Source organism: Spinacia oleracea, chromosome 4, assembly GCF_020520425.1.
Source record: "Spinacia oleracea cultivar Varoflay chromosome 4, BTI_SOV_V1, whole genome shotgun sequence".
NCBI classification, from domain to species: domain Eukaryota; kingdom Viridiplantae; phylum Streptophyta; class Magnoliopsida; order Caryophyllales; family Amaranthaceae; genus Spinacia; species Spinacia oleracea.
In genome coordinates, this window is record NC_079490.1 from 125,750,147 (window position 1) to 125,822,235 (window position 72,089).

A 72,089-nucleotide genomic window follows, 5' to 3' on the forward strand; every position below is an offset into this window, starting at 1 on the left:
AGTATGGGTTTGAGGTGAATAAAAGTCAAGGTTTCACTCAGAAACCTGATTTTCGTTTTTCTGGGAAAGGAAATACGAAACAGGGGAGGGGTGTAAAACAGGGTAGGCACGAAGGGAGGAGAGAGGAAGGAAGAAGGTGGTGGTTGGGCTGGGTTGCGCCGACAAGTGCGACGGTGGTGGTGGTGGTTGTTCGCGATGATGGAATAGTGAGTGAGAGAGTGGTGAGTTGCGCGAAGAAGAGGAGAAGCATGGGATATTTGTGAGGGTGTTCGGGACGGTTTTGGGTGGAGACAGGGGCAGCTTTCCAAGGGTTTTCGGGCGGTGTTGGTTGGCGAGGTGATGAGGGTGGCTGGAGGTGGTGGTGTGTGGCGTGGGTAGTGCAGCGAGGCAGAGAAGGTGGAGGAAACAGGGGAGGGGCATAGGATCGTGAGGAGGAGAAGGGGGAGAAAGGGGGGTTTACGGTGGGTGTGCGGTGGTGGTTGCGGCAGTCGAGTGGTTCTGGGTGGTTGGTGGTAGTCAACAGTGGTGATTATGGTGGTGGAAGCTGGTGGTTTCCACGGTGGTGGTAAGGTGGTTAGTGGTCCGAATCAAAGAGAACAAGGGAAGTGAGTTTGAGATTGAAATTGAATTTGGATGTGTTGAAATTCCATCTAAAGTTTCTGAATTTTGTAAGTAGGTGGAGTAAAGAACAAGGATATATACTTGGGGTCCAAGGATTGAATTTGGACTGAATTGAGGGAAGGGGAGTGAACATACGTGGAGAGCAAGGGAAGAGGGAAAAGGGAAGTCAAAAAGTGGGATTGTCTGGCAAGCTCCATGCTTGTCAGGTATGCTGGTTCACACGCCAAAGAGGAAGAAGAGAAATTGGGTTTTGGTTTCTTATTTGTGGTGTTAGGCTATTTTTTTGTAGTTTAGAAATGTTGATAAGTTTTCAGAAATTCTATTGCTATTTTTTGAAAATAATGAAAATTATAAATGTTTAAATAAAATAATTCTTTATAAAATATCGTTAACGAAAAATAAATAAATTCCCGTTTATAAATTTATCGTTTAAAATAAATCGTAAAAACGTTTAAAATAATGAAATTTGATTATTCGTAATTTATTTAAAACGAAATCAAGCTAATAAATAATTTTTAATTTTAATAAATCAAGTTTAAAAATTTCGGGGTATTACATTATGCCTACAAAGATCTGGAGTCATGCGACTATGCTCTTGAGTCTTGGCACCTTGAGTACTATCCCCTGGCTCTCCCCGCAATCATTCATCAATCTTCCCCTTGCCCAAGCGGCGGGAGAAGGAACTTGCTAGTCTTCCAAGACGGGAGGATGACGAACCTCCCTTGGACCCAGAACGGTCAAGCACCGGACGGGCCACACTCCCGTCACCTTCTTCTTAATCAATTGATGCAGGGTGTCTAGCCCTAGAACCTCGGACTCTTGCTGGTCCGGAGAGAGAAATGTCCTTTGGCTTGGGCCTTTCATCCATACAATATACCTTGCATATAGAGTAACAGGCTCAGGTGGAAATTGAATATTCAAGAATGGTTTGGAAACCCAATACCGCCTCCAAATTTCTAGTCGATTGGCATTCAGTGCAACAGGTTTCGGATTCTCCTCAGCACAATCCGGGATTTCTTGCTTCAAGCCATATTGTCTCATCACTCGAGCAGGAGAGTAGAAGACTAACATAGTGAGGCTAGGCACCCTCAAAGCAGTAGAGCTAGGTGCATGTCTCATAGCAGCAATTCCCCACCAAGGGATTACCCACCTGATACAAGATTCAACCCCCGAGATTGGGCAGCGCCACTCATCCAATGAAAGTCGACCATACATCATGGGCCGCACAGTGAATCCTTTCATATTATAGCTTTCCATGTTCTCTGGTGGTGCCACCAACATGAGTCTCTCAATAAGCCAGACCTTGGAGAAAATACAAGAAGAGCAATTCAAAATTCAACATTCAAAATACAAGTACAATTTCAATATACAAGAAAGCTCCAGATCCTTACTTGGAGTAATATCGGACTTCCCGACGGCAAGGAAGAGGGGTCCGACTTCAGCAAATCAAGGCCCATCAATGTCTCGCTAATCACGAGCGGCATTGGGTCCCTGCCACTAGCAAACTGCTCCACAATCTCTATTAGGGAGGCATCACCATTGCCAAACCCCTGCTTCGAAAAGAGGAAGCGAGCAAAGATACAAAAACTCAAGGCCCTCAAGCGGAAAACCTTGGGGACATCAAGCCTAGTAAAGTAAGTGACAAAGAGAATGATCTAGGTAAAAACTAGGTCGTTACTAGTCTCTCCTAATCAAACAAATTACCTAAACTAACCACTAGATACAAGTAAAGCGGTAAGCAAGGGTCGGAATCCACAAGGACTAAGGTGCGCTAATTTATTCTAATCGAACAACAAGCTAGGTCGCAACGGGATTTTGGAAAATCCTAATAGACTAAAACTAATTAAACTAAACTAAGAAACCAAAAGTAAACGAGATTAGGGAATGGGTCAAACAACAACAAATCATGGAATGGACATAAAAGAGCTAAAAACGGGGAAGATTCACAAGCACTACATGAATAGGCGTTGAATTCACAAATAGCTCCAACTATCTCCCGACGTGCGAGCAATTTCCCTAAGAATCAAACATGAACTCCCGTTCTACACTATCATCCCGGGGTAAGTTAAAGTCCAGTTCAACCAAATAGTCAAGTTTAGGTCTTTAATCCCTTTCCAACCCAACTAGACTACTTCAATCAATCATGGAACACTTAATTGATCAAGTTAAATGCAACATGTATCGGAAATGCTTAAACATGTAATAATTTAATCATGAAAATCCCTAATTTCTAATCGCAAACACCCAAACCAATCAATGTTGAGTTTTCACCAAACCCTAATCAATAAACTACTCCATAATCCTAAAAATATGAAATTTAACGAAATTAACAACTAAAAATATGATTCTAAACATTAATAACAACTAATCCAAACATGAATCATTAAGCTAAACCAAAACAATTAAACTAATTAAAACAATAAATAAATAAATAAAGCAATAAATGGAGAAATAAATAAAGAGAGAGATAGAAGTGCTCATTAATTGATTGTTGGTTGCTCAATATAAATTGTCACACTTGAAATTGAAAAGCCCCAATTTTCCATTGATTTTCCTCACTTTATCTCTCTAAAAAAAACTAAGCATAAACCCTAAAAAATGAGAGAAAGGTCTAATTATGTACATGGTCCTCCTTTTCTTCCCCCAAAATGAGTATTTATACCCCCTTAAAATAGAAAAAGATAAAGAAATTTAAAAGTAAAAGGAAAAGAAAATGTAAAACTAAGTAAAAGAAAAGAAAAAGAAAAAGAAAAAGAAAAAAAAAGAAAAAAAAAAGCAAAAAGGAAAAGTTAAAAGAAATAAAACCCCCAAATTCATTCAAAACCATCAGACCCCTTCTCAAAAATAAACAAAGTCCCGTGCTTCTTCGTTTTTCCTCCTTCTCGCTGTCGTCTCATCATCATCAATCATCGTCAATCATCCATCATCCTCATCAGCAACGATCATCATCATCAACCATCTTCGCATCATCTTCGACCTTCAATCACACGGCCATTAAATATCAACCGGTCTAGATTCGCTGCTCCTCACAATCCAATCGTGGCCGTTAAATTTAATTAATCCCGTACAAAAAATCCGCGTTCAATTGTTCGGTCGAACTTGAAAAAGGTCCGGGCGAAATTAATTGTGGTTTGGGCGACTTCATTCCGGTTCGACCGAACCTCATACAATCAGGAACTCTAAATTTTCAGTTCGGTCGAACTCAAATGCTCTGTTTTTTGCCTCTGTTTCTGGGATTTTATTGTTGTTGCTTTGTATTCCATTGACGAGGGGGATGAGGTAGGAGATGCAGCATTGGTTGGTGTTCCGTTGCGTGAAGGTGGTGCTTGAGATGTTGGAGGTGGATGATATTGTTGGTGTTGTTGTTGTTGTTGTTGTTGTTGTTACTGTGATCCTGGGCGAGAGAAGAGGAGGGAAATGAGGTGGTGAAGGTTAAGGTAGTGGTGTAGTGTAGGCTAAGAGGAGGTGATGTGGAGGTGTTGGGCTTTAAGTTTGGGCCTTTGACTACACATAGTTCACAAATTCATGTTATGCTTCAAACTTCGGGAACGTTGACACCTACACACATAACCAAAACACGAGGGGAGAATAACATAATAATAAAAAATAAAAGTAAATAAATAAATAAACCAATAATAATAATAATAATAATAGAGAATAATAGGAAATAGAAACAACTAAATAGAAATTAATAGAAATAAAATAGAAAATTAATAACGAAAACTAATATAATTAAACTATAAATTTATAAAACAAATAAAATAAATAAACTACGAAACTAAGACCTAAAAACTAACGAAAATAGCTAAAAACGCTAAACTAAGCTATAATTAATTAAAATGAGAAATCGAGTAAAATAAAGACTAAAAATGCTAAAAATAGAATAAAACCGACTCAAATGATGCTTAAATCACTACCCTGTGAGTGACATTTATCAGAGGGACAAATCCACCCCTCGGCCATATACAACAGTACTCAAAAGTGGGGGCTTCAAGCCCAAATACCTCTCAAAATCCAAGAAAAAGTGTTCTTCAACACTAGGCATGCAAGGCTCCATCATAAGGGGCCACCCCAATATAGCACTGAACTCTTCAGGGAGGGGACATACCTCGTTGTTTCCAAAGCGGAAAACATGGTGAATCGGATCCCAAGCCTCCAAAGCAGCAATAATGAAATGCATGTCAAATTTCACAAACCGGAAAGAGGCGAGCACCCCAAGATGCATGCCATCAAGCTCCCTTTTCTCCATTTTGCCTAACGAACCAAGCCAAGAGTTCAAGGCGTTTACAAAAGATATAGCCATTTTCTTTCTTTTTCGTGAAGAAGCAATATGCAAAGTAGAGCAGGGAAGGATTGGTGCAAAAATGTGATCCGAAAAAAGCTCCTTATTTATACAAAAACCGGCATTTGTGGTGGTAGACCGGCGCCGTGCGCCACGGCCTGCGCCAGGCGCAGGGCCTGCAGCAAGGACGAGCCCAACGTCCCCTTTATGATCTCGAGTACGCACTATTTATAGCTTTGGACAGCTAGTGTAGCCCCAATAATTCATGCTGAAGATTCCAAAAGCCGCAAGTCACGCAAATTCAAGCAGTCCGAATCAGCACTTCGGGTCGATTTCGGGTCAATCTATTCAAAATTCAAACATTCTAGTTCTAGTTCGGCGTCCTAAGTCGAGTCTTCATATGCATAATCAAGAGTTGAATATACTTTGACTTGCGCTTTTTCTAACCAAAAAACCTCAGTCAAAGTGGGGGCTTATAGTGGGTATGTACACCCGAAAAAATAGGCAAATTTTTTTCTAGAGTCTGCATGTGCATGAGCAATACTTTGACTTGTGCTTTTTCTAATCAGAAAACCTCAGTCAAAGTGGGGGCTTATAGTGGGTATGTACACCCGAAAAAATGGGCAAATTTTTTCAATTTTTCATGCATACATATAGCTACAAATTTCAAAAGCACACGCAACGCGTACGTAATTCAAACCCTGCAAAGACGCATACAAAATTCAAACCATACAAAATCCAAGTTTCCGACCATACAAAATACAAAAATTCCAAACATTACAAAAACCAAGTACAAACCATACAAATACATATCCATATACAAGCTACAAAAATCCATACAAAAATCCTCATACAAAAGTCGAATCGAGGCAAGCTGGAACTCGCTACCATGCATGATCAATCAGAATCATCGTCAGTCGCAATGTCAATCACATGCTCCTTGTTCCTGTTTCGGCTCATGTAGCGCTCCCGATCCCGGTCTAGCTCCATTCCAGGGGTAACAGGCTCCTGCTCCGAAATACGAAGGGTACCGGGAGGCCGATGAGTTCCCTGCTGATAGGAAGGGTACTGATAAGGCTGCGGAATCGCCATGAACTGGCAACTGCATTTCAAAATCATGGACCTGACGCATCCGGTCCCCCTCATACCAGTAAGCCCAAGATCCTGCACTCCAAGGCTGGGAGCTACTCGCTCCGAAATAAGTATCAGGGGGTGGCGTAAAAGGCATCTGGCTGCCCATACCTCCAACAGAATGCCTGGTAGGCTCAGCATATGTAAAGGGAACAACTCCCCTGTCAACATCATAATGCCTCTGACGGGTACTAGTACTAAGACCCGGGCCCTGACCTAAGCTCTGCCCGACCTTCTCTCTCGAAGTATCCATCGGGGACCCCCTGTCCACAAAATCTCTGCGACCCCGACGGCGCTCCTATACAAAATTCAAAGTTCAAAAATCAGACATTCATGTACAAGTTTCAAGAATACAAAATCTCACAGTCACATAATGCACCTCTCTATCCCAGCCAGTAAGCTTCTTGGTCAGATTGGCGCAATGCCTTTTCAGGGAATCAATCACAAGCATCCAGCGGCGCACTCTCACCCGAGGCGTCTACATACAAGATTCAAATTCAATTTCCAGATACAAGATTACAATCAATTGCAAGAAAATACAATGGTACTTACAGCTGCATAATGCTCTGGTACAGCATCGTACGCCCTCCGATGTGGAGGGGAAGCCACCGGAACGGTAACCTCCACTTGTTCCCCGTCCGAGTCAACATAGCGGATAACCCTGTCAGCATACGGAACGTCCTCTGGGTTGAACTCCTCCTCCTCCTATAAGTACTCATACATTGATCCGATTATACAAGAATTAATACAAGAATACAAGATTCAAATCCAAAAGCTCACCGGCAGCACGAAGCGTATAGGTGGAGCGAGCCTCGCCATGAGGTCATCATGACTGCCTCTCCTATCTACAAAATTCTCCCAAGGGAGACAAATGGACTCGTTCCCAGCCTCCGTGGCATCTGAATAGAGCTAGGCAACATCTTCAATCTTCGCCAACATGGTCTCCGGAGGGTCCTTAGGGACGAGCCTGCCTCTCGTACTATGTTGAAGAGACACTCGCTCCCCCAAATACCACATATGACGATACACCCCCGGGAGCAAGACCCCCCGCCCAGACAAGAAGTAGGCCCGCATGGCCGAACCAGGTGCAGGCGCACCAGCAAAAGGACGGCAAACCACCTACAAAACAGACAGCTCAGACAAGTATACAAGTGCAACAAAAACTAAGGCCCAGAACAGTACAAAGGCATACCTGTCCAACAGGAAAAACCCGCAAAGCTCTACGGAAGGTCGCCAAAGACACATCACTTCGCACCGCTCCTACCCAAGAGGCAGCATACGGATAAGCCGCAACCCTAGGGCGAGCTGCTCGTACGCCCAGATTTTAAAAAAACATGCAAAAGCATCAGTCAAATCCTATGTGTACAAAATTCAAGATACAAACATGCAAGTACAAAATACAAATTACAAGGAGTCCCAAATACCTCCAGCACGCTCCACAAAGCAGCAACACTCGCCTTGCTCTCCGGTGCAGTCCGGGAGGCGTTCTTCATTTCATACAAAAGGTGGTTGTATGCCAGACCACCCCAGTTGAGGTCTGAAACAACCCTCAAGTCACTCAAAGACCCCAAGAAGCAAACCAACACCTGGCTACTCCTGCCCGGGGCCATCACTCTACTCACGACGGCCAGGAGGAAGAGTCGAACCCTCTGCTCCGTAGATATGTCCGTGCTGTGGATCACAACCATAATCACCGTCACAGGAGCATGGGTGTCATCCGTAGTCAAATCAACAATAGGGCCAATCAATTCCCTGACACCATCTGAATGCCATGTCAATTTGGGGTCGAAAGTCACCTTTCTCTCAGAAAAGGGGAGGCTTGTGATCATGGCAAACTCGAAAGGGGTAATGGTGATCTCCCCCCAGACCATATGAAAAGTGTTGGTGGTATCCGACCACCGCTCCATCAGGGCCTGTTGTCGGGCTTTGACGCCCATCCTCCTTTGGGCGCCCCCCAAAGCATTCCAGAAATCAACCAGACCCGTCTGTGTCCAGATCGCTCGAGCCTCCTCGTCGTCATAGACAGTCGGGAAAACAGTACAAAGATCCCTCAAAGACCAAAATGTGCGCATCGGCTAACCGTCAGCCTACAAATGGGTGGATCAATTCAAGATCTATACAAGTTCAAGAGACAAATTCAAAACACAGTACACGACTCACCAAGCCAGCGCGTGGCCGCTAGGACAGATGAAACTCTGGTCGAAATGCAAGATCCGAAGACCGCCAGCCAGTGCCCTCGAAGGTAGGTACTGTCCGTGGTACCATGCCCGGCCCCGGCACGTCCGTTGCCGCCGCTTCTTTATCCGAAGCGTCCTCCATAGCTACTCGAACTGTCGAACGTTCGGCGAGCTTCCTCCGGGTATGACGAGGCATGCTAAATCATTCGAAATACAAAAAAATCAACATTCAAGCCTGGGGGCTATCTTATACTAGCCCATACAAAGATCAAAGTCCAAAAAATTCCCAATGGCCATACAAGTTTAGCCAGGTACCTCTACTTCAAAAGAGAATTCTACCCCCAACTCCTAGGCTATCCATGCCGAAGCAGGTATACAAGTTCTACACCAACGCCTAGGCTATCCATGCCGAAGCCAATATTCAAAAATTCTACAAGTTCCAACAGTTCGAAATTCTACAAGGTCCAACAGTTCAAGTTCAAGTGGCTACCAAATAATTTTCTCCTACAAGATTCAAGAAGCCTACTATTATACAAGCATCATATCAACAAGCATTTCAAAGTACAAAAATCAAAACTACATGCAATCCTAGAGGTTATTTCGTAAACAAAACATGAAATACTTACATGGACAAGGCAAGAACAACAAGATCAAGGGGAGAGTAGTCGACCTTTGAGAGAGAAAAGCAAGAAAAATGAGTGTAGTTGCTCTTCTAAAGGCACGGCAAGGGGGGCATTTATAGCCCAGCCCCGCGCCGAACGCTGAACCCTGCGCCGGGCGCCGCGCTTCTGCATGCGCGGAATCTTCTCCGCGCGGTACTCCGTGCTGATTGCACGTTCTTTGCTGCTACGGTTTTCTGCACCAGGCATCAAACATCAAATCATACTACCTTCCGAAATTACTGGCATATATCTGTTTCTCCAAACATCAACAGATAAATATTTCAAGAATGCAAAGTCCGAAAAATACAAGAATTCAGGCGTTCGACTCCAAGCGGACCCAAGCTCCAGGAAAGTAAGCCGAAATTTCAAGATTTTAAGAGTCAATAAAAAGCTCTTCTCCCAAGTGAGCATATCCCCAGCGGATCAACTCCGGGTATTCAAAATTCAAAATTCAAAAATTCAAGATCCAAAATTTTCGATGCCAAGCTCCGTCCTAAACCAAAGGCGGAAAAGCAGTACAAGTACAAATCGCACGAAGGTAGACTCTATCCTTTTTCCTAACGCTTGTCTTGTGAAGGTACCGACGTACAAAGAATGGTCTTGATTGCAGAACATCTTGACCGTTCTCCGTCCCTAGTCGAAAACTTTGACTTGCGCTTTCGTAACCGGGCGCTCAATCAAAGTGGGGGCTTCTGTAGACACATAAATCGTGTCTCCCCTATGGGATGATGACGACACTATTATCCTTGCTAGGTGGTTGGTGCAACTCCGTGCGGAAGTCCCAATTGCTAAAACATATTTCAAAGTCCAAGATCAAAAGTCCAATTCCCGAGACCGTTCCCATTAGGGAACTCGGTACAAAATTCAATTTCTAAAAATCAATTTCAAAATACAAACACAATCTCACCCAATGGACCTCTCCATTGGCTTTACAAGGCCTTTTCCAGTCAAAATGACACTAAGCAATCCAAATTCGGGCGCCGACCCACAAAACCGAGCAAGCCGGGCCTCGTCCCATAAAACCGAATTCAAAAACCCGAAAACGGCTAGTTTTTAGTCGCAAAATCAAAGCCTTACCCATTAAGAAAATTCTACGTGCCAAAGTTCGTACATTTTGTATAATGGTACATCCACAAAAGACAAATGCAAGGACGGTGTCATCGTCCTTGCCTTGGCGTTTCCTGTGCCACGTCAGCGGCGCCAGTCGCCAGACCCTGCGCTGGGCGCAGCTGGCATTTGGCGTCTAGTCATCTAATTTTCTATTTAAACCCTGATTTCCAAGCATTTTGGGGCACCAAATTACAATCAGAACGTCGTAATTCTGAAATTCCCTCTCAAAAATCAAATACAAAAACTTCAAATTCTCATACAAATCTCAAGTGTTCAAGCAATTGGGAGCTCCAAGAGGAATTCTAACCTAAACCTAACTAGGTAATTCCGAATCCCAATCCTAATCTACTATGTTTTCTACAATTTTTCTTTTAAAATGATTAGTAAAGTTGACACTTTTGCTCTCAAAAGTGTCACTTACAACAATCACACATTTTTAAAAAATCAACACTTTCTATGATTCAAATACAAAGTTATGGATTCCATGATGTTTAAGGTTGTTTGTAATCACTTCCTTAAACTAGAATCATTTTCAAGATATGGAGCAAATCAAAGGTGAGGCCTTTTTAACATTTAAAGATTTAATCTTTGAGATTCAAGACTCCTCTTTTCAATATTCAAGTACAAATTTCATTTTCAAGATTCCAGGATGTTTAAGGTTGTTTGTAATCACTTCCTTAAACTAGAATCATTTCAAGTTATGGAGCACATCAAAGGTGAAACCTTTTTAACATTAAAAGGTCTTCTTTGAGATTCAAGACTCCTCATTTCAATATTCAAGTGCAACATTTTTCAAGATACTATGATGTTTAAGGTTGTTTGTATGTAATCACTTCCTTAAACTAGAATCATTTCAAGTCATGGAGAACATCAAAGATGAAACCTTTTTAACATTAAAAGGTCTAATTTTTGAGATTCAAGACTCCTAAGTTCAATATTCAAGTTCAATATTCAAGATTCAATATTTCAAGTTCAATTTCTATGCCCAAAATCTAAGACACTATTGGATGAGCAACTTGTCCTAAAGTTGAGATTTTTAGACTTGAATCCGTGTCGGACGCACTTATTATTAAGTAGTCGTTTGGCGTTCGGATCTCAAATACAATAGTTCAATTTCAATATCGCATCTTTTCAATTATGCACTTCAATACCGCAATTTCAATAATGCCTTTCAATATCGCACTTCAATTCCGCATCCTTTACTCATCTCACTTTGAGATGATGTGGTTTTGTACGCACTTTCAATAATTCCTTTATTTATTGTGATGTTGCTTTACTTGTTTATTTCTTTCATCACCTCACATGCTAAATACAACAAAATGCAAAGTTACACCACGCTTAACAAAGATAATTTCTTGGACAAACCGGCCTTAGGTTCCCTTAAATTAACTTTAAAGCGAAGTGGTCACAATACAAGTAGAAATTCTATGTGCTAAAATTCCAAGTTCAAACCCACATAGTGTCATGACTAGGTTTATTCGAAAATGCTATTTGCCATGCACTCGAGTACAATTTTTAAGGCTCGCGGAATAAGCATTTCGTTCCCTTGCACGGATCTCACTCATCCGTTTCTAAGATTCAATGCCTTATCCACTAAAGAGTCAACTTTGGTCTTTCCAAACGGAACCCTTAATTTTTTTTAGTGGCGACTCCTTCGAAATCCAAAAACATACAAAGCCCATTCCTCGTAGGGGAAAAAAGTACGAAAAAAACCCCCTACAGCTGCTGCTGCCTCCTTTCTCTTTATATCCGCTTCCAGTTTTTCAGCTTTCTTCCTCTCAGCTTCCTCTTTTTTCTTCTTCTCGGCCTCTTTTCCCTTCCTCTCAGCTTCCTCTTTTCTCTTCCTCTCATCTTCCTCTTTTGTCTTCCTCTCAGCTTCCTGTTTTCTTCTTCTTCTTCTTCTTCTTCTTCTTCTTCTTCTTCTTCTTCTTCTTCTTCTTCTTCTTCTTCTTCTTCATCTCTAGCAGATTCTCTCAATACTAATTCTTCCATTTCTAAATCGGCTTTTTTCTGTAGTTGCCGCTTTCTTATTATCTATGCTATTTTTGATGGAATGACCATTTCCTTCCTACAGCACACATGTTGAATATGACTCTTAAAACTAAACAGAATAATATTGGTTTATAAGTAGAACATGCAACTTGATAAATTGAATATGGATTTTTATAAGTTGAACATGAAGGTTTAGAAATTAAACAACACACAGAAGTGGAATAACACACAAGTGAACACGATTCTTAATATGTTGAACAAGATACTTAGGAAGATGAATATGACACTAAATACCATGTGTTTATAAGTTAAAATTGATCATGAGATTTTAAAATATGAACATGAGATTTTAATAAGTTGAACACGATCCTTAAGAAACTGAACATAGAATATAACATGATCAAATTATTGAAGGAAATAATACCCTTGGTCCAAGTATGCATTCAATGCTAAGTCTAATAAATGCGGTTCATTATTAATTAATTATACAAGTTAATAATTCAGTGAGGTCAAGTGAACTGTATGCCTAGCTAGAGGCCGCTTCAGTTCAAGTGGAATTAATAATATTAATCCACAGCTTACTCTTGATTGAACTCGTAGGGTCACACAAATAGTACGTGAACGGATCAAGTATTTAAGTGAATTAAATACTCCATTTATGGATATTCGGAATGGACGGATCTCGGTTCCAGTGGGAGCTGAAATCGTCAAAAGGCAAATTATGAATACTCCGGAAACGATGATATTGCCGGAAACGGAAATATGGATCGTATCGAAAATATAAATATTATCCAAGTCGTAGATGTTGCCGGAAACGGAAACATGGTACGTATCGGAAATGGGAATATTGCCGGAATCGGAAAAATTACCGGAAAAGGAAATATTGCCGGAATCGGAAATATTATCGGAAGTAAATTTCGGAATCGGAAATAAATTTCGGAATCGGAAATATTAAATATTTGTTCGAAACGGAAATTAATTCCGGAATCGGAAATATTAAATATTGTTCGAATCGGAAATGAATTCCGGAATCGGAAAATAAATCGGAATCGCGACGTACGAAATAAACATCGGACGAGCCTCCTAGACGCAAGGCCCAACACGAAGCTAGCCCGCGCCTAGCGAAGCCCGTGCAAGGCAAGCAAGCACAGCAACAGCCCGCCCCAACAAGGCAAGGCCCAGCCGAGCACAAGGTAAGGCCAGGCCCAGCCAAGGCGAGGCAGCAGGCTGGCGCGCCCTTCGTGGGCCGCGTACCAGCGCTGCTGGGCCGAGCCAACCCACGCGCGCGAACAACGCCCCTTGTGGGCTGTTCGTGCGTGTCGTTGTGTTCGTGCATGCTTCGAGTCCTTAGGCGTTTAAGATTTGTCCGATTAGATTATTTTCCTAAAACTACTAGAGTTAGTTGTTTAACTAAACACTAAAAACAAAGGTTTAATTTAAGTCTAATTCTAATTGATTTAGATAAATTGAATCCTATTAGGTTTCTAGTTCCGATAATCCCACCCTATAAATAGGTGATGAATAATCACAATTTATACATCATATTCTCAAGTATTCATATAGTTTTAAGATTAAACTAAGATTAATAATTTGCCAAATAATTAAGTACGAATAACATAAAACCTTAGGCTAAATTCTAGTTAATTGAATCTAAGGCGGATCCGAACTTGCTGTGGACTATCTACGGAGGGACGACACTTGGAGTCCTAAACTTGTTCTTGTTCGGTTCGGGAGCAGCTAGGGAAGGCACGCGTCACATGTATGTATCCTAGATTATGCTAATTGACTATGTGGCAATTAATTTGGATTCCTGGCTTTATGGTTTTTCCTCATGAAATATATGTTTTATATTTGTCATAACTAGGGGTGCTTATGAGGTCAGCGAACTCGCGAGCTACTCGAACCCGACTCGGTCAAAGCTCGGTCAAAACTCGACTCGAATCAGCTCGACTCGAGCTCAGATCGACTAGAAAATTTAACGAGTCGAGTCGAGCAACTTGATACTCGACTCGAAAAGCTCGAGAAGCTCGAATTATATATATATAATATAATATTTTATTAAAATAGAAATTTTTTATTTTATTATTTTTATTCATCATTTTAAGTTTTTTTGTTCCTTAAAAAATATACTTGTTTTTTTTTCTTCCTAAAATGGGTGACTAAATTATTAAGGACAAAAAAAAATCGAAATCGTCCATCTAAATTACACTATTTGGCAGCCAAATTTTTTTTTATAGTTACTCCAACATTGGTATATAGATGAGGGAGGAAAGAAGGAAATAATTATATTCATTTTGTCCCACATAGGTAAATAAGTGAGGGAGGAAAGAAAGAAAGGTTATATTATCTTTGTCCCACATTGATAAATAAGTGAGGGAGGAAAGAAGGAAAGGGTTATAAGTATTACTCTTTGAGTGTGAAAGTGTACAAATCACTTCCATTGGGCTTTCATTTGGGCTAATGGATATAATAATTTGGGGTATAAACTTATTTTTTATAAGATTTGAACGTGATTCAAGTCAAGTTTGAGTTCAATTTTGGATTTTTCGAATCGGGTTTTGAGCTCGAGCTTGAGTTTTCGAGCTGATTTCGAGCTTGAGTTTAGTTTTTGAGCTCGAGTTTGAGTTTTCGAGCTGATTTCGAGCCGATTTCGAGTCGAGTTCGAGCTTGGGTTTAGTTTTCGAGTTCGAGTCGAGTTTGAAAATTTTAAGCTCGCGAGTTTTCGAGTCGAGCTTGACTATAAGTTTTCGAGTTCGAGTCGAGCTTAGCTAAACTCGAGCTCGACTCGGCTCATTAGCATCCCTAGTCATAACCTAACAATTATTACCTTCCAGGTGACAAAATTATCCTATGATGGTTACGATGTAAATGCTTTTTGTTTTTAGAATTCTTTATTACATTTTGCGGAATTGATGTCCTAGTAGCATGCATACCATCATCATTGTCTCGCCTGCCAAAATTATATGATATTATTAACATGATTCTTTGGTTTTGAACTATCAGTATTAGTGCAACATATAAATTTGGATACCTTTCATGTGTAACATCTTCCCGAGTTATAGCCGTTTGAGCTGGAGCAATAACTTTTTCAGCCGGAGCTTTAACATTTCTAGCCTCTTTATTAGTTTTACTGCCACATCTGAATGTGATGTTCAACCTTTTCTGCTTCTTTGGTTCAAGGTGCCTAGGTTTTGAGTAGAAATTAGTACACACTGAACGTTTTATATAAATAAAATAATAATCCATATAGCAACAACATTTTAAAATAATTATAGAAGTGAACATAAACAGTTACATACTCATCATTCACAGTTTCCTCAACATATCATGCATTTATGCTTTTTAGAAGGTTTGGATCTACCACATTTGAAGTTGTTGTAGTTTCTCGTTCCTTTCTTTTCTTTAGTATGACTGCTAATGAGTATTTTCTTCTTCTTCGATCCTGAGGAGTCTGCAAAATAACTATTAGCCTTATAATGATCAACTACCATATAGATTTGAACATAAAAATGCACTCATGTTTTAGAATCTGATTCATCTGCTGTCACTGGTTTCACAGAATTCAACGGTTTCGGATTTCTACAAAGAGAAATTAAATAAAAAATTATTATATCAAATTTGAACATGTGGTTTCACATTTTGAACATGATCAATTATGTACATATCGACTATATCATTTAAATTTGTTGTACACGTTTAAAATACTTTTGAACATGATTAATTTGCAACTAACGCAGCGCATTTATGTACATCTGGTTAACAAATATGAACATGTTTCCACACGCCATTGAAACATGAAAATATTTAGACAGCGACACTTCATATCTTATAGTAACGGATAATGACCATCTTGTTATAAAATATGAACATGTTCACTCGAATAATAGAAACATGACAATATTAGACAACGACATTTCAGATCTCAAAGTAACGTTAATGAACATCTGGTTATAAATTATGAACATGATCAATTTCGCACTGAACTACTTCTAAATTCACATACAACTTCTAAATTAAGTAAAACACGTTTTGAACATTTAAACTAGTATGTAACCCGGGCGTTGCCCCGGGTTTTAACTTTTATTCGGGTTTTTTTTATAAAATATGTGCACGTAGAGATGGTGTCATCATCAAATTACGGTGGTGACATAAGATTAGTGGCCGATCAACAACCTCCCCGATTAAACCCCACATCCAAAAATCTAAACAAAGTCGGATCCTTTTCTTTAAAGTAATAATTGTACATTTATGAATTAAGTAATCATTCATTTTTTTGCATTCACTTTTATTCAATGTATTTTTTATTGAAAAAGAATATATATATGGAAAGATATTACATAAGTTGTAGTTGGTTAAGATGGTAAGAAGTGTAACTTTTAACAAAGAGGTTTGGTGTTTGATCCTGGATGTTTTTTGTTGTAATAACGTGTCATGATGCTAATAAGTGGTGACGTGGCGTAATAAGGAGAGATCTATGTGACACGTATACATTCTTCAAAACGCCTTTTAATATATTAGTATAGATTCACTTACAATACAATATTTGTCGTACTCGATTCCACTCGGTTGTTCGTTTTTCTGACAAAAAATCAAATTACCAAATTATTTCTAGTAAATGCGAAAAATTATGTACATTATAAACAAAAATGCATACATTATACTTACTTTTGCTTTGATCCTCTTTTGAATCCAATTTTTGTTCTACTGAGCTTCAATTCATCACGAACATCCATTTCTAGGGTTTCAGATATTTTGAAATCGCCTCGCGGTTTCTTTTAAACATTGAATTTCGATTTTGAACTGCAATTGTAGGTTTTATAGAGAAAAATCGGCGGTTTGAAGTGAGAGAGTGAGCGGTTTGATGAGAGAAAGTGGGAGGTTTGATGTGACAGAAAATGGCAAGAGATTGAGGAGAGAGAAAATGGCGAGCTCTTTTCAAATGACGCCAGAAATTAGCTTTTATACATGTCGCTTTGCAATTACCATGTGCATCGCGTGTGCGTTATCAACGATGAAACACAGTGTTTCATCGTTGATAACGCACACGCGATTGTAGAAATTGATGGGTGCATACCTATCCAATATATTAATAATTACACTACGTCGCTAACCAGTTTCCCCCAAATCATCACGAGGTGGAGCTTGATTTAATTTAAATGACTGCTTAACCTTTATTTTCCTTTTCTTTTTTTCTTAAGATCTCCAATCTGCATCTCCTTCCTCCTCAGTCCTCCCGCATTCTCCTCCTCTTGAGACCCTAACAACAAAAGCAGCGTATTGTAGTTGTAGTTGTATCCATAGTCGTCGTCGCCTCTGCCGATCACCTCCCCTTCTCGGCTGCTTCTATTCTCGGTAATTATCTACAATCGATTTGGATTTTATTTGTAGTTTTCTAAATTGTTTAATGTATTCTGGGTTGGGTTTTTTGTTATCTTTGTTTTGGTGTTGTGAAATTCGTATTATACTTGTACGATATGTTTCGATTTTTCTGATTTCAAATTGTTAAATATATCCTGTTGGGTTTGTTTTGGTGTTTATGAGAAATTCTACTTGAAATTCGTATTATCCGATTCCATTTTTCTGACAATCACCGTTTTATCTTTCCTTGGGACCACGGCGGACGCCCCTCCTGCCCTGCCTCAGGGACGGGCCTGTTGGGGGTTAATTTGATTTTCTTGAGGAGGGAGCAGAGTAGAAAAGAGCAATAATTTAAGGGCATAATAAAGTTTAGTTTGATTGAATTAATATTTATGAGTTTAGTTTTTTTTTTTTGTTGTTGTATGATTGACATTGGTGGCCTTGACGTTTATGTTAGCTTTGTTTTCTTTGATTTCCATCATAAGATAAGGGAAGTGCCTATGTAAATGGAACCCTGGGGATCAGGTTACTTGCCTGTTAACATTCTCATCCCTTTACAGTGAGTGTGGTTGTGATTTGGCAATGAAGTTAAGCTAGAATTTCTTTTTGATGATGCCGGTGAATTCATGGATAGAGTTAAAGTTTGAAATTTGAATGGTGCATTGTGGTTGTTGCAGAGATGGGTTTCATCATGGAGTTTGCGGAGAACTTGGTTTTGAGGTTGATGGAAGATCCAAAAGAAAGGGATAGAAAATTCAGGGATCACCTGTATTCATTACAAGATCGATGCAAGAAAACCAAGGAAATGTGGAGCTTGCCCTTGAGGCCATATGGGTTTTGGACCTTTGAACGTCATAACTCTCAGCTAGCTTGGGATGCTCAGATTACCAATGTAACTGGTCGTAGGGATCCTTATGACGAGGTCCTTGAAGGGTCTTCTAAATAAATATCCAGGTTGTGGGTTCTTTGCTTACTCTTATATAGTGATTAATATTGTTCTTCCCTGATGTTCGCATCATCTATTTTTGTTCCTTCCTGTGAACTTGACTCATGTTGTGTGATATTAGAACCTTATTCGCATCATCTTTTGTCGTTCCGTTCTCTGATCTTGAGTCATTATATGTGATATTAGAACCTAATTTATACAGTTCTCGACATTCATATGAAGCTTAAATTTGGACGGCTATTAGATTTGCCTGTCACAGTACTGAGTTACTGACAAATATCTGGTTGTGTGCATGATCAATTTTAGAAACAATCATAAAAATGTATCTGCAAGTAAAAAGAGTTGCAATACAACTCTCTACACACATCGGAAATGTTGTTACGCAACTCAGAACGTCTGATGAACTTAGGTCGAGGCAGCAGCTGGTTGTGAAATGTGAATACCAGCACCTGTCCTAGCACGAGCGGCCTTTGCAAAATCTTCTCTTAAAGTTCTTGGCGTTATCAGTATTTTCACTAGCAAACTCAGATATCAACTGTTAGTTTTATCCCCATTTTAGATTTTGAAGTCCATTGATCAGTGTAATTTGCCAATTCGGAATACAAGTTGAAGAAGAAACCCTTTGCTGGCTTCCATCCAGAATTCTATTGTTATCAGAAGATTCCTCCTCACCCTCTCAACTTGCTAAGGGGGTGTTTGGTTCGCGGATTCTAGGTATGAGGTATGAGTTTAGGATGGTCTAAACCCATACCATATGTTTGGTTGGAAATTATAAGAGGTTTAAACCCATACCTCAAACCCTCAAGGTATGAGGTTTAGAAACATAGGGGGGAGGTGGGAATGGCTCATACCTTTACTACAGGTATCAAACAAAAGGAAAAAGCTCATCCCAAATTGAACCAAACACATGGTATTAAGAATCAAGTTCCAAATCCATATCACCTTGATATCATTCCTAATTCCAACCTCATACTAGTTTCTGAACCAAACGCCCCTTAACTTACTGTCACATACTTGTGAAAACTTGGCTGCATCAAATTGTCACTATCTTTTTTTCTGTTTCAACAAGTTGGTCCTTGGACTCTACTCTATTCTTGCCATTATGACAAAGATAGTTGGTTTTATTTGGGTTTTCTACCTGACCTGCAAGAAGAAAGTGATTAGAGCTGGTGGTGGATTTCAGATCTACTACAGCTTCAAGGATCGAACAACCGTTTTGGACGCCTGGTCAATTGTCAATGTCATGCTTGCATCAATGCTAGAAGTGGCAGTAATGGGTATATTGGCGCTTGCATTTGAAATTTGTTGAGATAGAAGTTTTGGATGGTTGAAGCAATAGTGAATTATATTTTGTAGCAACCTCTACCCGTTTGCTAATGTCTTGGTTGTGTAAGGTTTATTTTGTAGGTTGTTTTAGGAACTAGAATGTGAGATAACCTTAATGTCTTGGTCGTGTAAGGTTTACTTTTGTAGGTTGTTTAAGGAACTAGAATGTGAGATAAGCTCAAGAATTCTAAAAGATGACGAGTTGCTTGAAGAGTACAGTAGGTGCTTGTCTTTGTCTTTAAAGCCTTCTTGTACAATACCTACAATTATTTCTTGCCTTTGTCTTTAGAGCCTTCTTCTTGTACTATACTACAATGGTTTGCTCTTGTGTAGTATTAGACTGTGTGTGTTTAATATTACATGTAATAGGAACGGCCTGCATGTCATACCAAGAAAAGCGTGTTATTTTGGTAATGAATGCGATTCTGATTTTGTCAAAGATAAATATTTCCAGAAAAAAGCGCTTCTGTAATGTCTTGGTAATACTTCCTCTGTTTTCATTTCGTTGCAATAAGTGAAGTGGACCACAAACCCGACGGAGAAGCTGGAAAGGGTATATTAATTGCCCACTTGTCCTCACCTCCTTTCCTCCTGGCTGTCAGACCACCCATTCACTACCACTTGCCTGGCCACCCCTGCTCGGAAAAACCTCATCCCCTACTCCCAGCACCACAAGACGCTACAAACACTACGAATACAAACACTATGAATCTGACCACAACAAATATTTCAAGATCTGTAATTCTGAGGAGTGGTAGGAGATTGACTTGTAGGGTGCGGTGGCATTGGCTGTTTGGTATTGACTGGTAGGGGGAAATAATTAAGAATGAAGAGAGAAAGAAGGAACTTGTTTGTTAAAGAAGAGTAATTTTATAACTTCAGCATGTAAAGTTTACTATGTGTGGTAATGTTTCAATTAATATGGTAATTGAAAGGAACGTTTTGCAACCAAAAAAGCAGAGGAAGTATCTTGTTCCAAAGTGGTTATCTTTCTTGAGGAATCCTTTTTTAGCTAAATGATTTGTTGGGAACATTGTGTTGTTGATTGATTTTTTCAGTCAGCTAAACGCTGAACAGGAGTTTTGTGAGCTATAAGATACTACATTGGTGAGTACTACTTATACACTCATCCTAGCGAGGCAGGGATGCCTACTTCAGTGAGATTTTTGTCAGAGATAAAGATGTTATTTATTTCTATGTTTATCTTGTGTTATTTTTAGAAAATGGCAGTGCCAAGTTTAAACTGTAACAGCACTTCATTGTCGTTTGGGCAATAAGTTTTTCCCAGCTAAGAGCTTAGATATGTGCTGTGTATGTAGTTGCATGCACCTTTATAAGACACGAATATGCTAACCGCTGTTCTTTTGTTATGTTTTTCTTGTGCTGAATTTTGATGTTTGGTGGTTCAATGGTTGAAGAATCATCAACTTTGCATTTACTTATGTCCTCTTGTTGAGAAGTTGTTTGTCTGGTGGGCCTAGCTGGGTTTAGTTTCCTATATTCCACGGGTCTTAATCTTCTTGTTACTTCTTTATGGTCTACCACGTGGATTATTGTGTGCCATTTCTACCTACATGAAAAAGGGGTAAAAGAACTGGTGAGGAGAAGCATCGAAGTGGGTGATAATTTGCATGTTATTGTTTTCTCTTTGTGCTTTTTCAGTTTTGACTTCTCTGAAATCGAAATGTAAACGTAAAGAAATTACAGAGGGAAGGATGATAGAGAAAACAAAGTGAAAATTCTCCATTGATTATCTTTTACTGTTTCTTGAATTGGTTCATGATTTCAGTGAAACGTTTGTGATTGAAATGGTTTATGATATCAATGAAATATTTCTGATATGATGGAAATTTTCCTGAATGAAACATGTTTAAATTAACCTATTTCCCATATGTATGAAGAATTGTGATGATTTGGCAAGATCCTCCCAACAGTTTGATACTATGATTTCATTTTCTGTTCCTTTTCTCTCTGTCTGATGTGTGTTGTATGTTTTTGGTTGCAGGGAAGTGTATGCATGCTGAGATTCATATGTGTGAAGTCTCCATCTCAACTGCAGGGAGCATGTAGTTGCAAGGATTGTGTTTGTGTTTTGTTATTTCTTTGTTGAAACTAAATAGATTTCCCAGAGACAACAAAGTTCTCATCATTCACAACTCTATAACATCTTTTCTTAATGTTTTGTGTATTAGACTGTTGAATAAAGAGTAGCACATTATCAGATTGATGATTTACTTATTCTGATACTACTCATTTCTCTTGTTGATTCCTGAAATTCTTTTTGAGTGGATGCTGGTGATATGGTCTTATGCGCGCATTCTTCAGTTTTATGGTGCATTACTACTTGACTTGAAAACAACCTTGGATTGGAACAAGGACAAATTGTTTTTTACCACCTAAAAAAATTAAAAACCACCTAAAAATAAAATAAAAATGGTTTGTTACCACCTAATTTTTTTTGTTTTGAGTCCTCTTTTTTCGGTGGCAACTATAAACTATTGGATGTTATGAGTTCTCCTTCTTGGCTGGCTACTACTGAATGTTTATATACAGGATGAATATGGCACATGAGTGGAAGCAATGGATCGAATGATCAATATGTGAGTCATTTGGCTACTAGTGAATGTTTTATGTGCCATTAGCTGTATTTTCATCAAAACACCAAGAAAGGTCAACGCCTGTGGATTTTCAGTGAGGTTATGTTTCATGTCATTACATGTCTGATCTTGGACTCTTGGTTCATGTTCCACACTTCCACATGATCCATATGTATTGTTGATACTTGATACTGCTTGAACTCCTTCAGGGGTGTCAACAAGTGTGCAAGTCATGATAAAATCGATGCCATTGCTGCAGTGGTACACGTCTGACCTTCAGTTACCAACTCATTGTATTGTTGGCCATGTTGCTAAAATGAACTATTAATCGTAGTAATTTACTCTATTTATGGAAAAAGAACCTCATTACTAATACCTGCCTGCCTGCCTTCTTTACGACATTAAATTCATGATACAATTAGCTCTTTACGTTGACCACCTAGTACTTGTGTGCAGTTCATTGGCCGAATATTTGGGGGGAAGATCATTGAGCTTGGAGAGAAATTCGGAAAAGATCCAAATCCCGGTAATAGTAGTTTGATATGTTCTATTAGCCAACCTCTACACAACTGCAGGCAAATGGGATGATGTTAGCTAAGATAAAAGTTTTGTTGGTGCACAATAAATTTATTGTACACCTTGTGCATGCAAGACCTTTTGATCAATACATATTGGTTTGAATTACTCTATATTAGTTTACAAAACCTTTTTACACATCAATTATCCCCGTTACTAGTGTCTCTTTTACGCAGATATTCTCAATACGGTACATATTTTAATTAATTACATCAAAATATAAAATGTCAAGGAATTAGCCAATTAGGAAAATGGTACACCTAACTTTTTTTTTTTTTTGACGGGAAAATGCAGATTTGCTTCTTATTCAATAGCCAATTTGTCCCTGATTACAGAAGCTAATACCTAAGGTGGGCACTCTTCCAACCAAACCTTCACCTCATTAAAGGAAAGTGACAGTTTTGCAATAGAGTAGGCCACTAAGTTGCATTCTCTACGAGCATAAACAAAGGAAACAAAATTAAAATTCCTAGTCTTTGCCAGGATATCCTCTACCACAACTTGAGTGCTTGATCTCTCCTTCACTTGTGCATTCAGAAGCTTCACCAGGGGAAGACAGTCAGATTCGACTATCGCTGACCTGTACCCCGCATCATAGGCATAAGCTACTGCGAACCTCACTGCTTCTGCTTCAGCCTTAGTGGCCTTCATCGGTACATCCATCCTCCTTGCTGCGATCATTACCACGTCTCCCACGTAGTCTCTTACCACCATTCCCAGACCCACCGCAGAGTCCGTTGTTGCTGCATCAATGTTCAACTTGAACGTCCCTTGGGGAGGCGGCCTCCATTGCTTGATTTCCATTGGCTTGGGAACGTTCTCAGCATCCCGGATATTAGCAGCTTCGAATTCTCCTAGGTAACTCATAGTCCTGCTACACACTAGGGGAGGTTCCCATTTCTTCTTCTCGAACACCCAAGCATTCCTCACGTTCCACAGTTGCCATAAGAACGCCATGACCATCTCCCATGTTCTCTCCTTGGTGTATGCTTTTTGGGCCGTTGTACGCCATTCCACGAAGTCACAGTTTGCACTCACCTTTGGTTCCAATCTAAGAGGATATAAACGCCAAATAAGTTTGCTATCAGGACACCTAAAAAAAACAGGTGCGCCAAGGTCTCGAACTCCTCTCCACACCGCGGGCAAATAGGGTGCACATTAACCCCCCTACTAGAAAGGTTTAGCATATTGGGTAATCCCTTATTCACCGCTCTCCACACCAAATTCTTTACCTTCTCCGGGACTGCAGCGTGCCATATTTTCTTCCAGAAGCAAGTTGTGTTGTCCACCCAGGATGCTTCAACACATCCACTTCTCCTTTGCACTTCTGCATGGTATGCACTCTTGACACTAAAGTCCCCATTTTTTGTGTGTTTCCAGCACAACACATCTGGTTGGTCGGCTTCCGCTAGAGTAACTCTCTTAATGATTTTCAGTTCCTCATCTGTCAGGTATTCTTTAAGTCCCTGTTCGTCCCATTCCTGTCCACCATCCACCCGCCATGACGCAACATTGCTATTGCCCAAGTCCCCTTGGGGGGCAGTGGAATGTATACGACCCCTAGGGAGCTCGGCGAGCCATGCATCCTTCCATAGCCGGACAATTTGTCCATTCCCAACAGCCCACCGTAAACCACTATCTAGCAGCTCCCTTGCCGACAAGATGGACCTCCAAGTGTAGCTTCCATTCTGAGGCACCTTAGCGTCCCACAAACTAGCACGAGGGAAATATTTGCTTTTGAGAACCGAGGCTGCAAAGGAGTTTGGGTTGGTAACCAGACGCCAACACTGCTTTGCCAGCAGCGCCATATTGAAGGCACTCAGATCACGCAGTCCTATACCCCCTTCTCCTTGGAGCGGCACATCCGGTCCCAACTGATCAAGGCCAACTTCTTCTCACTCTCCTTTTGCCCCCACCAGAAGTTTCTACAAATCGAAGTAATGTTATTTATGGTACCTTCGGGGGATTTTAAAGCATTGCATAGCATATGTGGGGATTGCTTGTGCAACCGACTTTAGAAGAACCTCTCTACCCGCTCTCGATAAACATCTCTCCTTCCATCCCTTGATCTTTTTCCAGACTCGTTCCTGTAAATCATGGAAAATAGCTTTTAGGTGGGGAGGCCAAGATATCTTGTGTGCTCTACGACGGCCGTGAAGTTTAACTTCTCTTGAAGCATTTTCTGCATATCATTACTAACATTATGGATGAAGGAGACTTCTGACTTTTCCATATTAATTTTCTGTCATTTCAGGCACAGTTTGAATAAAAATAATACTAATACGGTATACTTACCACCTCTAGTTATTATTCCTTACAATTATGTTGGAATTTAGTATCACTAGTGAATTGTTTTCAACATTATCTGCGGTACTATTATGACACTTAGGGGTGGACATGAACTGAACTGTCCATAATTAATTCAAAATCAGCTCGATTAAAGTTATAAACGAACCGAACTCGAGCTCAAAAATATTTCGAATAATTAACGACACAAACTCAAACTTCATAGAGTTCGGCTCCATCGCTTGCCAACCTTATCAATTATTTTCCAAAACACCTAATATTTAGAATCTATTGAATTCCTCATCAGTGAAAGCAAAAAATTATCCAATTCCTTAAATTATCATATTATTACTACCTCCTTAACTTCGTTTCTTTACATTCTTACCCCCTGAATCTTGAAATCAACATTTCTAATTCCAATACTTGGCATGTGGTAATCCAATTCCATACTTGTTATTTCACAGGCAACATAAAGGAAAACTATATTTGACAGAGTTCTTTCAAATCTCATTCTCACTTCAGAAGCATTCCTATTGGAAATTAAATATTAGGGACACATTATTCGGATCATTACCCAACAATTAAAACTTTTCATGCATCTGATGGCAAATGAAACTGTCAGATATTGGACCAGGTCTGCCCTACATTCTCGTTTGATGAAAAATCTATCAAAAGCCTATGTCCGTAGAAACATTAAGTAAGAAACTAACTCATCAATGTGGGAGTAACACATCCTCACAATAAGCTAAAGATTCAGATATTGACTCAAGAATGACATCTATACTGTATGTGGACACTGCTACAGGGGAACTTATAAAGAATCTTCTAAAATTGGAACTCTAGGTACCATTTCATACGTTTCCCAGAACTTATCCTCTATGCTCTTTCAGTTCAAATGCCACTCTCCAAGTATCTGTCTGTTTTCTTCTAATAGTTGCATGTAGTTTGAGCTCGCTATTTTGCTGGCTTACGAAGACCAGGTATCTGCAAGAGAATCAACGATCAAGTTCCTTTTTTTTTTTTAAAGACAAAAAAGATCAATTTAAGAAGAAATCATATTTCCATGAAAAAGATATGCACAGTAGACCCCAATAATGTAGTTGAAGATGCAAAACGCTACAACGTATCAGTTCTAAAACTAAAAAAGAGATTCCAGTGATTGATTTTGTAATCACATTTTTGGTATTACCTTTGTCATAAATTAGTCATTGTCCTATATTTATTAATTCATAAACATAGCCAATCAAACGGCATTTGGTACGACTTCTAAGATACAATCTATCAACACTATACATTCAGAACACAGGAGAAACAGCATGTAATTTCCCCTTTAAAACCTGAAGGACAAATACCTATCCAGTTCACATCCCGAGAATAAATTGTTGGAACATGCATTTCAGGCTAAACAAAAATTAGGTTAAACTTTTTTTTAAAGAAAAAAGAAAGGTTTTCAGGTGGACAATTGTTGGAGGATAGATGAACCTACTTACATGATTGAGCTGCCAAAAAAAGTTTCATAGGGTTTTCAATAGAAGCATATGTTTTAGATACCAACCTCAATGCCATGGGGGCCTATCCGATTTCTAGAGATGAAATTGAGGATGAGTGTAGCGAATTCATCCGGGACATCCTCCTGCAAAAACAATTAAATTTAGAACACTTTCTTTATTACACCCGTTTTCCTGAGCTCTACTCACTTTCCATATTCATCAGTTCTTCTGAATACTACTACTCACTTTACTTAATTCCTTTATGGCAATCTATTATATCATCTCTTACCCACCATATGAGATCTTATTGTTTCAATATATCCCTTACTCTCAATATATCCCTTACTCTCAATCTATCCTCTTAATAGTGAATATACACACGGGGGTGGCCCCTTCTTGAGTTTTTATTGGTTTATGTTGCTGCAACTCAAGAAAACAAAGGGAGTATATAGAAGTCAAATTACATAAACACCATAATATGTATTAAACCTGTATGGCGTGTCCTGTGTGTCTGACAACCACCATCTGAAACTTGCCTTGCATTTGACCAATAGTGAGAGTTCTATAACGTCAGATCAGAAAACAGTTTCAGTATGTTTATCACTTATCAGTACAAGTTTAGGGAGAACCCTAGTCAGCATAAAACTTCAAACAGTTAACCATGAAATGGTTTCAAAATGAATCTCAAGAAGGTTTAATTAAGTATGCAATTCCAAGACCCAGTTAACAAAATAGTACAGTCTACAGATTATTGATTGAAAAGAGTGAACAGAAATGGTTCATAAAATCAAACTTATTCCAAAACATATAATTTATTGAATTTTAGATTATTGTTCGTGATTTACTGGCACTAATAATTATATCTGAATACAACGCTACCTAATATGAAAATTGGAAGACTTGGCCGATGAGCCTGACATACAATTTTATCCTATTGGCGAGGTAAGGAGGTAACATGTACAGCCTCACCCCTGCAACAACAGAGAGACTTGACCCAATTCAATATACAACTGTTGACTACTTCACAGCAACAGAAGCATAGTTTGAGGAACCAATTTAAAGTACTTTGTATTCCATTATAATCCAAAAGTTCACGAAACTCATGATGATATTATCATTACAAAAGAGCACCTTCATTTCTATCTCATGACCCTGAAAACTGAAAATTAAGGTGCAATGAAGTGCATATTGACATGCGTACAATAACCCAAATAAAATATCAGAAGAGTTCTGAAACTGTTCAATATTTGAAGTTCGGCTGATAAAAACCTGTCAAGTCTGTCTGTTCCTGCCAATAACAGGAGCTTTGGAACAGGAGACGATAAAAACTTTTCTGAAAGGCCCTCATACCTGCAGTAGGAAAAGACCAATAAGTTTTCCCTTTACTCGAGAAGTCCAAAACTATAAACACAAATATTATAGTAAAACTTGAACGAGATGAAAGGAACAATTATATTCACTGTGCAGGAGAGAGAAGGTAAAGATGTTGGTGATAAAATAAAATTAGAAAGACAAAGCAAAGAATGTTCTTTCCACACAATCTTGTTGCTTAGGGAAACATTTAGATTGTTATGTACTTGTTCGTCAGTCTCATTTTGCAAGTCATAGCTTCATTTGAATGTGTTAAACTTCCAAGTCGTAAGCAAAGCCCCAAAGAATTTGTTAATTTGATACAATGATACAACAAAAAGCAGTCACGCATTAAATGGTCTACATTGAGATTTTGCATGCTGCAATACAGAAAATCCATTTATTAAATTGCTTATTCTAGTGTTGATTTTCGCAAAATAAACCTAAAACCAACTTGATTAGGAACTATAGGATTTTTGGTATTCCAATGCATTAAAGAACAGTCAAAACTCGACTTGCCACGAAATAGAACTGAGTTGCGCAGAAATGTTCCAAAAGTAGGTAACAGGGAAAAAGACCTATAGAAGGGTGAATATTTGGAAAGTTTAACAACAATAATCCCAACTATTAGTGATCTTCTCAAAATGACCTCAACAATTAGCTTACACCCTTCTCAAAAAACTTTACCCTTACTTGTGAGTTGTGACCTTTAGGATTGGTCAATTATTTATTTTCTTTGGAACTTTTTTAAGGAATCTTCTCTCTCCCACCTCGACACCACCGCAAAACCTCTATGGCTCTATTGCCATGCCACACCTCCGACGCCCAACATAACACACCAACTAGCATCAACCACTCCCTCTCCCAAACAAAACAATAAAATAAGGGCAGCAACAACACTGCCAAAATAAGAAGAATGGACAGATGGTTGAGCCTCAGTGGTGACGAAACTTTGGAGTTGAAGCCACAAATAGGAGCCAGAAAACTAAGGGAGAGAAATTGAGTGCTGAAGGTGGAGTTTGGAGTTTTTCATAATGGACTCTTTTGAGGTGAATATCACGGTGACTCGGTGAGTTGATTCCAATTCAAGTGACGCAATCTTTAACTTCGTCACACACAAAAAAAGGAATTAGTCTACCTATCCTAATCTCCTACAGCCTTTAAGATTACACCAAATTCAGACGAAGATATGGTGATCAATGCCCATAAGCTCAATTATCCAAGCAGCAGCTCAATTTACTCAACCGCCTCAGAATCCGCCCACCAGCTTTCCATCAAGGGTTTTCATCCTTGGAAAAAGGCTGTTCTTATTCATATCCTTTATTCTTTGGATAACAAGATTGAAGATTGTTAACTGGAAAATTCTTTCTTCCTTCTGAAAGGACTTCCATACATTTTGTTTTGGCATGTCAGAGGACATTTATAAGACATTTATAACTCCTCAAGAATCAATTTGTTAAGCAACCATAAAAGAGTTATAAGACATTTATAACTCCTCAAGAATCAATTTGTTTTGCAGAAGACAGCTTCTCGAATATCTCAATGGTTTGTTCCCTTTATATACAAAAAAAACCCCTTTACACTACTCTGTCCCAAAGTAGTTGTCCTCACATGTAAAATTGTGCCTCATGCAGCTGTTCATATCAGTCAAAATTTGACTTCAAACAATTATCTTTCATTTCTGTACTTGCTCACTAATTTCGCTTCTTCAGACAAGTGTGAAAAGTCTACACAAATAGTCACTTAGCGTCTTGGGGACATGGAATGAAAATTTTGGGGCAAAGACGAAAACAATGAATACACAAATCGAGTTCTCCCACCCTTTAGAGACAACTATACTATCATTGGAGGTTAATGAATTAAAACATCACAGAATAAGCAATGTACATATGCTATGAATTAACATAGATTACAGAGAGATTCTGGAATCTGGGCAGAAGAGAGAGATTAAAGAAAGAAGAAGGATGATTAAGGAAGAACAAGTAAAGATATGATTGTATTGATGATTATCTTGGTGGAAATCACCGACTACAAGCTAGCCAATATTTCAAGAGGAATGGCACCCCTCCAAATTACTACTAACTGCCTACTTTCCACAATTCTCAACATGTCTCTCCATCCCTCTAATATGTTCTATATATAGAGCTTTTCCCTCTAACAAATAGCTAACGTGTTATACAAGCCACTAATAACTGAATCATAATGCAACTCCCTAAATGCCCCTCTCCATAATCTCATTTCATTGCAAAATAATAGCATACATGGAAACTAGCACACTTTTTCACAGAAAGAAGACACCAAAAATCATATGAACTTTGAAATAATTCATATTGTCTTATTCTCTAAATTGACAAGCCTACTATCATCCTTAAACACATTTGAAAACCAAACATTAAACTGCATACCAGCCTCTCCAATACTGTTCTGTTTCTTCCAGACAAGACCGGTGAACATAACTGCACACAAGTTCAAGTGTCAGACCAGCAAAGTAGGATGCTCAAAGTAAAAGTACGAAATAATCAGTCTATAAAAGCTATAAGAATAACAAAACATGTATCATCTACAGACTACACTCTCTTTGCTCCTCTATCCTCGCCATATCATATATTTTCTGGATTTAAAGCTCTCCTCTAAATCATGGTAATTCAAAATCCAGTGTCATTCAGATAAAGGGAAAGGTCTTCCAGTGTCATTCAGATAAAGGACAAGGCCTTCAATCCTAAATTTGTCAAGTTCAACAGAGAACTTCCAAATGAGAACTTTGAGAAAACACAATTATCTTTACACATCACAGCATGTAATGGTTATTTTACGTAGAGAATTTCAGAAAGAAAGAGGGATAACAAATTGGAAAAGATGGAGACAAAAAATAGAAGTTGGCAATTTAAATATAAATAAAGATAGACACCATTAATACTTTTTACTATTTGATGTATCTTTGTTCTGCTCCTCATTTCTTGTCATCATATCTTTTCCTTTGTCCTAAAACACCCTAATATCACTTCTTCATAGCCACCAACATACCTATAAGTCGTTTCCTAGAAACACACTAATATCACTTCTCCCTAGAAACATGCTAATATCTGCAACAAGAATACTACTACTACTCTATAAGTCGTTTCACCCCGAAGATTGGAAGTCCTTAACCCTTTTTATTCTTGTCAATTATTAGATCTTAGATTTTCTATTATAAACCCTACCACATTAAAGTTGGAATATTTGGTGTGGAAGATCTCAATGTTAATTCTGTTTGTATAAAGAGGTAAGTGAGTAAGTCTATTTCACCAATTGGAAAATGTCGGGTCCTTTTTCTTTCACAGTATCCCACCCATATATTAAGTAGATTTATTAAGCAGCTTCAGGAACCGAATCACCACTTTTCTTGTGTCAGTTATGTGGAATTTTCTTTGTATGTAAAAACACTTTCATTGTGACAAATTCACCTACCAAGAAACAGAAACACCTAACAGATTTTCACAAGTTTATGTTGGCTTTATGCATTCACCCCTCTCCCCTTCTCTTTTTGCAAGGAAAAACATTTTTAAACTGCTCAAGTTAAACTACATCAAGAGGACAAGGTGTCCTCACAAATTAACAGAGCTACAAGTTAGCCCAATGCGTTGTGTATTTTTTTTTTTTGGGTGCGAATAGGCCATAAGAGCATTACAAATTACAAATGGGGGGGGGGGGGGGGGGGGAATCTTACATGTGACCTATTGTACAGATAAAGAAGCTAACACAATTAGTTTATCCAACCATAGATCACGCGGAACAGCAACATCGTTAAATATACGGCCATTCCGCTCCAGCCAGACACACCACGAAATAGCCATCGCCACATTTTTCTAGAGAAACTTCTTCTCTTTCCTCCCAAGTCCCAACAAATCCTGCAGAGACAATTCGTAACCACTCCAATAGATTCACGGCCTGACCCAAGCCCCTTCATCAGCTGCAAAATTCTTCCTCCAAAGGTAAAAAGCCATATCACAGTGAAGGAAAACATGTGAACAGGATTCGCTATTAGCCCGACAAAGCAAGCAAATGTCAGGTGAGATAGCCATCATCGGTCACTGCTTTTGGAGCATTCAACCCATTTCTTATAACAGCATATATGCTGCATATCATTACCATATCCTCTCCAAATACTAGGACTATACACAAATATTTCAGCTATTCTGTACTAGTAAGTAGTAACTCCTCCAGCAACCATATCACAGTAAGACAATACAACATATGGTCACATACATACGTCATATGTCATACAGCATCTTCCCATTCATAATATTCCTATATCTGTTTCTTCCTGATTCAAGGATATGGAATCGTGTTTTCTACTGAAGGAGAAGGGAGCAAGGGGGAGAAACCTATAAACTCATAAATTTGCAAATAGTTAATGTTCTCTGTCATACTTACCATTTCTTTGGCTCGTCGTACATCAATGTGGCAGGCATTGACACACGAGCAGAATCAATATTTCTCAAAGAGCCACTTTTGACGCTCCATTCAATCTGTATAACACAAAGATGAAAACTTAAACTCGGGAGTAGACATATATGTAAACAAAATACAATCCTAAGGTGTCTCTCAAATATATATCAAGAATCAAAATAGGAAATACAGAGAAGTAAAGTACATGGCTCTCACTGTAACTGTCTCTCACTCTTCTATATAATTTAGTTCATGGCATAAATTTTTGCACCAAGGTTCACCCCACTCATGAACAAAAAGGAAATTACTCATCCCTCTGTTTTTAACATTTTCTCTCTCTTACATCAATTTTTTTTGTTAATATGGGTGTCTACTTAAAGCTCTCAAAAACTTATGGCCATTGGTATAATTTATTATTTTTCAAATTATCAATTTTGGAGAAAATAACTTTTTAAAATATAATAATGTAGCAAAAATGGACGCCATTGCACATGAATCAAGTCATGAACTAGTTCTCGGAATGAATAGTTCATGAACAAAGAGAAGCATATAAAAAGGTTGCCGTGACCGACTAAGAAAATTAATAAAACAAAGAAAAAGGAAATAAAATCCTTAGCTGAGCGACATAAATGTCTCTCATCAATCCCCTTCATGAACCACTCTTAACTCATGAAATGAATTGTTCATGAACTATTCATTCCTTTTTCATTGTTTTATTAATTTTCTTTCTCGTCTTCTCTAGATTTTAGCCTTTCATCTTTGTTTCTTTTATCACTCGTTAGAATACTTTAGTCGTTTTTGTATGTTTTTGCAACCTTTTTATATGCTTCTCTTTGCTTATGATATGCGTAGGTGGTTTCGGAGCTAAGCATCAAAGGTTAGCAGGATTTTTAGTAAGAGTCGTGCACACGCCCAGGTATCATGTGTGGCACGCACAAAGAAGAAAACCTATGCGCGCTCACGAAAAGGGGTAAAACAAGGCAGTAGCTCCGGATTTTGGGTGCGCACGCACATTTCTTGTGCGCCCCTTCAAGTGCGCGCATGCACACCTCACACCCGTGCGCGCGCACAATACGATTTGTGTGCGCCCCCACAAGCTATTACATGCGCGCACAGCTGCTCAGGAACCACTTATTTTGTAATTAATTTCTATTTTGAGGTAAGCTTATAAGTAATTAGATTTTTTCTTTGTTAAGACAGTCCATTATTATTAAACATTTTGTGATCTTAGAGAGAGAAAGAGGAGAAACCTCATGTATTGCTCATTTATGCTTGGAATTCTCCCTAATCTTGGATTTTGAAGCTTCATTGTAAAATTTCTCAACTCTTAATCTCATTTATTGTCATTAATTTCTAGTTTTTTTTTGTTCTCTTCGTTTCCTTATTAATCAGAAACCCTAAAAATAGGCACTTTTATTTTCCATCTTCTATTTTGCTTGTTATTTTGATTTTCCTTAATATCTTATGATAGAATCTATTGGTTATCTAGCTAATCTCTTACGGTTTAGTGGTATTGATTACATCATTGGTGATAACTTTGTCTGTAGGTTTGATTGCTACGAATCTATGATGAAGCTAGTCTAAACTATTAAGTTAGATATTTTTCTTTTTATTTCTTGGGAATGAACTCTCCTATTGAATACCTTGTGTTGAAATTTATTGTCAACACATGAGTAGGTTCCATCTAGGGGTTGGGGGATTTTTCTCGTTGCTTGTTTGGTTAGACGTAACCTCGCTTGGTCAATGGAATGCAATGCATTGACTTGTCAAGGGATTGTGAGTTTTTGTGTTGCTTGATTTCGGTTATTTTTGTTGCTTGATTTCGGTTTTTTGTGTTGCTTGATTTCAGTTTGAGCTTCTTTTATTGCCTCTTCAATCTTGAGTCATTGCACAAGCATGACTCGTCTTTGTTGAAAAATAATCAGAGTCGGGAGCAATGCATTGACTTGGCAAGGGATTGTGAGTTTTTGTGTTGCTTGAATGCTTGATTTCGATTTTTTATGTTGCTTGATTTCGGTTTGAGCTTCTTTTGTTGCCTCTTCAATCTTGAGTCAATGCAGAAGCATGATTCGTCTTTGTTGAAAAATACTCGGAGTCGGGAGACTTTGGCAGTGACCTTAAAAACTGTTTTTCCCTTTCAATTTGTCTTTGCAATCCTAATTTGTCTCGTAATCCCTTTTTGCCGCCTAATGCATGCATCCCTTGGTGAATACCAATCCCCTAGTGTCATTAATCTGTATTTCCCCTTTGAAATCGATTAGTTCTTTTTTTGTGTCTTTTCCAAAACAAAACCCTTTTCTCCGAACTAGCTAATGTTAAACGATAATCGTTACAAAACCCATAACTCTTAGTGGATTCGACCTATACTAGCCACTACTCTTATTGGTTGGTTTAGATTATTGATAAGAGAATAGTTCAACGACGAGGATATATTTATTTCATTTGGGATCCATGAACCAATATTTATTTATTTTCTGTAGAAGTTCACTTCATGAACTATGTTTAGTTCATGGTTAGGCTGCTTGTGCATGCTCATAAGTGGAGTTGGGTTCACTTCAAATCGGTAAGCGTTTGGAATCACATAAACTCATACACTTGTTTGGTTCATTATATTTTCTAATATCATAAAGGTGAAGCCACTCTCTAAACCCCAAGGGAAACGGATGTTCAAACCGGGGAGGAATTCGGTTTGGAAGAAACGCCATCCTTGGAATCAACAAATTAAAAAAAACGAGCATCATAGTCTCACGTCTACCGCCACCCCATATTCCCTACTGCCTATCTCTGTCACCCACCATAACCAACACCATGACACCACCACAACATCCACCACCTTCCCTACCAACGTAAACCAGATCAAATCACTAGTGTTACAACCAATATTAAATTGCCACAATTTTCATACCATTTTCGTCCAAACGTCAATGATTTGAAGATTTTGAACCAATAGTTTCTTTCTTTTAGCCATTGAAGTTCCAGGTCCGGAACTTTAATGGACAAAAACAGGAATTTTATGTTCAGCTTCGAGTATTTCTAGCAATTGTATCGCAGAAGACGTCAGTAATCGGGTAGCCGAGGACAGTAGAAGCGACAGAATATGGTAGCTAGCATAGAAAAAAAACGCGGATGCGGTCGCGTTCGCGATAACGGTCACGTTGTCGCGGAAACCGCTTGTAACGGAAGAATAGAACGGATCGCGGCTAACGCGGTGTGAATTTTTTGAAAAAAACCACGTTAGCATGTCTAAGCCTTATTATTACATTTTTAGTCTAAAAAGTATTATATCAAGACAATATAACCAAATCTATCCTAATATGAGTGACTATTATATTCTGTGAACAAATAAGCGCTAGAAATCATGTTTCATAAACTACATAACTAATTACAAAAATAGTTTTGGTCAATTTATGTAAAAGAACGGTGTAACGGAGAAAAAAACGTCTAATGCGGCGAGTCACCGTTACGTAACGGACGACGCGGGGAGAAAGACGTGATTTTTGTCAAACCGTAACGTAACGGATTTTCGCGTAACGGCAAATCCAAAATAGGTTACAGAACGGCCGTTACGTAACGGAACGGCCGAGTTTTAATTCCATGGTAGCTAGTGGTAGAGGAGGGTAAACTAATTTGTGGGAAAGGTCGAGCCGCCATTCTTGTGGATGTAAAGAAGAGGAGAAAAAGAGGAAGTCACATGTGAGGAAAAAATAAGAGCGGAGGAAGAGAGAAAAATTATAAAAAAAAAAAATGCTAACTGAAGGGTTTGAGTTCTAATTTCAAGTTATAGGTTTGTAGCAGGTATCATATACAACCCTATACGGCTATACCTGATTCCCAAAGTTGAACCAAAGGCTTTCTTAATGGCATGGGCTTCTTAGTACAAAATGAATGGTATAATTTTGAATACCTTCACTGAGAGAGTGAGAGTTTCTACTGATGGCTTTACTAGCAGCTTAAAATCAGTATTCCAAGATGTTCTATGATCATAGACACATTCTGTTTCTTTTAAAAAAAATCATTTAGCAGCACAAGTATCCTACTTTATGGGCCTTCCCTCCTATGGGTCAAGCTCTTCCATAAAAAAGAAATTTATCTCCAGCACTGATATAATCTACTGTAGTTCAGCTAATCATATATGTTTCGCATACACATACTCGAAACACCCTGACAAGGATATAAGATATTATGAAACACTTCAATTTTCATCTTTGTTACTCAAGCTTCCATAAATTTGGGACTAGGAATATAGTGCCTGAATGGTTCCTAGTTATCCAGGTATTCTACAAATTTTGAAGAATCACACCCATGATATGAAAAGGTAAGTGAAGGATCCGAGTAAAATAGACCTCACAACATATTTGTAGAGAAAGAATGTAAAAAGAGAAGGAAATAGAAGAGAAAATTATGTGATCTGTACTCAAACTGCAGATCATAATTTTAACAAGAACTAGTAAACAAGTCAACACGAAATGAGAGCGCATTAAAAAATCTTTTGAAATCAGGAATTTATTTCATGAACGAGTCAAAAAACCTGCGTCAAAATATTAGGCCAGTGTCCATGTCCAAAGTCCACGTAATTTTGAGAATCAACGTGTTTATCACTTGGATATGTACCCATATCCAACACTAATACGGTAGTACCTGTGTCCGTGAAATATGAGTATAATGAATTAATGATACACAGTTTTTTCTTGTAAGTTTTTCAATAACTAACGGCTTTCATGAGCTTTTCTGCTATGCACTAGATAATCTGGTGTTCAAAGTGAGGATTGCTTTACTATGATTCATGGGTCAAAGAGTAGATCTTTGGTTTATCAAGAATAATCAGGTTCATCATTTTGTATCAGATTTGCAAATGCAATAATAATAATCCGTAAGAATAATCAGTAAACTTCTTATTACCTTCAGAACATAGATAATTGTCTGGACAAAAGAAAACAACCAAGGTGAAGCTTTTTCTTCAACCGTAGATAACTTTTAACTCAATCAGCTCATAACCCTCTTTAATCATTGAGGCTTCGTTCATTGTCATTTCGTTCCTAGTTCTCTGCTTTTTAGAAACTAACAAAAAAAACACGGAAACCACAAAAATGTAGTTTTTAGTTTTCAAAATCAACAAGACTATTGTGGGTATGACTAATCCTAAGTTCATGATTCCTCCTAAATCACATTACTTTCAAATTTATAAAACCAAAAATTGGAAACTGACATAGAATACCGAATGGGCCCTTTATGGCCCGTTTGGTAGCCGTATAAATGGTGGGAGTGAGAATAAATCTAAGTGTTATTTGACAAAAAATAGCATCCTAATGTCCATGGTAATGAAACACCAATCTTGGTGTTTTTCTTCATAAATTAGCATATTCTCCCTATAAGTAAACCTACCATATATCTCTTTTGACTTTTTCTATTCCTCTCCACCCTATATCTATACCACATGTTGATCTGCTTTTCATTCAGTGCAATGGACAGTAATATTGCTAACAGAAAAAGGATTGAACAAGCAAAAGGAAGGTTCATTTCACATTCACCAATAATATTGTTATCTGATTAGATTAGCTTAAAGAATATCAATGTGTCAGGAAAGTTATTCAAGACAGGATGGCAGCATTCTAAGTAAGGATCGTATGATCCTCTGACTAGGGGCATTTACTTACAGCTTTTTCCACGTTTGCAAAATGCTTCGCCCTGCTTGATAGAATTTTTTGCATGTGGACCAATGAAGCCAAGGCTGTTCCCTGAAACAAACATGATTTTTAATTTTGATAAAGTTATATATTCAGGAAAAGTACGGAAAGAAGGATACATCATAAATATCAAACCTCAACGACATCCACAACCACAAGTCCGGCCAAGCTGGGTAATGTTCTCTTTGCAGCAACATGCACAGCGACAGAACCTCCCATGCTGTCATTAAGTCAATAATCATATAATGATCAATGATGTAAAACAAACAAGTGCGCATGTACCAGAATGGTAAATTTGGACAAATCTAAAAGCTTGTAGCAAGCATTTCTAGCCTCGTCAAAAAATTTCCTGCCAAAAGCTTTAATAATATCTTTGATAAACTCTCTGAATATTGATATCCTTTCTTAAAAAAAGTATAAAACTTCTAGTTTATTATATGCGCATATCACATATTCACCTAACAAGCATGGCTTGGTTTAGTGGTAAGGTTTGCATCTAATAGCCTTGAGGTCATGGGATCAAACCCACTAGGGGGAACTTTGGGTTGGGGATCCCTGACCCTTTCGGCCTTTCCACCCCTTTCCTCCAAAAGGGCCTTGCCCACTAACCAGGGCTTCTAGTTACCTACCAAAACATATTTGCATATTCACCTAGTTGATATATTAAAAACTTTAACGATACTTTTTTTGTAATAAAAAACATTATATCAATGTCGCACAAAAGTTAGAAGTCCATCAAGAGGACAAGGTGTTCCCAAAAAGAGGACTAAAATTCAAACTACAAGTTAACGTATTTGTTGTACGTCTTCATGTTTTGACAAATAATTCGGCTCCAAGGGACTTTGCATGAACACCTAACAACAACGTGTACATGGATCTGATTGAGAAAACCCCGTTTTTGCACATTGCATCCCAGCCCCCGACATCACAAACCACAGTATTTATTTAGGGCCCAAGAAAGCTTCTATCCTTCTCCCTTTCATATAATAACTATGCACCCAACGCAACCAAAATCTATCCTTTGTATGAGATAAAGCCCATAAAAGCTTAGCCACTGCTGCCTTAAATACAAGATCTTTAACATTCCATCCTCCTGCAGAACTTGGTAAACAGATATTTTTCTATGAGACCAAAGCCTTTTAGGAAGGGTCGGTGCCACAAGTTCAAAAAAAAAATTCCTACAGAAGCTTTGAATTAACCCCAGAGCCTTCTTTGGGAGAACAAAAAATTTTGGCACCAAAAGGATTCTAAACTCAACAACCACCTTCACCAACTTGCAGCCTTCCAGCATAAGGCAAGTGTTTAGCACTCCAACACTTAGCTCAGGAAAGAACTTTGTTAATAACCCCTACTTACGTAGTTATCCTGACTTATGGGACTCATGGCTGCTTTACACTACTTGATGAATGATTAATGCTTTCAGCCAACCACTTGAAATAAAGGAACGGGAATGCTTAGTGTAATCTTGCACAACAATTCTCCCTAAATGCACATAAACCGATACTCTGTATGTTTCAGAACCATTGAATGCTGCCCTGGTTGTATTAGATACTATATAAAAATACATATAAGTACTATGTGGTTTGTATGTAACTGGGACCGACCATAATCCATAGCCGCTAATGACCTCCTCCGGATAAAGGGTGCAGCAGAGTCATTAATTTGGCCACCTAACCTATTGGGAGATCTTTAGAAAACGCATGTTCGGGGATATTAAAGTATAACACAACTTATAAAGGGGCACATTAGACTGTTATCTCTTCTTTACAATTAACATACTACCTCTCATTCTCTCACTTTGCTCATGAAAAATCCCTCCCTTAACAGAAAATTTGTTGTTTTTCCTTTATTCTCCCCCCACCCTACTGGAAATAAAATTTCTAGCATGAGTAAAAATTCAATGTGAAAAAAATTGCAATTCGAATCTACACCCTACGCCCTAAAAGATTGCCCCATCAAACTTTTCGCGGTATCCGAGACACGACTTTAAACGACTATATCTTGAGTTATGTATTGGTGAGAGGAAATTAACAAGATCCCACATTACTACTTTTCTTGTACCATAATGAGAATTCCTGGTTAGTTTTTCAACTTTGACCCAAAAGGTCGAAAATGTGCAACAGGGGAATCTTTAAGGGGCGGAGGGATTAGCTTTTAAAACACGGTTTTATATGAATTTTCCAGCAGAACAAAATTGTAGAATATTAAAAATTCTTATTTTCACATATAAAGCTTGATAAGAAGTAAAAGTTGCAATCAGGGGACAAACCTGTGGCCAATAAGTATGATTGCTGGAGGTGAATCCCCATACATGGTGCTCAAAACAGCCAACACATCCGTGCATAGAGTCTACAGATGATAAAATGCAACTTATTGAAAGGTAGTTGTGTTATCAAAGTAAAACATCTCAAACGTGGCAAGTTTATTACATCAATTGACAAGTCCAAATCATTATCTGAAATTGATTTTCCATGTCCTCTCAAATCCATGGCCACAACCTGCGATTTGTCCTTAATCTTACTTGCTGACAATGCAAATGAAAGCCTGACAAATGAATATCATAAATCAGATAGGCCAAGCTAAAGGAAAGAATAATTTATAGAATGCGACTTGAAAAAATCACAAGTGTACATCATGGCATGTCGAGGAAGGGCATATGATAAGGGAAATAAAAGGCTACTTCCAATTGCATTTTCTCCCTCTCTCCACATGCTTAATTTTCATATCTAACAAACAGTAAGAAGAATAAAAGAATTTCACCCATTATATGAATAGCAAAAGGTGTATCCCACCAAGAAAGTTACTTAGAAATCAATAATTTGCTTCTATGAGCTCTCAAATAAATGAGGAAACAAATATCACTGAAAAAGAGAGCTTCTTACCTACATTCCTAAATGATAGGCCGCATTTGATTTGTTTTGAAGTTAAGAAATTTAATCAAAGTACGATAACATCCTTTGCTATTCAAATTTTTACATCTCCAATAACAATGTAGTCTTTCTTCGAAATTCTTAACTATGGGTCAATTAAGGATGCTATGAGAAACTTCAAAGTTTAAATAACAAAATTTAGAAAGTGGGTTCATATATTGGACAGACTAAAGTATAAATGTGCCCTGTTAGCTAGGGAGAAAGAAGCATTAAACTCCAAAGATTTGAAACTGCAAGTCTGTAAGAAAATAAGAAAGATAACATGAAAAAATAGCTAATCTATTGAAACCCTACAGAATCCTCACTGTGGCACATTAGTTCTTATACTCTGGTAGCTGAATATAATAATTGAAGTTTATGTAAATAAAGCCTATATAACACGATGCGGCTGTTTTCTCTTTTAGTGGACTCAGCCTGAGTTAATACCGGGTGTTTCAATCCAAAATAACATCAAATGGACGTTGTCCGACTATTATCTTTTAAATAAAATAAAAAGCAGGACCCTCGGTTGGTCTGTCCCTCATGCACAAACGAAAATTATTTGTCCGCTTTCAGTACATAACAAGTATTTAAACTTAAAAGGGTTTCCTATACTACAATCAATATTTAGTGGTTACCCAAGAAATTAATTCGTAGGAACTAGAAATCCCTGATGTTTTTCAGTTGACAAAACACCAGAAGTGCAATTTCTTACCTTGTGTCTCCCAGATAAGTGGAAGCACCCCCGCCCCCAACGTTTCTGCATTGAACGAACAATTTTTGGCACTTCCCAGTCCCCACAAAATGAAAATCCGTGAGAATCATAACTTCATGGGAAATGAATCAAATAATACCTTCTATGTCTAACCAAACGACCACCTATTTGGAATAGAGTAACCTAGTTCATAAACAGCTAGCTCATGGATGTAGATAAACGGATCTAAAAACTAACAACATAGAACAGAAGCATCACATGGCAAAAATCAATAATGTCGAGATAAGCATCTTTGTAAGATTGCAATAAAAGAAATTCTAGATACCCAGAATATCCGCCTCCATGCAAACAAAATACAACCGGCCCTTCTGAACCAGCCTTATATACATGAAAGACCTGTTATAAAACAAACAAAATACCTATAAGAAAGTAATATCTAAAACAACGACGACTGGCAGGAAAAGGGAAAATATTTTCGTCCACTATATTTCCATAAAGGAGTAAAAAACATGTATCCTACATTTTCAGTGTCCGGTATGCAAATATCATCCTCCTGATCGAAATAGTCTGTCCAATCTAACGGTGAGTATTTTTGTGAAGAGCTCCTGCGTTCACAAACACAGTAGGTTTATACTTATTAGAGAAAAAGAAACAGGTTGTAGAGGAAGAACCACATACACACACACAAACACATAGAGATTAGTGAAATTTAGTTTACGCAGCTGAAGAATCAGTAATAAATTTCAGTTTATCCAAAATTCTACAAAGCAATTGTTAGATTTAATTGTTATGTAGACACAATTAAAAGCCCAACTAAATCTCTTCAATCCAAACACAACTACAATAGGTTGACTGACGAATCTGTATCGAGCAATTAAATAATACTGCAAGTGAAAAGTAAAAACCGCATACAATACCACACAAACCAAACCAGTATGCCACTAAGGTACTACCCCCGAATACCTCTAATTGCACAAAATACCTTCCCCTACAAGGCTACAATAACTTCTGCAATCTATTCGAACTCAATATCATCAACACACCCTATTTTTCGCCTAAAGCAATGAATCTCCGGAAAATTACTAACCTAAAACTCTTAACTAAATCAATCACACCATCACAAACATGTCCAGAAAAGCTTTAAAAAGTGCACGCGCTTCAATAATCGACAAAAAAAAGGCATAAAAATTACTACTAAAAACTCCGAATTTATAATTGATTGCACCAATGATACAACTTTTTTCGTAATTGCTCAATCTTTCCACCCAAAAAATCAAAAAGAAAAAAACGGATTTTATACAAAGAGTGCAAGTATAAACACACAAGAATCGACAAAAAATTGAAATAAAAACATCATGTTAAACCATCGAAAATGCTTAATTTAATAATTAGAGCATGAGATGACGAGCATTAGACATTAAAATAAGGAAGGGAGAGAAGTACTGGGAAGGAGGGCGGGGCGAAATGTTAGAGAAAGCGGAAGTAGAAGAAGGTGAAGAAGATTGTTGGGGTTGTTCTTCCGATTCCTCCGACAGTGTAGTGAGATTACCGGAGTTGTCCATTTTGGTTGTTTGTGAAATCGTAATTATGATCACTGATCACTCGCTTCGACCACGGTTCGATCAAATCCGAATCTTTATGTTACCAACTTTTTTTTTTTTTTTTCAAGAATTACGTGAAAGAAAAGCCACCCACGATAAATTGCCTATGGTGAGCAGGGGTGGACCTATGTACCCCTAGAGGGGTCCAAAGGGACCCTATTATTTTTGGGAAAAAACTGTAAAATTGGTACTGGGGGAATTAATTACAGTTGAAATAGTTAAGTTATGTATAATTAACTTACATTTATGACAATGAAATGTATTTGAAGCATAATGGTTGCTTGAATACTATTTTACCCACATGACCAGGGTTTGAATCCCATTAAGTGAAGAAAATTATGGATTTATTTTTTTGTCTTTTCCCCTTTGTTGATCATCTAAATTCTTTATGTTTTTTTTTTTTTTCCTAGAATGGTTCATGATTTTGCTTTTACAAAAACACAAGAAAATAGTAATGTTATTTTTTCTTCAAAGATATTTTGTATTTTTCTTAAGATATACTTCTACTGGTAATTATTGTAATAAAGTAAATCTCATTTTAAGTATGAAAAACTCGTTTTTTTCATTTTAAATTGAAATCGCGCCAAGTTATTGTTTGCAATTTGGACTAGGTGTTGAGTTTTATTACTATGAAAATCCAAAATTAAAGTTCATAAATCCTCCACATATTTTATTATGGCGTTTTTAATATTTCGAGTACTTACCTCTCACCTTTAACTCTCTATAAAGAGCAATTATGAAAAATTAGAAAGCAAATCATAAATATTTTTTTGGACCCCCATTTATAAATTTCTGGGTCCGCCCCTGATGGTGAGTAGTGTCAGACACAATACTAATAGAACTAGACTAGACTCAACCCAAGAAAACACATTACTACAAGATATTAACTTCTTCCTAGGTCGAATTGAAACCTCCAACATAGGTGCAGCAACCCTTCTCTTCACTCTCGCTCGGTACCTGTAACCAACAACAAGGTGATAGCATCTCTTAAGAATACCCGGATTAGTAAATTACAGTCGTTTTAGGTAGATTTCTCTTTGAACCTATCACGAAGTTAGTAAACTACAGTCGTTTTAGGTAGATTTCTCTTTGAACCTATCACGAAGTTAGTAAACTACTTTTGCGCGTTTCAACTTTTCTCAAATCAAGACTCGTTTTCGCAATTTGTAATTTTTAGTGCCCCACAAAATACCCGGATTTTCATGAATGCTCTAGTGGTCCAAGCCTTAAGGACTCTCATAGGGGATTGGGCGTAACCCCCACATTCACATAGGTAAGTTCATCAAGTTTGTACTGTCACAAACCACCTTCACAAGGCTATGAACTTATTAAGAGCCTTAGCTCAACCTTACGCATATGACAGTTAGAAAAATACTACATCACTTTTATTATTAGGAATGGTAGTAGTAACAAACATGAGCTCTTTTGTGATTTCGTTTGACCCATTGAACTTAGATATTCCTAAGATGGGTGTCCACCACAATTTACTCCACAATAGGCTTTAAACCCATTCCTTGTGCTGACTCAAGCACCATTTTTCTACAAAGGCCTTTGGTGAGAGGATCTGCAATATTCCTCTCGGACTTTACATACTCGAGTGATATTACATTTTTTCTGATCAGATCTCTAACTATAGCATGCCTTAAGCGAATATGCCTTCTCTTTCCATTATAGGCTTGATTTTTCGCTACCCCAATTGCAGCTTGTGAGTCACAATGCATTGAAACTGATGGAGCTGGTTTCCCCCACAATGGAATATCAGCAAGCAAACTCCTTATCCATTCAGCTTCCTGTCCTGCCAATTCTAAAGCAATAAACTCATATTCCATAGTAGATTTGGCAATGCAAGTTTGTTTAGATGATTTCCATGATATAGCTCCTCCAGCAAGAGTAAAAACATAGCCACTAGTAGATTAAATTTCATCACTATCCGACACCCAATTGGCATCACAATATCCCTCAAGAACACAAGGTGCTCTATGATAATGTAAACCCCAATTGATAGTGCCTTTCAAATACTTCAATAATCTAATCAATGCATTCCAGTGATCTTAATTAGGATTATGAGTATATCTACTCAATCTACTAACCGCATATGCTATATCAGGTCTAGTATAGTTCATCAAAAACATCAAACTTCCAATAATCTTGGCATATTGTTCCTGTGATACAGAATTGCCTTTGTTCTTTTTCAAATGAATACTAGAATCATACGGGGTTTGCACTGGAGTGCAGTCAAATTGACCAAGTTTTGACCACGGTTCGATCAAATCCAAATCTTTATGTTACCAACTATTTTTTTTTCAAGAATTACGTGAAAGAAAAGCCACCCACGATAAATTGCCTATGGTGAGTAGTGTCAGACACAATAGTTCTAGAACTAGACTAGACTCAACCCAAGAAAACACATTACTACAAGATATTAACTTCTTCCTAGGTCGACTTGAAACCTCCAACATAGGTGCAGCAACCCTCCTCTTCACTCTCGCTCGGTACCTGTAACCAACAACAAGGTGATAGCATCTCTTAAGACACGTTTCCTTGCTGTCATTCCCCTCCTTGAAGTAGAGATAATCTTCTTATTAAACCCTAACATCTTCTCTTTTTTCACGGCTTCTATAACATGCATTCGACCTTGTCGGGAGATCTAGATGTCACATTTCGAGTTGCTCGACAAGACATTACAAAGATTATTGTCTTTTAGGTTGTTCAAAAAATAATTGTCAGCTACCTCTTCTACATAAACTTCATTCTCGCCCATTAATGAGTTCTCGTGTCCTTGTCGTCTTGAGCTCTCAACATTGTCTATAACATCATCTTGAACACACTTTTCCATACTAGAAATGGGGGACTCATCCAAACCTTCTTCACGAACTTGTCTCTTCTTAGGTGGCAGATTCCTTAATTTGGACATTATACGAATGACCATATGGGAACCCATCTAGAGTTAACATAATGCATGGATAAACTTTCCTTCCGCAAGATCATATCTTTCCGAATTAGAGGAGCATACATCATCCTCCATTACCCCCATCAACTACCCTTTCAACACTATTACTCAACGTACTAACATCCCCTATACAAGAATGGCCCTCCAAGCCCATTTTGATGCTTGTAAAAGCTAGAAGAACTCTCATTAGTGGAACACTTACTATCCTCGATATCCTCATCTCTAGCCACATTTTCCACCTTGTTTAAATAAACCTTATCACCAGAATAACTATTTGACAACTTATTTTACACAATTGGCATGTCTTGCTCACTTCCCTTCGCATCCATACTTAAAAATGTATCATTTTTGTTATTGTGTTTCTGATTACTGCAAACACTTAGTCCATTCATCCTCTTCTTTTTCTTTAGGGGGGACACACTAGTTCCTAGCCCAGCTGGAATAACACCTTGAGAGTGAGACTTTTGTACCCTTTTACTGACAGATGATTGAACTTGCTCAATTTTTTTTCCTACCTCACAGTTCGTAGGATCAATTTCTTGGGATGTTAACAAGTCCCATAAAGCAAAATCACTTCTACCTAGTTCAATTGCAGCCGAGGCCCGTCTAAACAAGCCTTGACATTATTTGGATTAAACTCTAAAATGATGGTGCAAATATAACCAACCTACTCAAACTCCTTTTTCTTGTTGAAACAGGCATCCAAATTCAACAAAATACAATTAGCCAACTCAAAGAATTTGATCATGTCCTCCTCCAATTCAAACACAAACCTAACAAGGATCAAACCAGCATAGCCATATTTCTCCAAAGTTTCCTATATACTCCAAATTTCCTTCATCCTTCAATTCCTTGGCAAGGTCCAACACTCCTCTCGGGTTTTTTTTATTCTGAAATTAAAGCAATTAAAAACTAATCCTCTTCCTTTAGATTGTCTCCTTAGGGAAAGGAGTTGGCTCACCTCATCCTAAACTTCTCATAATTTTCCAAAAAGCCCGTCTTAGTAATACAAGAGAAAAGGAATTCGCAAAGAAACACCAAGCTACGCAGGCAAGAAATGTCAATCAACAAGAAACCACAAGACCACAAGAGAGTAAAAAGACAAGAAAATCCAAAAAAACCAGAGCTCTTCACCTTAATTTACTAGAAGTGAAAAATCTCGATAACGCTTGCAATCGATAAGAGGAAAAGAAACTACTACTACAAGAGATTAGTAAAATCACAAAGAGAGAAGGAACAAAAGCTAATACTAATATAGGCTAGATTGATGGCCTTTCCTCCTCTCTGACGAGCTCAAACAGGCGAGATTGCAATTTCCAAGAAAATTTTGAGAAAGAGGTACTTTTGAGAGGAGCATACTCATTCATAAAAAATAAAATAAAAATAAAAAACTAATTACTACTAGTATGTGCCTGACATAATTATAAAACTATGTAAAAAATCATAAACAATGTAACTATGATAACTACTATGTTTATTGTTTGGAAACATCCTGGATATTATATGTGAAGTATAAAAAATATAAAATACGATTTAAGAAATGATATAGTAATCAACATTCATACTTAGTTCTAGAATCATGATTGTCTATAAGAAATTGAAGTTGCAAAAGTGATTATGTGGATGTTTTAATTTGGCGATATTCTGTTGTATCTATAATCTATCTATAACTATTACTAAAGGAATAACCGCTGACATCATCACTAGACACGTGTCAATTTCTCCTTCAATTTTTACTGTCTGATTCACCTCTGACGTCATTTATGAATTTTAATTTTTAATATATACTAATATATTAAAAGGCGTTTCGACAAACGTATATGTGCCACGTATGCCCCTCTTCCCTTGCACTAGCATTATGCCACATCAGCATTTACCATCGTCGTTACGACAACTCAACATCCATCGGCATTGTGGCCCTGCCAATTTTTACAACCAAAAAGCAATGTTCAAAGGCTCGAACAACGAACCTCCAAAATTAAGTTGCACCCCTTTTTACCATCTTAGCCAGGTATGACTCGTGGTTTATTTTACTATATTTAATACGTAAAGTTGTGCTAAAGGGAGAATCATAATAAACTAAAAACACGGGAGTCAATTAACTCCATTTCTGATCGATTTGTCTTTCTTGAAAGCTTTAGCTACTAAAGTCAATTAACTCCATTTCTCATCGATCTGTCTTCCTGGAAAGCTTCAGCTACTAAAATCAAATTCACTTTGAATAATCATGATGAGAGAGTAGGAGACAAACTTTTATTCATTCCATTAGAGGATTACGGTTTGCTTAGATTTCCTAATCCTCATCTTCATGATAAATTGATTACTCTTAATTAAGGGAAACATTGATTATGAGTAATCAATTAAATCGGGAAGAAGATTCATCTTTGAGGGTTGATTTCCGGCTATGTAGCTTCGAATTGGGCTAGCTTCGAACTCGTATTCATGATAAATTGATACTCTTAATTAAGGGCAACATTAATTAGAGTAATCAATTAAATCAGGAGGAAGAAGATTCGTCTTCGTGGGTTAATTCCCGACTATGTGTTTTCGAATTGGGCTAGGTAATTGAGCGAACGCCGATCTTGCCTCACCCACACAGTTCAGCGATTTCCAGTTATGGTAAGTATCTTAACTCTTTTCACAATCAATTGTAATTCAAGTTATGAATTCAATTTTAGGATTTGAACCAACTCAATTTCTCAATTGATTGCCTAAATCTGTAACTGAAATTGCGTAATTAAACCCCCCCTCAGAGGTTCCCAATATATATTGTAACACCCTAATAATTCCTTGCCTTTATAAAACCATTTTCCAATTTAAAATAAAGGAATTCCTAAAGTATTATCGCCACCGTGATAACAGTTAAGGCTAGTACCAGAATTACGCAGTGGAAATATAACTAACATTCAAAACATTAAATAATAGTTAATGCATGGCCTCCATACAATTCAGAACCATAACGGCCCAAAACCAAATACATTAAATAAAATCCATTAAATAGTCTAGACTAAAAGAAAATAATAGAGTTTAATAATGCAGGAGAAAACATCGCTCAACCATATCCCCATGATAGATAACTTCTCCGGCAAGTTATCTCTAAAAACCTGTTTAATTAAAATCTACTCCCTAACAACGCAAATTCAATGGTGGATCATCATAGGTTCATTAAGGCGAAGGTCATGACCAAAGAGACATAAATCACGTAGTCAACGAAAGCTGAGTACAAACAAGCTAGAATGAAATCCTAGTATTAACATGCTTCACTCAACAATAAGATAATCCACATTAAAAATCCATTTAATAAATAATTAATCGTGAAAACAAGACTCGACTCTTGACACGACTCTTGACTCATAGATTAATTTATAATAAGCTTCGAACGTGCCTAAAAAGAAATATCCATTACGGAAGGGTGTTGGGAGCCAACCAAACACCAAAATAAATAATAATAAAAGTAACCCAATTGTCGGACCATACCGACGGAATTCCAACACGTAAAAGAAATAAAACAACGTCTTGTATCATTAGTAGGAGTACAAGTTTTCCGGCAAGACTCCCCCCATTGTTCATACTCAAGGTATATATGTTCCAATTAAGAGTTTTGAAGCTTGTTCTGGTTGCACTTTATGTTTATTAATATTTTATTCACACGATGAACTCAAGACACAAACAACCAAGACATTTAATAAACGAACAACCAACAATACTTCTTTTAAAATTCATTAGGACTTGTGATAAAACATTCAAGACTCAAGTGATAATTACTCCCATTGTTTCTTCTCAATATACTATTGAGATTCCACGACATGCCTGTTAAGATGCGGGTTGTGCACTAGGCACGAATAATCCTTAATTCAATTCACTTTGACTTCCCAAACATACCCTACATATGTGGTGGCTTACATGAGCATACCCTTTATATGCATGTGGTAAAATAAATAGTACAACGAGGCACTAATAATTGGCTCAAATATGCTAGACATTACGTACAATAGCATAAAGATAATCCCTTGCATGCGAAATAACCCATACATGCATAAAATACTTGAACAACATGCTTGATATTAAATTCAACGATCATAAATAATCACAACATGCTTGCTTACTTAAAATCCACAATTCTAATAATAATCCAACCATGTTCGTTCACAACATCAAACATGAATCCATAATAATCCAAACATGTTCGTTCACAATATCAAACATGAATCCATAATAATCCAAACACATGAATCACAATAATAAAACATCGCATAGACATGTACGTACCTTGAATATCTAAGTACGGGGGGCCACTTTGTGATTCAAGCTCTAAGTTAGAAATCTGCTCCTATCATTAAAATAATGAAATTCAATTATTGTGTATGTTCATTAAATTTCCAACAACTTTATTTAATTTTAAAACACTTAAATTAATTCGAAATTAATTGTTTGTTAATAAAATAATAGTCTCAATTGAACAACTAAAAACCTAGCATGAAATTAGTTTATTTTCATACTAAAAACCATTAAAAAATGACACTTAACGTCTTTAAATAATTTTAAAATTATTTAAAGATATTCATAAATTAAATTGTCATCTAATTACGCTAATCAATTAGTCATATAGTTAAGACTAAAACCCTAACCCTAATTCATCATAAAAATCAATTTAAACCTTAAAAATCAAATCTTTATTTCATAATTTAAATATGAAAACTATAATACTCCAAATAAAAATATTCCTCATCAATCTAAACACATAAATCCTCAACTTTGGTGTTCACAACGGATCCCAACATAATAATCAATTATAATTCAATATAGATAATAAAATTCATAATTTAAAACATACTTTAAAATAGAGATAGAATAGGAAGAAGAGAACTACACCAAACCGACCTAAAGCACGGTACGATCACGAATTAATGTGACCGGGCGCAAAAAAAAGCAAGAAGGGGTGTGGTGTGCGTGTGGCAACACATCAGCGAGTGTTGTTGTTGTTGTTGTTGTTGTTGTTGTTGTTGTTGTTGTTGTTGTTGTTGTTGTTGTTGTTGTTGTTGTTGTTGTTGCGTGCGGCGCGGGTACGCGAGCCAAAGGGGAAGCAGCATGTAGGGCAGCGACGAGGGTGAGGGGTGAGAAGCATGCGCTGGGCGAGTGCGCGAGGCGTTGACGCATGCGAGAGTAGCGTTGGGCGCTGGCGACGAGTGAAGTGCGATGAGAGGAAGCAGCAGCGAGGCAGCACGATGGTGTTGTGCTCGTGAGGCTCGGCCGAAGAGAAGGACGCAAAGAAAGAGATAGGTGTGTCGTGTAGGTAAGAAAGAGAGAGAGAGAGAGAAATCTTTGAGGGTTTAATGAAATGGATATTTAATGAAACATAAGGGGGTACTTATAGGTTCTTATAATCCTACTGGGCAAGGATTAGGAAATTGAGTATTGGGCTTGCATTAAAAAGGTTGGGCTTGAATTAGAAGTTTATTGAATTCCCTTGATTGGGCTCAACATAATAAATGCACTGGACTTTAAAACTAATTCAAACTTATTTTTATAAAGTTCGAAACCCAATTAAATTTCCCGACTTGAATTTTAACTTCATTCGTAATTAATTAAAATAATGAATATTCTAATAAATAAAATACATTTAAATGCGATTTAAATTCTAAAAATGCTTTATTCGCAAAAATACGAGGTATTACAGTCTACCCTCCTTAAAAGAAATTTCGTCCCGAAACTTGGGCACGATAACTGAAACATGAAACTCAAAAGTGAGACTTTATTGCTTTTCCTTGCAAAATTTTAAGTTGTTGTACTCTTTAAATGATTAAACATGATAACATGAAGTGCAAATTCAATAGAAAGCACTAAATTAAGCACAAGATAGGGGAAAATAAGGTAAAAAGCGCGAAACTCTACCGCACTCTACCCCCCTTAAAAGACACGAGTTACGACCCCGTAACTCAACTAACATCGGGATATTTATTTCTCATTTCGTCTTCGGCTTTGTAATACCTCGTATTTTTCTATATTTATAAATATATTTTATTATATTTATAAAGTATTTTTATGATTTTTAGAATTTAAATCGCATTTAAATATTATTTAAATGTATTTTTAATTAATTAGAATATTTATTATTTTAATTAATTACAATAGGAATTTATTATTTCATGTTGGGAATTTAATTGGGTTTCAAAAGTAAAACGATTTTTAATTAATCTAGCCCAATCCAATTCCAAGTTCAAGTCCAAACAAATTAAGCAAGCCCGTCTTATGTTTAATGAAGCCCGAAAGGAAATCCTAAAGCCTAGCCCATCTTGGAGTTTCCTAAGCCTATAAATATAGGTCTTCACCCTCAAAATTCCTCACTATAATTCATTAAACCTAAAAGTAAAACCATAACCCTAAATTTCTCTTTCTTTCGTCGAACTTATGTTTGTCCCTTTTTCTCCTACTTCCGTTCATTTTCAGAAAAAGGTTTCTTTTTCAAAGTTGTAGATCCCGAAAAGTTCTTGAACTTTGCCTCAAGAATCGATCAATTCCGAGTTATATATTAAACGTTATGTGCATTCTAAATATCTTCTGCAGTACTTCACTTTTTTTTTCTCTCCTCTCTATTTTCGTCCGTGCACAGCGCAGCCCCGAGCCTTGCTCGTCACTGCTGCCTTGTGCCGCTGCCCACATGCAACACAATTGTGTTGTGTGTGTGTTTTGTTGTTGTTGATCGTTCATACTCCGTATACTTTTAACCTTTTCCAAATTTCGTTTTTAAATTATTAAATTATCATTATTGTTTTGGATTATTTAAATTGTTGGGAACGGTTATGAACACCGTGTTTTAATGTTTTCTTATTTGAATTGATGGGAATGATTTTAATTATGAGAACTATTATTTTCAGATTTAGTGATTAATTAAAGTGTCAATTTTTAAGGTCAAAACATGATTTTATTAGTGACCTACTAGTAGGATTTCAATTCCGATTGTTCAAACGATTGATTCACATAATTTAGTGACGATTTAAATTATGGGAATCAACTAAAATTTTCAGATTTGTTATTGAGTTTTAAAGTGTTGATTTTAATGATTTTAAAGCCAAAAAGTCAATGTTTTTATGCTAGGACTTGAGTTGACTATTTGAGACTATCAATTTAATGAATAACGATTAATTTCTAATTAAAACAAAGGTTTTAGAATCTTAAATAGTTTTTGGAAATTTAGTAAACATGATCAATAATTAAGTTTCTCCTATGTGTTTATAGGAGTTGATTTCTAGTGAGTCGTGATTCGCACAATGGCCCCCGTACTTAGGTATTCCAGGTACGTGCAAGACTAGGGTGACCACCCATCCCTTGAGGACTTTGTGAAGTGAATCGAATGCGAATCATGTGAACTTACGTGTTGAGAATTCATGTTTGATGATTGGGAATGAATATGTTATTATTTTGGATTCATGTTTGATATTGGGAACGGACATGTTATTATTATTATGGAATCATGTTTGATGTGTGAAAAAGCATGTGATTATTATTATTGAATCTATGTGAATGAGCATGTTATGGATTGAATTATGCTTTATAGATTCTGTTGAACTATCATGTTATGGACCTTTATAATCGTTGAATTTTGTCAAGCATGTTGTTCAAGTTGGTTTGCATGTATGAGTATTGCGCATGCAAGTTGTTATTATTATTATTATTATGCTATAATACGGGATGTCTAGCATATGTTGAGCCTACTGAATATTGACGGAGAGCAATATATATTCTACAAAGGGGTAGAATATGTTAGAGAGTCTATGTGAATTGAATTAAGTACAATTCGTGCTAAGGGCACACCCCGTTTGTTAATAGGCAATGTCGGGTTATCTCAAACAGTGTTTTTGAGAAGGAACAATGGGAGTAATTTCACTTGAGTCTATGTTTGATCATAAGTCCTAAAGGATTAAAAATGAAGTGTCATTGTTGAATTGTAATTGTTTAATTATTTGCATGTTATGTCTTGTGTATGAGTCGCCTTGAACATAACATACTAATTAACGTAAAGTGTAACCCGAATGAGCTTCAAAACTCTTGGAACGTATATACCTTGAGTATGAACAATGGGGGAAATCTTGCCGGAAAACTTGTACTCCTTGAATGATACAAGACGTTGTTTCATTCTTCTTTTTATGCCGTTGTGCATTGGAATTCCGTCGGTATGGCCCGACTAACGGTAGGAGTCCGACTTATTATTATTTGGTGTATGGTTGGCTCCCATCACCCTTTTCTTTCCTTTTGAGGATACTTTATTTTACCCGTTCGAAGCTACTTCTTTATTAAACTGTGAGTCAAGAGTCGTGTCAAGTGTCGAGTCTTGTCTCCATGTTTACTTGTTTATTATATGGCTTTTGCATGTGGATTATTTATTCGTCGAGTGAAGCATGTTAGGATAGAATGTTATTCTAGCTTGTTCGTACATACTCAGCTTTCGTTGACTTCGTGCTTCATGTCTTCTGGTCATGGCCTTCGCCTTAATGACCCTATGATGATCCACCATTGCATTTGTGTTGTTGGGGAGTAGATTTTTAATAAAGCAGGTTTGTAGAGATAACTTGCGGGAGAAGTTATGATGGGATTCGTGTTGAGAGTTTAATCTTCCGTATTTTATAAACTCTATTTATAGTCATGACTACTACTATTGCTACTATTTATAGTTAATGGGTTTTGAAATATTTAATACTTTGGTTTTGGGCCTTAATGGTTCCAAGTTGTTTTAATGACCATTAACTATTTAATATGTTTTGAAAGTTAGTTATTTTCGCTGCGTAATTCTGGTAAATAGCCTTAACCGTTATCACGATGGCGGTAATATCTTGGTAATTCCTGTGTTTTAAGTCGGAAAATGTTTTATAAAAATCAAGGAATTATTAGGGTGTTACAGGCTTCCCAATTTCCCATGTAGCTTCTTCTGATTCTTGATTAGACCATAACACTTTCACAATCTTAACATCCTTAGTTCGTGTACCACGCACTTTACTATCCAGGATTTTTACTGGTCTTTCCTCGAAAGATAAACTCTGGTCTAATTCTATGGTTTCCGGTTTCAACACATGTGACTTATCTGGAACATATATACTTTCTCAATTGAGAGATATGAAACACATTGTGCACTCTATGCAAGTCCATTGGTAAGGCTAGTCTATAAGCTACCTTTCCTATCCGTTCTAGGATCTCATAAGGACCTATGTGCTTCGGGCTAAGCTTTCCTTTCTTGCAAAATATTATCACACCCTTCATTGCTGAAACTTTGAGCAACACTTTGTAAACTATTTGGAATTCTTTATCCCTTCGTTTCAAGTCTGCATAGCTCTTTTGGCGATTCATAGTGTCCTCTATCATCTGAGGTTTGTAGACACCTAATTCGTGTCTCCCTTAATGGGATGATGACAAAACCATTATCCTTGCTTAGTGGTTGGAACAACTCCGTGCGAAAGTCCCAATTGCTTAGATGTATTCCAAACTCCAAAATCCAAAGTCAAATTCCCGAGCCCGTTCCCATTTCGGAACTCGGTACAAAATTCAATTTCTGAAATCCAAACACAATCTCACCCAATGGACCTCTCCATTGGTTTTACAATGCCATTTCCAATCAAAATGCCATTAAGCAATCCAAAATCGGGCGTCGACCCACAAAACCGAGCATGCCGGGCCCCGTCCCTTAAAACCGAGTCCAAATACAAAACCCGAATACAAAAGGTGAGTTTTTTGTCACAAAATATTGCCTTAACCACCAAGAAAATACTACACTCCAAAGCTCGCACAAAGGTACAAAGCCTCGGTACGAAGAAAAGACGGCGTCATCGTCCTTCCTTGGCGGCTTCTGGGACACGTCAGTAGCGCCTGGCGCTGGCGTGTTTCGGATTTTAGCCGGCTAATCCCCTATTTAAACCCTTCATTTCCACCCAAATGGAGGAGGAGAATTTTAATACAACGTCGTAATACACATTTTTCCTCTCAAATTCCATATACAAAATTCAATCTTCAAAAATCTTCAATATTTCCTACAATTTTTCAAACATTAAAGCAATTGGGAGTACAAATCGGAAATCTAACCTAAACCTAATAAGGTAAAACCGAATCCCTTATACAAATTACCATGATTTAATCTAATGTTCTACCTTTCTTATTTCAAGTTTACTAATCCTATGATGTTCTTGTGATGTTCATACTCACTTGAACTAGGAAATGTTTCAAAATGAGTAATATTTGAGGGGATTTCATACTTGAAACCCCCCTCAAATGATCTTCCAAATTCCCTTTACAAGTTTCAAGTGTCAATCTTTATGCTTTGTTTTCAAAAAATATGATTAGTAAGTTGAAGTTTTCATTCTTGAAAGTATTCCTTACAACAATCATCATCAAATCTTCAAAAAACCTAAACTTTATACAAGTTCATGGATGTTTGGGAAAGTGCAAACCCTTTTCCAAACTAGAACACATGAACCTTCAAATTTCTATGTTCAATATTCAAAGTTCTACATTCAATATTCAATGATGTTTAAATGAGATCAACTTCTCTTTAAGCTAGAATCAATTTCAAGTCATGGACCATATTAAAGGTGAGGCCTTTTAACATGGAAAGGTCTAATCTTTAAGAATCAAACCTCCTAATTTCAATATTCAAGTTCTATATTCAAGTTCAAGTTTCATTTTAAGTTCTATTTCGATATTAGAGATCAATGATTCTTCAAGAAGAGCAACTCGTCTAAAGTTAAGATTTTCTAGAGAATTGAATATGTGTCGGGCACACTTATTATGAAAAAGTTGCTTGACATTCGGATCTCAAACACAATAGTACAATTTCAATACCGCAATTTTAATACCGCAATTTCAATACCGCAATTTCAATATTGCACTCTCAATATCGCAATTTCAATATCGCACCCTTTACTCGCCTTTCCAAGGCGATGTGGTTTTGTACGCATTTCAATAATTCATTTTCTATTTGTGATGATGCTTTATGTGTTTATTGCTTTCATCACCGATTTAGACACCTACTTTTGTCCCCATTCCCGCAAGGGAAAGGTTCGATGATGAAAACGTAAATCTCCACTTGACAACGCATCTCCTATGAAATAAACGAATCTCGATTCCCCATTTCATTTCACCCGAAACCTGCTATTTATGGAAACCTGCTAAAAATAGTAACTGCCGTAAAAGGTAGCTTCTAAAAGTGGCAAATCATAAAGGATAGAAACCTGTCAGAATTAGGTGTTGCATTCCAACATAAATCCTAAATGAGATAGAAAACTGCGAGAATCCTATTCCTAATATGATTCGGAAATAAGAGTTACGTATTAATTAAAATCCTAACGAGCCTAGAGTTCGTAACGGGCCCAGACGCATTCCGTCATAAAATTGATACGCGCTAAAAGACTCGATTAAGTCTCAAACTCTACGGATTTCAGGAATCCGAATCTGACCAAAGAATTCTGCCAGACCCTATTTTCAACGCCCAGCCCTGGGCGCCGAAAATTCCAGCGCCCAGATTTGGGCGCCGAAAGTACCTGGGACGGATTCTTTTCCTAATCCGTTTCGTATTCAAATTCCTGAAAAACTATCTTTTTACGCCACTTTTTCCTATAAATAGACCCCTAAGTTCGACGTGAAAAAACACAACAACACATAATTATATTCTGAGTATTGACTCTAAACCCCTTAGCCTAAGCCTCTCGCTACGAAATTGTTCACGCGTTCTGTCGCAATCGATCCATAAATCGAACAGAACGTATCCTGTCCCATAATTGAGATTCGTTAAATAAAAAGGAGAAATAGCAAAGTCAAAGTGGTTAGTTTTCTGAGAACCGTGACGCACCTCTCAAGGGTGTGTCGTAATGTGCCCCTTCTCGATGATTTAATTGCTTTCCTCGCCCTTTTTATGAACTGTTAAACTAACCTAATCTGATTGTTCTATCACGCCTAACAAATATAATATTTTTGGGAAATCGGATTATCATGCTAGGTCCCTTAATGCTACTTAAATCAGATAATCATGATCGAATTAGTGTTATATGTTGCATATTGCTAAAATCAACTCAGATTAGTTTAATAGTTAATGCATGTCCCTTCAATTGTTTATGCTGAGCTAGTAAGGATATCCTGCCTCTGGAGTTATCGACGAGCGAAGTACTCCTCTCGGTAGTTACAGTCCCCCGAACCCTCAATCTCTACCTTGCGGGTGTATATTGAGAGATCCCCACACCAGGGATCACAAGGGAACCTACGGCAGTCGTGGTCAAACATAATTGCACTCCCTTTATGTCACGATAACCGGGTTTTGTCAGTTTTTCTCATTGTCGTTAAAAACTGAATGGCGACTCCTATATTACTAGTCAATTGGGTGTATACTCACAGGAAATCCAATTACACTTGATTGAATAAAAAGAATCGTCACACCCACGAGGGACAAGGTCACGCATTAGCCTCGCGCTTTTTCGACCCCCTCACAGTGGCGACTCCACTGGGGATAGTGAAGGAAATACTCGTGCTTGTAGGTAATCAAAATAGCCGAAGGGTGAAACGATCCTACCCCGCGTTTATTTCCTCATCAAGTTGGGACGACCTGAAAATCAGCATATTAATGTGAACGGGCAGAACATCATAACGAATCTCGGCTCCCTCGGGAGTTGGGACTAAGGATACCTTTTTTCGCCAATAGGGGGGTGCATACGCCGCGCATGTTTCCCACTCGGTACTTGTGCAGGTAGTACACCTATCCCGAACCCAATCGCTCGCCCATTAGGCCCCTCTCGCCTGCATGCCCCCTTGGCTTGCACTTGCGGGTTGGCCTCTTGAGCGAAATTCGTCTGTTGAAGACACTACCTCGACCGGGGCATGTGTTGGATCTACGATAGAAGCGGTACCAAGCCAGGCGCAAATACTACCCATAGAAGCCTATCATAAACTACGTGACATATTTAATTTTCAAATCCATGTTTGTAATGTAGTTATGTGTAGCGAACTATGTGACTATGTTATGATTGTGTGTACGAATAATGCTAGAAAACCAACGACCTTAAAAATTGCCCAAACATTCATAGACTAATTTGCCAAAGAGTTATACCAAAATACGTGTTCCGCAAGCCCGAACGATCGCCACAAAAACAAGCGACGCTCGGGATGGCCTGTAACGAATCCCACAAACGCTGCACAACGCGTAAAGGGCGTTATTAGGAAACCACGCAAAATTAAGTCGCATAAAACAAAAGAATACACGCGAACAGAAAACGAGTACCAGTCAGGGACGCATTTTCAGCGCCCCTGGCTGGGCGCCAATATTTCTCACGCCCACTGCTGGGCGCTGAAGTTGCTGCCTGGCCTTTTGGTCAGGCACAGCAGCCTCGGTGCCCACACATGAAGAAAATACGTAGCAAAAAAAAAAACAACTTTTTGTAAAAACAATTGCTACGAGGGCGTATGAAAAAGCACTCGATTCTAAAAGCGACTTGTAAAAAATAAATAACTCTTTGTGTCGTTGTTAGGCCTCCTACGACGACGATGTTCGGCACCAAAGCCGAGCATGCTAATTAAACCTTGAATGTCACATGGGCGAAGTATTCAAAAAATAAATGTTCGAATAAAGTCTTCAAGAAAAAAAATAAATGTTCAAATAAATCCGAGTCTAGACTAGGCTATGCCAAAATACAATCCAAATCCTAAGTCTTAGTTGTCTCATCCATAGAATCGGTCCTAATGCTTGGTGTCGTTCTGCAAGTTAAAAGGTTAAACCATATTGAGTCTCCCTTCCTAACATTTAAATCAATGAGCACCCATATATATGTAATTGTCATCCCTTGCTAAGAATCCACGGCCTCAATACTCTCTCTCACCAATAAAAATAATATATAGTATTTGCAAAATGGAAACAGTCACATTCTGGAAATCATTCCCCCATGGTCGCACAACCCCCAAAGTGAACCTAAGGTGTCAATACCATTAGCAAAAAATTAATGGCCTCAAGGCTTATAATCACATTGGGTCACGACTATCATAGTCCTCTCGAGCCACTCGCTCCTTGAAATACTACTAAGTACGGACTAAAAGATTTTCCACGAATGCAACATGACCAACCATTAAAATACCCAAATCGGCATACCATAAGGCTACCATTGGGGTAAAGCAATACACACTAAGAGAGAAGCCGCACTAATGATTCTAGTCTTACAAAAATAAAAATTCGATCTCCCCAATTAACTACCTTGCCAACATTAAGCAAAATGGCGCATGACAAATGAACACCCAAGGGTTAAAATCTAAAGTGTCAACCAACGAAAGTTATGGTCCAATTAGCCTAAGTCTGAGAGTCGCTTGGTCAAGTATTATAGGCTTACGCCACACCATTATTTTGAGTCTAGGCCACCTCCTTGTATTCATACACGGGTTATAATCAGAAAGATTAATGAAAGCTTGAGTCTAAATCACAACTTCCAATTAAATCCCGTAAAACCGGAATCTGAAAAAAATAATATTATTTTCGATGTAATTCTTTCGTCAAATTTCAATAAGGTAAAAACAACATTTTAAATCTACGCTATTTGCACATTTTAAGAAACGACTAAATACGCTTGCAAAGTAAGACAATTTAAAGGTCCACCCTAGGCCTACTAAAATTAAAGGTCCACTATAGGCCTACCAAACGAGGCTCACTCAGTCTCGCCTCGTGACTCAAAGACCACAACCATATACCTTTTAGCCCAAATTGATTGAAGGATTTATGTTGAGGAGAAATCCCGAGCGAAAAGAAAAAAATAGAAAGAGAAAAGGGAGAGCGAAAAGAGCGAGCCATGAAATACTTAGCCCGTACCTCCCAAAGTGCGAAATTTACCTAAGTAAAAGAAGGAAAAGAATTGAGTCAACCAATCCAAATCATAAAGTTCTACAATGTCTACCCTTTTCCAATCCTTATGCTCTTAGACGCCTTCGCTATGGGGTCCCTGTTCAGCTTATTTAACCCATCCATGTTCTCATTGCCATAACACAAGAAACCATTACCTCAACTCTTGTTTTTGAACTTGTTATCAACCGCAAACCGCGCACGGCCATTGACACGTGCGTCATGCCCGTCATTTCCAAAGTCCAAACTTGCTCTTACACCACCATTAGCATAATGACCATATAACTTGTTTGGATGCATCCTGTTGATATACCCTTGAGCCGTCCCCATGCTACTCATTGGCCCTGGTTGATGTAAACTCATGACACTAGCTCGAGGCTGCAAATTGTGGGTCCTAGCAAACATAATCCTCATGCTTGACCAATACCTACACAAATTATCCTATCTCATTCAACCCATTTTTTTAAACCGTCTTGAGTCACGAGTAAAAAAAAGGAAGACAAATGAAAAGTGCACAAATAAATGTGAATAATAAAAAAGGAAACTTTGCAAAGCGCACAAAAATAAGAAAAGAAGCATTTAGCGCACCAAAAAAGATCCGCCCAGAAATAATTTTCAGCGCCCACCGCTGGGCGCCGAAATCTTTAGCGCCCCAGCCTGGGCGCTGAATCTCTCTGCTTGCTAAAATTTGTCCAGAAGTGCTCGTCATTTTATCCGCACATACACGGAACAATAACGAACACTTGGGGGGTACAACACGTATTCAGACATACGTACCACCAAAAAATACATGTACTCAAAAAAATATATAAAACAAACTTTTGGCTTACGGCAAAGCAGTAGATTAAAATAATAATAACTTCATTTATTCCACCGTTTCAAATAATATGTTTTCACCTCAGAACATACTTATCGAATTCGGCATTCCATGAAACCATTTTCTAGGCTAGAACTACGCAAGACCTGATTCCAAATTAAATCTATTTAAGGCGGATACGTAGGCAATCCATGATTCGGTCCAACCAATTTGCAAAAATATTAAAGCCTATAGAAAAACAAGAATAAAAAATAGAAGTCCCTTATTGAAATTTAATTACTTGCAACCCAAGTCGAAAGAAAATCTGAGTCAAAATCCAAGTCATCAAAGATGCCAAAATGAGCATACATCGAAGAATAATAAGGGCACGTACCCTTGCCAGAAGGAGCACTCACACTCCTAGGCACTTAGCCAAGACTCAAAAGACCACTTTGCCTCAATTGAATGGGGGCTAGCGCAAGCGTCCATGACCTCTAAAGTACTCGACTTGACCCTCCCTAAAGCGAACTAACTCACTTAAAGACTTTCTTTCACCACTAGACATAGTCGTTCGCTTAAAAACCTTCTTTCACCACTAAGACACAGTCATAATCGCCAACAAGTAATAAGGGCAGTAAGCTTGCAATAAAGAGGATTGTTCTACGGCGTCGCCCCGTCGTTCCTTCGAGCTCAGGGCACCCGTTCATGGTAACTCAAATGCTCGCGAATCCCCTTTGAAAAAAAAATCAGACATTGTCAATAGGACTTGGCACTTAACCAAGGCTCACCCTACTCAGGAATATGACATGGGCATCTAAAATCGAAATCTGAAAGCATCATTAATGGGAAGACATAACAGCAACTGGGGGCTAAAAAGTGAAATGAAAGAGCTAGGGAAAGAACTAAGTATACCTTGACCTTTTGTGCAGACATACACCAAGTAAATCTAAGTCAATTTGAAAACGGTTTATATTCCCGCAATTTTGGAAAAGATGGCCCTAAAAGCCTAAAGCATATGCCAAGCGGGCACAAGTATGTCTTGACGCCTTCACCCTGGCTTCCAGCAAATCCTTAGACAGCATTCCAAAAATCGTAACAGTATTTTGATTCACTCGTGTAATCTTGTACGAACCCTTCTATAAGTCAAACTTACTTAGGACACCTCGGATTGTACATAGTAGGACTCGGATTTCAAATAATTTTCAAAGACTTCTTCGAACATAATAAAGTGTCATTGGTTTAATCTAAGTATGCATTTATCTCGATGTTGCAAGTGAGTCAAAAAGATCTATAATATGATTATGGGTAAAGAAAGGCAACTAGCTTTTGGTCAAGGCACACTTCAACGTATGATTACCTTGACCATGACAATGTCGCACAATACGACATTTACAAGAAAAGTAGCAAATTACTACCCGAACGTACCTCGCACTAAACGAGTCTGGTTCAAACTATTCATGATCCATGTCACCATGAATGCATAAAGACGTATGCAAAGCATTATAGCACCAAGCCAATCCCATAGCTACAATTGGGGGCTTGAGAAAAACACTCTAAAAATGCTCGAAATGACGATTTTATCGCAAATTCTCGACGCTAATGCTATACATACATCATAGGGGCACAATCCTAAGCTTTAATCATGTAAAACGAACCTTAATTAGAATGGCTGCAACCCCTCCCAAATTCTAAGCATTACTTAGAGTATATAAAGTCGCCCCACTAACAAGGGTAACTGAAAATCGCGAGTCACCAAAACTCCGATCAAACCACTGCACATAACGCTCGCCCTATAAAGCGCCCGTTACACAGTCTACATCGTTTCAAAGCAAAAGCGAAAGAAAAAAAAGAATCAAAGAAAACTGTCAAAATTCTGCCCAGGAATCATTTTCAACGCCCAGAGCTGGGCGCCGATATCTTTAACGCCCCAGCCTGGGCGCTGATTCTTTCTGCTAGCCAAGTTTTGCCCAGATAAAAAAATAAGAAAGAAACACCTATGAATCATCGCATCGAACGAAGTAATAAGCCGTGCAAACCCACGCAGAAGGTGCTACACTTGTTCGAGCACCTGAATGATTCAGCACGATGAAGTACTCCAAATAATGATATCCCAACACTTGGAGGAATGTTCTAAGACACGCCGTTAGGCCACACAAGCCTGCGTTGCACCATAATCCCACAGTACAAGTCTAAAAAAGGGTAAGGCACATTGCACTAATGCAAGCACGACCAAGAGTAAGAGGCAAAGACTATTTATCGCCCAAATGCAAGCCACACGACTTCTACATTAAGGATTAAAGGTAGCAAAACATTACCTACCACGGAAGGGATAGCTCGAACCTACACGAGCGAAACCCCAAGGCATCTTTCTCGAAAGAACCTACAAAATCGTACGCCAAAAGGAAGCATCCCAACATGCATACTTGGGGGCTCCAAGCTACGAAACAACCATAACAAAATAAAAAATCTCGAAGCAAATGTTTGAACAATCGAAAGGGCACGATGTTTGAGCCCACTTCATGAATGGACCTGACCCCTATCAAGCTTCTAAGCAAACTATTCAAAATCAGTCATTGCTCAAAAAAAAAAATGATTCAAGCAAACTGATTAATGGACCGCACACAACGGCCATTCTATGAACGCTCGTTCGCACATACATATCATCATTCACGAACACGTTCAAAAAATATAAGAGCGATCAAAGTCTTACACCTCAAGGTATATTCCTCGGGCCATATAGACTCGCCCGACTATTGCAATAACTGTACACCTTAAGAGCAACAGTTCCTTAAAATAATCGCCCCAAAGCGACAAGCATCGTAGTCCACCAATCGGCTACGGCTTCTCAAGAAAATCATCACGTTCTAAAAACAAAGAAAAAACAAAAGAAAAGAGAATACATAGAACTTCCAAGTGAAATAAACGAATGAACAAGAGGCCAACTGTGTCATCAAAAGACCAGCCCAAACAACACTTTCAACGCCCCACCTGGGCGTGAATTATTTCAACGCCCAGGCCTGGGCGCCGAAAATGAACCCAGGCTCAAAAAGGCCCTAACTTCTATTGGGCCCTGCCATATTCATTCGGCTTGAAAATTACCGATTTCTTCACTGAAAGTCGCACCTCACGGCTTTGTTAAGAGTAGCCTGGAATAAGCTCCGGGAAAGCGCCCTTCCAACAAGCTAAGGAATGGGAGCGGGCGCTTGCCTTTGGTCAAAACCTGTTAGTTGGACGTTGCTTCCCCGCGAGTATAGCATGATCAGCCCAAGTTACGGCTCGCGGGTCGGAAGGCGGCGGGGGAAGGAGGGGGACACTGGCACACCACTATAAAGATCACCCGCACTTACGAGCACGATCCCAAACACGATCAAGGACATTACAAATGCTTATCCCCAAGGAACCTTTTTGACAAGAAATGATCGTCAAGCACGAATGCTTGGGGGCTCGAAAGAAAATATATTATGCAAAGTTAAAAACAATATTCCCAGACTACGCTGTACGAAGTCCCGTGTTTGGATGTCTTAAAAAATAAAACCGGTTTACGACCTCAAGACAAAGGTCGCCGTTGATACTTATACATAGTCCCCTAATCAAGGACCCAGGTAGTGGCAAAATTAAGCCGTAAAGACTAGCTCAAAACCATGAAAGATGATGACCACGAGACAATGGTCCGTCTAAGCACGTTGTCAACCCACATTCAGGTTGCAACTAAATCCGAGCATCCCTCGGAAGAATTCGCTCCTACAAGAATGAATAAAAAAAATTCTCAAAAAAAAATCACAAGAAAAAAATGAAATAGGTACTTGCCCACCTCAATCAGGCAAGATCGAACCACGCGAGTTCCAAATTAAAAAACGAATTCAGGGACGTCCACCCTCAGCGGACAGGGCTCGCCCACCCTCAGCGGATAGGGCTCGCCCACCCTCAGCGGACAGGGCTCGCCCACCCTCAGCAGGCGGGGTCTGCGTCACTAGCCGCGCAGGTCCTCAGTTTTCGACAAAAATAAAGTCTTCAAATTTAAAATAGGCTCGCCATCTTCAGCCGGCGGGGTCTACGGCACAAACCACGTAGGTCCTTATTTTCAAAAAAGCAAAATAAATTTCAAAATAGATTCGTCCACTTCTATCGGACGGGGTGTCCACCCTTAGCGGACAGGTTCGCCATCTTCAGCCGGCGGGGTCTACGTCACAAACCGCGTAGGTCCTTATTTTCAAAACATCAAAACAGATTCGTCCACTTCTATCCGACGGGGCGTCCACCCTCAGCGGACAGGCTCGCCCACCTTCAGCGGGCGGGTTCTGCGTCACTAACCGCGCAGGTCCTTAGTCGCTGCAGCGATAACCTTTTTCGGTTTTCCCTTTTTCCAAAAATTAAAGGATTGGTTTTCCGTTTTTCCAAAAAAGAACGATGTGCTGGATTTTCCTTCGTTTTACGTCCTATAAAAACAAGGGGGTTTTCTCGTTTAGCTAGCCCTGAAAATGAGAATCTTTAAAAACGTTTTACCTCGTGATTGGGCTTGGCCAGGCCCAATTACACTTTATAGCTTTGATTTCGAAAACATCTGTAGCTACTCCCAATGACAAAGTGAGGGAGTTTCTACGCACCTTTAGATCCTTCCAATGACAAAGTGAGAAAGTTTCTATACTATCAGTTGACAAATCCCAATGACACGTGAGGGATATGTCGACACTTCAAGTGATGACCCTTAAGTCAAATGTTATCACTCGGGGGCTCGTGAGACCCTCGCAAAACAGGTCACATACACCATGGCTTGTGTGACGCACTCCGTCTAATACTTTGACCATCGTCTTACTCCAAGACTCAGTCAAAGTGGGGGCTAACTGTAGACACCTACTTTTGTCCCCATTCCCGCAAGGAAAAGGTTCGATGATGAAAACGTAAATCTCCACTTGACAACGCATCTCCTATGAAATAAACGAATCTCGATTCCCCATTTCATTTCACCCGAAACCTGCTATTTATGGAAACTTGCTAAAAATAGTAACTGCCGTAAAAGGTAGCTTCTAAAAGTGGCAAATCATAAAGGATAGAAATCTGTCAGAATTAGGTGTTGCATTCCAAAATAAATCCTAAATGAGATAGAAAACTGCGAGAATCCTATTCCTAATATGATTCGGAAATAAGAGTTACGTATTAATTAAAATCCTAACGAGCCTAGAGTTCGTAACGGGCCCAGACGCATTCCGTCATAAAATTGATACGCGCTAAAAGACTCGATTAAGTCTCAAACTCTACGGATTTCAGGAATCCGAATCTGACCAAAGAATTCTGCCAGACCCTATTTTCAACGCCCAGCCCTGGGCAGAGCTGGGCGCCGAAAGTACCTGGGACGGATTCTTTTCCTAATCCATTTCGTATTCAAATTCCTGAAAAACTATCTTTTTACGCCACTTTTTCCTATAAATAGACCCCTAAGTTCGACGTGAAAAAACACAACAACACATAATTATATTCTGAGTATTGACTCAAAACCCCTTAGCCTAAGCCTCTCGCTGCGAAATTGTTCACGCGTTCTGTCGCAATCGATCCATAAATCGAACAGAACGTATCCTGTCCCATAATTGAGATTCGTTAAATAAAAAGGAGAAATAGCAAAGTCAAAGTGGTTAGTTTTCTGAGAACCGTGACGCACCTCTCAAGGGTGCGTCGTAATGTGCCCCTTCTCGATGATTTAATTGCTTTCCTCGCCCTTTTTATGAACTGTTAAACTAACCTAATCTGATTGTTCTATCACGCCTAACAAATATAATATTTTTGGGAAATCGGATTATCATGCTAGGTCCCTTAATGAGTTAATGCTACTTAAATCAGATAATCATGATCGAATTAGTGTTATATGTTGCATATTGCTAAAATCAATTCAGATTAGTTTAATAGTTAATGCATGTCCCTTCAATTATTTATGCTGAGCTAGTAAGGATATCCTGCCTCTGGAGTTATCGACGAGCGAAGTACTCCTCTCGGTAGTTACAGTCCCCCGAACCCTCAATCTCTACCTTGCGGGTGTATATTGAGAGATCCCCACACCAGGGATCACAAGGGAACCTACGGCCGTCGTGGTCAAACATAATTGCACTCCCTTTATGTCACGATAACCGGGTTTTGTCAGTTTTTCTCATTGTCGTTAAAAACTGAATGGCGACTCCTATTTTACTAGTCAATTGGGTGTATACTCACAGGAAATCCAATTACACTTGATTGAATAAAAAGAATCGTCACACCCACGCATTAGCCTCGCGCTTTTTCGACCCCCTCACAACCGAACATGCTAAATACAACAATATACAAAAGGTTACAACACACTTTACAAAGATGATTTCTGGACAAACCGGCCTTAGGTTCCTTGAATTAACTTTAAAGCAAAGTGACCACGTACAAGTAGCAATTTCAATGTTTCTAAATGCATGATTCAACCAACCTAGTGCCATGATTAGGATTTCGCAAAACGATCCTTATCTTGTGTTTGAATGTGTTTCTAAAGCCTACCAAAATAAGCGGTTCATTCCCATACCCGAGTCTCACACATTCGGTTTCAAGATTCAATGCCTTGTCCAAAAAGAGTCAACTTTGGTCCTTCCAAACGGGACCCTTAAAATGTTTGGTGGAGACTCCGTCAAAGTTTAATATTTGAAAGCCGTAGGGGTATTTTACGCACATTCTTATATTTTGAGCTTTGATTTTCTATGTTAAAATTCAATTACATCATTTGTGTGAACCTAGAAATTGGCTCCCCTTTTGGGGTGGGATTGAAAAGATCAAGTCAAACCTAGTCGAGCACACACTTGACAAATTGGACAAGTTAGAGACTTTGGTGAGTCTTAAATAAGATTCATCAAGCTCCTATAACTTACATACAAAATTAAATGTACAAGCTATACAAAATACGAAAAATACCACTACAAGAGAAAATGTAATGCAAATAATAACAAAAAAAACCTACAATCCGGCGACTCAACTGGGGACTCCTAAACTTCAAATTCGAACAACGAGCATTTTTTGAGCAACCTGCCACTGCTACGCTTAAGCGAAGGGGACCAGCAGTAGTGTTGGACTCTAGGGCGCTGCTGCCTGCTCTTAACGCAATGGCTTCCAGTGGCCGGTTACCCATTCTGCCCAAAGTTCAAATGGGAGCTTAGCTCAAATATTGAACTTCGAAAGACCGCTCCCAAACTTGGAGAACGAACGTCGAAAGGTAGGATTTTTCAAATACAAATTTCAAACACAATTGTGATACTAGGCATCTGATGCATGTTTTCGAAAATACTATTTGTGCAAAATGAATTTCTACCTTCGCCCATGAATATGTTCTACATTCGGGCTAGCCCTGGGGGTAAAGGAGTGGTCACTCTCCATACGGTTCCTGACCAAAGTGTTTGACCACTTCCGAGCCCACCGAACCTTGACATTTATTTGATGTTTCTGACATTTTGCATGGAGGTCGACTTCCAACAAACACGTCCCTTAGGTGGAGGTGAACCTTGTTGCCAGATCCGCCTCTCAGTCAAGGACCTTTTGCCTCCTAAGCCGACCACTTGCATCATACAAAACTTAGACCGACCTTAGGTTGAGAACTTTGCATGTCGCATTCATATTCATGCTAGTATGACAACGTGCTATTTATGCATTGTGTGGGCGTCTTTGCACGCGTGAATGGCTAACCCCGAGTTCTAGCTTTTCCAAGGCCATTAGCCTCCAACTAGGAAACCACTAGAGGAAAAAACATCATAAGTTGCCCTTAAAATAGGCTTATAAGTTTCCCTTTATAAGGGCAACATATGGCTGGGTCACTTATAAGCTTCACATAAGTTGCTCTTGTTGCAAACAAGGGCAACTTTTGAGGGGTTTTTTTTTTTTATATATATATAAAAAAAATCTGCAATATAATTTTTGATTTTGCAATATAAAATTCTGCATTATAATTTATAGAATATTGTTTCACCAAACATCAGCTTGACATTCTTCAAAAATGATATAAATTTCAAATTTCCAATAATATTACCGAATTAATTCAAATGTAATTAATTAAATCAATAAATAACAAAGTAATGTAAGAGTCACGGATAACTACAAGCCTGCTCTATTTACACTGAGGATAGTTCACAATCGTTGAAGTAAGTAGCCCACTTGTCTCGAACTTCATCAACTCCTCTTTGGTAAAGGGCCCCTCCCTTGGAGTTTTGAAAACCTTTAAAAGAACAACGTACATGCAAACCAATAAATTAAATTAAGTTTCATATGCGAAAAAAAGAAATTATATTGGTAGCGAAAACAACTTTATGAGGTTACTAAGATTCATTTCAAGTTCTTTATGCACATCTAAGGCTCATTTGGCTCGATGTAGATCATATTTGGCCAAAAATGGCATTTGCGATCCCAAATATTAACAAATTAACCTAATGACACTTTCTAAATCTTTTTCATGATTCATATGATTAGTTATATGTTTATAAGACTCGTTTCAAGTTAGTTATGCACACCTATGGTTCATTTGGGTCGATATAGGTCATTTATGGCCAAAAATGGCATTTTCGATCCCAACTACCAACAAACGAACCTATTTCCATAATCTAAACGTTTTTCATGATTCATATGATTAGTTATATAATTATAAGACTCATTTCAAGTTCGTTATGCACGCCTATGGTTCATTTGGGCCGAGATATATAGGTCATTTATGGCCAAAAATGGCATTTTCGATCCCAACTATCAACAAACTAACCTAAGGACACTTTCTAAATCTTTTTATGATTCATATGATTATTTATATGTTTATAAGACTCATTTCAAGTTCGTTATGCATGCCTATGGGTCATTTGGGTCGATATAGGTCATTTATGGCTAAAAATGGCATTTTCGATCCCAACAATCAACAAACGAACTTATATTCAAATTCTACACATTTTTCATGATTCATATGATTTGTTATATGTTTATAAATACTCATTTCAAGTTCGTTATGCACGCCTATGGGTCATTTGGGTCGATATAGGTCATTTATGGCCAAAAATGGCATTTTCGATCCCAACTATCAACAAACGAACTTATATTCAAATTATAAACTTTTTTCCTGATTCATATGATATTTATATGTTTATAAGACTCATTTCAAGTTCTTTATGCACGCCTATGGTTCATTTGGGTCAATATAGGTCATTTATTGCCAAAAATGGCATTTTCGATCCCAACTACCAACAAACGAACCTATTTCCACATTCTAAACCTTTTTAATGATTTATATGATTAGTTATATGTTTATGAAACTCATTTCAAGTTAGTTATGCACACCTATGGTTCATTTGGGTCGATATAGGTCATTTATGGCCAAAAATGGCATTTTCGATCCCAACTATCAACAAACAAACTTATATTCAAATTCTAAATCTTTTTATGATTCATATGATTATTTATATGTTTATAAGACTTATTTCATGTTCGTTATGCACTCCTATGGTTCATTTGGGTCGAGATAGGTCATTTATGGCTAAAAATGGCATTTTCGATCCCAACTATCTACAAACAAACTTATATTCAAATTCTAAACCTTTTTCATGATTCATATGATTATTTATATGTTTATAAGACTCATTTCAAGTTCGTTATGCACGCCTATGGGTCATTTGGGTCGATATAGGTCATTTATGGCCAAACCTTTTCTTTTCTAAAATACATTTAATAACTTTAATAAATATTAAATATACTTAAATTCTCTTTTATTATTTTATGTGATTTAATAATCATATAAATTCTTTTACAATGCTTTATTAAATTATAAATATATTAAAATTATATTTATAGAATCATAAAAATACGGGTTATTACATGTTGGTGATCCAAGAAATAGGCAGGGCGTTTATTGTATTTCAATCTGATTGAGTGCACGGTGGCGTGGGAGCTTCGATAGTGCCATCCAAGAACTCGAACTTTCATCGTGCTTCCAATGCGTTTGAATATCACTAGTCCATTCATCATAATTATGATTACGAAGTTTATTTGGGGTGTTAAAATCACCTGGACGATCTTGACTACCTAGATAAAATCGAGAATCTGGTTCGATTATTTTAGAAGTAGGCGGTGGGGCTTCGTCGCTTGCCGTTGGAAAAAAACGGTTTATGTGAACCTTGCTCTTGATACCATGTAAAATTGAGAAAGACTGAAAATGTGAGTTATATTATTAATCAACCTAGATATATAATACTACAATGTGCATCGAATATGCCAATTAACATGTTCTCT

At 38.0% G+C, this 72,089-nt stretch overlaps 2 protein-coding genes across 3 annotated transcripts; one reads left to right on the forward strand and one right to left on the reverse strand.

Annotated features, from left to right (window-relative positions):
* The first annotated feature begins 17,101 nt into the window (after positions 1–17,101).
* Positions 17,102–21,922, forward strand: LOC110802749 (uncharacterized). Its single transcript, XM_022008201.2, has 3 exons — positions 17,102–17,327; positions 18,011–18,287; positions 21,611–21,922. The coding sequence occupies exon 2, from the start codon at positions 18,013–18,015 to the stop codon at positions 18,277–18,279; it is 267 nt and encodes an 88-aa protein (XP_021863893.1). The 5' UTR covers positions 17,102–17,327; positions 18,011–18,012; the 3' UTR covers positions 18,280–18,287; positions 21,611–21,922.
* A 3,709-nt stretch (positions 21,923–25,631) lies between these two features.
* LOC110802751 (uncharacterized) lies at positions 25,632–43,306 on the reverse strand. 2 transcript variants are annotated; one of them, XM_022008204.2, is made up of 13 exons: positions 43,084–43,305; positions 42,161–42,245; positions 41,966–42,036; positions 40,446–40,560; positions 40,286–40,365; positions 38,152–38,236; positions 37,987–38,067; positions 32,318–32,412; positions 30,310–30,360; positions 27,824–27,904; positions 27,044–27,116; positions 26,620–26,697; positions 25,632–26,048 (listed from the first exon to the last, which is right to left on the reverse strand). In XM_022008204.2, exons 1-13 carry the CDS (start codon positions 43,200–43,202, stop codon positions 26,019–26,021), a joined length of 1,044 nt encoding a protein of 347 aa, XP_021863896.2. In that variant the 5' UTR covers positions 43,203–43,305; the 3' UTR covers positions 25,632–26,018. The 2 variants fall into 2 exon arrangements, with proteins under 2 accessions (XP_021863896.2, XP_021863897.2); XM_022008205.2 differs by lacking the exon at positions 27,044–27,116 and having other exon boundaries at positions 43,084–43,306.
* Between the last annotated feature and the right edge of the window lie 28,783 nt (positions 43,307–72,089).

Excerpts from the sequence above, each read along its gene's own strand:
- LOC110802751 (XM_022008204.2), bottom strand. The coding sequence starts at position 43,202 with ATGGACAACTCCGGTAATCTCACTACACTGTCGGAGGAATCGGAAGAA. Across the intron at positions 40,366-40,445 it reads ATTTGGACTTGTCAATTGAT|ACTCTATGCACGGATGTGTT; the intron begins GTAATAAACTTG and ends TATCATCTGTAG. Across the intron at positions 26,049-26,619 it reads TAGGCCCCCATGGCATTGAG|ATACCTGGTCTTCGTAAGCC; the intron begins GTTGGTATCTAA and ends ATTCTCTTGCAG.
- LOC110802749 (XM_022008201.2), top strand. The coding sequence starts at position 18,013 with ATGGGTTTCATCATGGAGTTTGCGGAGAACTTGGTTTTGAGGTTGATG.